At 42.5% G+C, this 70,569-nt stretch overlaps 5 protein-coding genes across 12 annotated transcripts; 2 read left to right on the top strand and 3 right to left on the bottom strand.

Moving 5' to 3' along the window:
* The first annotated feature begins 10,604 nt into the window (after positions 1-10,604).
* Positions 10,605-18,955, top strand: NDUFA6 (NADH:ubiquinone oxidoreductase subunit A6). Its single transcript, XM_048500435.1, has 3 exons — positions 10,605-10,774; positions 17,043-17,158; positions 18,721-18,955. The coding sequence occupies exons 1-3, from the start codon at positions 10,639-10,641 to the stop codon at positions 18,850-18,852; spliced, it is 384 nt and encodes a 127-aa protein (XP_048356392.1). The 5' UTR covers positions 10,605-10,638; the 3' UTR covers positions 18,853-18,955.
* Positions 18,956-21,981: 3,026 nt separating this feature from the next.
* Positions 21,982-23,968, bottom strand: SMDT1 (single-pass membrane protein with aspartate rich tail 1). Its single transcript, XM_048500436.1, has 3 exons — positions 23,758-23,968; positions 23,079-23,219; positions 21,982-22,235 (listed from the first exon to the last, which is right to left on the bottom strand). The coding sequence occupies exons 1-2, from the start codon at positions 23,899-23,901 to the stop codon at positions 23,082-23,084; spliced, it is 282 nt and encodes a 93-aa protein (XP_048356393.1). The 5' UTR covers positions 23,902-23,968; the 3' UTR covers positions 21,982-22,235; positions 23,079-23,081.
* Positions 23,969-30,978: 7,010 nt separating this feature from the next.
* Positions 30,979-34,782, bottom strand: PHETA2 (PH domain containing endocytic trafficking adaptor 2). 3 transcript variants are annotated; one of them, XM_048502472.1, is made up of 3 exons: positions 34,515-34,782; positions 33,204-33,402; positions 30,979-32,671 (listed from the first exon to the last, which is right to left on the bottom strand). In XM_048502472.1, exon 3 carries the CDS (start codon positions 32,654-32,656, stop codon positions 31,865-31,867), a length of 792 nt encoding a protein of 263 aa, XP_048358429.1. In that variant the 5' UTR covers positions 32,657-32,671; positions 33,204-33,402; positions 34,515-34,782; the 3' UTR covers positions 30,979-31,864. The 3 variants fall into 3 exon arrangements, with proteins under 3 accessions (XP_048358429.1, XP_048358428.1, XP_048358430.1); XM_048502471.1 differs by having other exon boundaries at positions 33,208-33,402; positions 34,515-34,779; XM_048502473.1 differs by lacking the exons at positions 33,204-33,402; positions 34,515-34,782 and adding an exon at positions 33,035-33,093.
* Positions 34,783-38,069: 3,287 nt separating this feature from the next.
* Positions 38,070-54,730, top strand: NAGA (alpha-N-acetylgalactosaminidase). Of its 6 annotated transcripts, none has more exons than XM_048499689.1 (9): positions 38,070-38,339; positions 40,400-40,568; positions 42,152-42,326; positions 43,487-43,664; positions 46,850-46,944; positions 48,312-48,473; positions 49,659-49,856; positions 50,054-50,197; positions 52,500-54,730. In XM_048499689.1, exons 2-9 carry the CDS (start codon positions 40,420-40,422, stop codon positions 52,686-52,688), a joined length of 1,290 nt encoding a protein of 429 aa, XP_048355646.1. In that variant the 5' UTR covers positions 38,070-38,339; positions 40,400-40,419; the 3' UTR covers positions 52,689-54,730. The 6 variants fall into 6 exon arrangements, with proteins under 6 accessions (XP_048355646.1, XP_048355642.1, XP_048355648.1 ...); XM_048499685.1 differs by lacking the exon at positions 38,070-38,339 and adding an exon at positions 38,373-38,501; XM_048499691.1 differs by lacking the exon at positions 38,070-38,339 and adding an exon at positions 38,386-38,442.
* A 163-nt stretch (positions 54,731-54,893) lies between these two features.
* On the bottom strand, positions 54,894-65,497 carry WBP2NL (WBP2 N-terminal like). The gene is made up of 8 exons (XM_048499692.1): positions 65,339-65,497; positions 63,125-63,233; positions 62,468-62,603; positions 61,315-61,407; positions 60,703-60,912; positions 58,530-58,676; positions 57,457-57,533; positions 54,894-56,792 (listed from the first exon to the last, which is right to left on the bottom strand). The coding sequence occupies exons 1-8, from the start codon at positions 65,395-65,397 to the stop codon at positions 56,745-56,747; spliced, it is 879 nt and encodes a 292-aa protein (XP_048355649.1). The 5' UTR covers positions 65,398-65,497; the 3' UTR covers positions 54,894-56,744.
* Between the last annotated feature and the right edge of the window lie 5,072 nt (positions 65,498-70,569).

Here is a 70,569-nt window from a genome sequence, read left to right as displayed (position 1 = left end):
TAAGCAATCCCAGTTCAGTGACAGAACACTCCTCATTCATGTGTTTGTTTAGAAAGAGCCTGTGGTTTTATGGCAGAGTATCTGCTGGGGTGCAGAATCTTCAGCTAAAGTGATCAGATGGTTGATGATGTGAAAGACCTGAGATGTTGGAGAGCCACTGAGCGAACTGTACAGACCTTGATGCACCAATAGTCTGATTCAGAGTAAGGTAGCTTTATATGTTCATGTGTTCTTCCCACCTAGAGACATCCCCTCTAATTCAATATTAAGAAATGTTCCCAGGACATTTTGATCCCCTCAAGCCTGAGTCTGGTAACATACAGTCTGCCAGGCTCCAAACCCCCCATGTTTATGTAACTATGGAATATCCAGTCTGCCACTCATCATATATCTCTACTATTCTCTCCCTGAATTTCCTTTTGCATTATTTTGCTGCCTGTAGGATGCTTTTATTAAAATAATAGAGCTGTAGCCTATCACACTGTTTGCAGAATCTTGTTTTATTGCATGGTTTTCTAGATGTTTTCCACACTGGGAAGGGCATTTGTGGTTTCCCTATTGCTTCTGTAGGTGCTGGTATGACATAGATTCATAGAACAGGGATTCCACATGGAAAAATGTCCTGCATCTTCTCTGTGCCCTGGCAGCAGCCATACCCCCCACCAATGTGGGTTTAATTTTTTTTAAATCAGGCCTTTAAAAAATCAGTCCATCCCCTCACATGGGTTGGTTATTTCTGCCACTACTGGGTCTTGATCTTAACAGCAACAGATTTCCTGTTATGGTATCTAGAACATCTTTTATATTCCCTCTTTAGAAACAGAAAATAAACTGAAGAACCTGGAAGTGTAACCAAAGCATGGCAGAAGGAAACAGAGGATTGCAACACAAGTTAATATTTAAAAAACAGCATAGTCTTTATAAAGGCAATTCCATTTGGCAATTCCAAAATGTACATGGTATTTTTAAAAGCAAAGAGCAGAAAAATGGCAAAAAGGATCGTAACTGAGAATACAAACATCTGGTACAACTCCAAGAATAGCCCACAGCTTCTTTTCTTGGTTTTCAATTTTCAACCTAATCTGTTTACTGTTCAATTTAGAAAAGGGGTTTTAAGTATCCAAGGTAATTCACAATTGTTCAAAAGGAGTACAGTAACAGTATCTAAAAATGCTGAATATTATCCATTTAAAAAACAGTCAGCAAACATTATCCCAAATCATACAAAATTACCCGTCATATTTTCTTGTGAGCAGTTCTGCAACAGACTGAGTATCGTCCTGATAAATCCCAAAAACTATTTGATAATTTGGAAGCCAAGTAAAAATGTGTGATATATACTGGGATAGAGTTTATGTCAGGGGTGTCAAACATGTGGCCTAAAGGCCAGTCAACTGAGACTTCACTCCCTTGCTCCAGATCTGGCTGGATGAGCCCATGATGGACTGGCCAGTCCAGATATCCACCCCACTGCAGGCTGGCCAGTCCAGGCACCCATTCCATCGTGCACCTGATTTGCCCTGTAACCCCACCCCCACCCCACACACAGTGCTAATCTGGGCTGGCAAGTTTGTGGTGGGCTTGCTTGCTGAGGCAATCACACACCTCCAGTGTCAATCATGTTCTCCAGTGCTGATCTGGGCTGGCAAGGTTGTTGTGGGCTGATTAGCTGAAGCACCATCACCCTACCCCACCCCAGTGCCACCCACGTCCACCAGTGCTGTTATGTGCTGGCAAGCCCAGTGCAGATCTGGGCTGACAGGGCTGCTGTGGGCTCACCAGCGGAGGCAGCCAGCCCCTACCAGTGCTGACCACCTCCCCTAGCGCCACTGTGCTTGACAGCTAAAGTAGCCTCCCCCCCCAAGTGCCAATATGAGTTGGCAAGGCTGCTGTGGGCTTACCAGCCAAGTCAGCCACCACTGTTCAGCCCAGCCTGGCCTGGCCCAATCAAGGGACATTTATATAGTATTTGGTCCTTGTAACAAATGAGTTCAACATCCCTGGTTTATAATATAAAACAAACATTTATAGTGGGAGAGATGGTCCTTCAGTTATATAGATCCCAAGCTTCACAGCTTCAATCTGGAAAAGGAATTCAAAGTAAAACCAGTGCCAATCAAACCTGGAAACAAGTAGGTAGCCAGTGTAATGCTCTTACGTAATGCTCTTGAATCAGATATCATATATGCATAATGGATTGCTCCTCCAGATAATAATCAGCCACTGCTGACAGTAGCTACAGTTCTGGATTGTCTTCAAGGCTGTAAATATTTAATGGAAACTCTTGAGAAGTTTCTCTGGAGAGGCAACAGAAATTTTCTTATAAATAAATGGTGAATTGGAGATCTTTAAACAGACGTATATGAATTTCAGAGTACTAAGCATTTGATTTAATACTGCTCCTAACATGAATAAAATTACTTTATTTTTCTTCTATTTCAGCTTGCTCTCATCTTATGTCAATGGATTTTATTGTGCTGCTATGTTTACATGATTGAAGTATTTTATTTTATACTGTTATTCACTGCTTTTATGTTATCTTATACAGCTTTTAGACTTTTAATTTACAGCTTGAATTTTTGAACAACTTTTTATTTCCTGTTGTATGTATTTTGGTACTTTGGCTTCGTGGTTTTAATTTTATGTATAAATTCCTTTGGCAGTCTGCCTAGAACTTATTCTTGTAGAAAGGCAGAGTATAAATTCTATAAATAAATAAATGTATAAATGCAAACTTCAATAACCATTTCAGAAGATTTGGAGAAGTACTTCTAATGCTTCCCAAGTTCTCACCGTTGTCACCTTCTATAGCACTACCTCATGATAATCAGGGGAGGGGGTTGACACACAGAGGCAGATCTAGGGAAAATGTAGCCTGGTGCAAATCTGAGTCCCCCCATATTGGGTGGCCGCCCTCCCCCGCCCCACGACCAAACAACTTTTTTTGCACCAGGTCATCAAGGAAGGAGGAGGGGTGAGGGGGCATTTTCCACCTCCCCCACATGACTCTGCCTATGGAGCATATTGTGCGAAAGTCAGTCCAGAGGGGAGGCAAGGAGGGCATGCATTTGGGCTTGGGTATGTCGACCCAGAAACAGCTTTCCCTTCAAGCCTCAGGCAAGGTGAAACCGTGAAAGCATCGCCCCTCTGGTCTGCTGCTCAGAGAAGAACGGGCAGGCTTAATACACAAGAAGGCACTAGTTAGCAGCTCACCGAGTACCGCTGTTCAGTTGCTATATGTACAACACTTCTGCTGGATGCGCAGCACAAGCAATGGGCTTCCACTCGAAGGCTGGATCAGCAAGGCAATTGGTTGGCAGGAGTCACTTGCTGTGCAAAAACAGACTCGCTGTGTGCTCTGAGCTCAGAAACTGCCAGCAGAGATCACAGGAGCTGAAGCCGGTACAGGAGGTGAGAGGAAAAGAAAAGAGAGCATCAAAAAGCAAGTGGGTGAATGTGCTTGAGGGTGGGGTGTGTGTGTGATTTTTCAACTAAATAGCCTCCGCCCGGGGCATTTGACTCCATTTGACTCCATTTGACTCCTGGTCAGTACATGCCTGGGTTGACATGTTTTATAAAATTTAAGAGAAGAATTAAAGGTTTCAAAGATGCAAAGACAGTTAATGCCTACATAGAAAGCATAGCAATTACACTGGAGTCCATAGCAACCCTGGCACAATTTACAATTATAGTCCATGACATGCAGGTAGAAACAGTCAACTAGTGCTGTCTGATGGAAACATGCACTCTGATGTAAGGACATCAGTGCAGTTTACATGCACACTCACATTCCACTCTAACAGGATCCTGACCCATGGCCCCTGAGTGGCACATGGCTGCTTCTCTAGAGCACTGTTGGGGGGTGGCTGTTAATGTGACCCACCTCTCTCAGCAACCTCCCATCTTAAAACCAGGAATCTAAAAAAATATCCTCAAGCAGAATAGTGAGTTGTTGATGGATGAGGAAAACCCAAAAAGTAGAATAAGTTTCAAGTTCAACAAGTTCAAAATGTTTCAGTAACATTGCAGCACAATGCAGCTTTATCTGTGGAACGAAAGGCAGTCTTCATTCATTCTTCCTTCCTTTATAAAGCATTCATTCTTCCTTCCTTTATAAATTTCACCGCACATATAAGGCAAAATGTTCAGAGTTCTCAAATCATGAGCTGAGCACAAAGGCAGGATCAATCAGTAGAGGTGATATGAACTTGAGAGACAGTGAAAACCAACAGAAAAAAATATGTCATAAATCTTACTTTCCTTATCCCAAACAATAGATTGCTACTAGGCAGTGGTGGGATCCAAAAATTTTAGTAACAGGTTCCCATGGTGGTGGGATTCCAACAGTGGCGTAGTGCCAATGGGGCTGGGCGGGGCATGACAGGGGCGTGGCTGGGCATTCTGGGGGCGGGGCATTAATAATTTCTCTGTTACTGTAAAAAACTCTTACTGTAAAAAAAAAGTTCCTAATTTCCAGCTGGTATCTTTCTGTCCATAATTTAAACTCATTATAGCAAGTCCTATCGTCTACTGCCAACAGAAATAACTACTTCTCCTCTAATTGACTGCCTGTCAAATACTTAATACTTTCAAATACTTAATTTTGTTTCTAGAAATCAAAAGAAGGATACTTTTCTTAAACAAGGAACTTTACCATATTTCTAAAACATGTTTTTAAAACAGCCCAACAGGGAGAATTATCCCGTTTTCTACCTTCGCTAACCAGCCACATAGGAAACAACAGGACTTTATGATTTTTGGACCTAATGGAATTTCTAACAGAAAAGCAGACCCAATTTGTCACCCCCTCTCGGAACACACAAATAATTAGTAACCCACTCTCGGGAACTGGTGAGAACCTGCTGGATCCCACCTCTGCTACTAGGGGGAAAACCTGTTTGAAACTTGCCTGGTTTTATGTGTTCATTTGCATAATTTACACTTTGGAGTAATTTAAATTTAATCTATATGTGTCTTAGCTTTAATCTGTATGTGTCTTAGCTCTCGCTGCTGCAACTTCATATATTTTATTATTGTATGACAGTTTGCAACTTCAGTTCTTCTGGCTTTCAATGGAATAAAAGTGAATAAAATATATTTTAAAATAGGGAAGAAAATTCGTGTATAAAAAATGAAACAATCAGTGGAAGCAGATACTGCCAGAATAAAGAATGCTTTTTACTGTGATGTTAAAAACTGTAAAAAAAAGAAAGGCAGAACAATCTGGATGAGCATCTGTAAGATGCTGTGCTGCTATCTGATCCACGTGAATGATCTGAGCTTACGGGACTAAAGCCCTTGGGCAATGATAGTCACTCAGTGGCTCAGGAGCTATTTGACATGCCACCTGAAGGTCTGCTGAGCACTATTCCACTACATGGCTCCACAATCCAGGAAAGTGGGCAAGACCGATGCCCTGTAGGTCTCATGGCTATCTGGTAGCGCACCACTTGAAGCAGCTGCTTGCAGAAGGACTGGAGCACAGGTAAGTTGCAGAAGGACTGGAGCACAGGTAAGTTGCAAGTCTCCCTGAGCAAGTCTTCATGTGAGGGATGAAAGAAAACTGTAAATCCTCTCCAACAATCCCCACCTGACTTTTGTCTGCAGCCTCCCTGGAGCAGTGGCACTTTGGTACCGCTGCTCCATGGGCTGCAGAAGCCCCCTGCCTCCCCCCCTCAACAGCCACCCAAAGCCTCACCTTTCAACCCTCTCACCACCCCAAGCCATTCTGTTCCATTCTCCCCCACCCCAAGCCTCACCTTGCCGCCCTGCCGGCTGCTCCCCAAGCCATTCCTCTCCACTCTCCCTTCATCCTCACCTTCCTACCTACCCTAAGCTCACCTGTGCAACCTCTCCCATCCCCCAGCTACACACACAAAACCAGGAAGGTGGCAAGGGTCATGCCAGGAGTAGCGGTGGGGGGGCACCACAGCCCCAGTAAAACCCACTGGGAAATGTTTCCTCTTCTACCCTTTGCTAGGGTTCATTGCATCTCCCCCACAATGGGCTTTGCTGCTAGTGCTATATCATGAAGGTTATTGATAATGTATATATATCATTTCAGTGATATCCTTCCAATTTCAACATTATTCTTTCTTTTCCCTTTTTCCCTTTTTCTTGAAATTCTTTTGAAATTCTTTGAATGGTCACATTCACAACATTTGTTAATTTTCCCATTACTGTATTTTTCACTATCTTATTTTTCCAATTCTCTCAGCTTGGACATTCTTCTGCCTTCCATTTTGTTGCAAGTACTACTCTGGTTGCCGTTATCAAATACTGAAACAGTTCTTCTGAGATTTTTGGAATATACCTAGCAAATTTAATTTGTTAAAAAATCCTTTTGAATTTCTACATGAATTTCTATCCAAAACTTTTCTAAACGTTCACTGCATGTGGTAAAATGAACCATCTATTTCTTTACATTTCCTGTACAATTCTTATCCATCTTTTCAATATTCTGTGAAGTGACATACCACTAATAAAGCATCTTCTATCAATTTTCTGTTAATGTTTGGTTGACTGTAAATTTTATCCCTTTTGTCCATAAAGCTACCTATTGTTGAAAGGACTTCCTCAACGTTTTGCATCCATCTAACCATGCACCTAACTGTTTCTGTATCAAATTGAAAACATAATTTATAAATTTGCTCTAGTAAAAGTTATCTTTTTCAAATTCTGTCAGTCCCTTATTACTGTACCACTTTCACCACTGACTGTGAATAGGAGTCCAGGTTGCCAGCCGACTCTTCATTGGAGGAGTTTTTGTAACTACTGGATCCAGCTGATCTATAATATATTTGTCAATGAAGATAAAACCAGGGAAGCTGCCGAAATAAACCATATTCAATTTCTATCAAGCCCAGTGGAAATATTGGCTAAAAGGGATTAAGTCAGTCATTGTCCAGTATTGTTTTCTGCTGCTCCATGTATATAGCACTTTAGCACCTGAATTCACAAAGTCAAACAGGTCCAGTGACACCTTAAAGATAATAAAATGTATTTCAGCATATGCTTTCATGAGTCAGAGCTCATTTTATTAGATGCACAAAGCTCATTTTATTAGATGCACAAAGTGTACATTCACCAGGCAGGTACATTTAAACTTAAAGGTCAATAAAACAGGATGCAATATTCAAGATCAAAGAGTCATCAATCCACTGATAGTGGGTGTGGGCCACTTCCAATTTCACATAGGCAAAGTTAAATGTATTTATTTAGATTCATTCCCAGCCCTTTACAGCAGACTCTGCATTAGATCTAATCTAAGAAACTTCAGAGTGAAGCACAGGGAGCTGATCCAAGTAGAAAAGTATAAAAGCATATAGAGATTTCATTAAACTAGTGTGGATTATGCTAAAATAGTGACATCTAAAGTGAGTGAGAAATCTGAAATTCACGTTCATACCTGCAAGGGAGATGGTACTGAACTTTTTAATGAACCCTGATTTAATAGTTTCTTGTTGGATTCTTCCTTTGAAAATTTTTGTTCAGGCCTTTAAATCAGCAACAGAATACCTGGAAGATTAAAATATTTACCCACTGGTTTTTAAATATTGCAGTGTTTAAGGTTGAATATATTCTTTTGTATAGTGATTGATCTCTGTCAAAAGTAGAGCGCCATCAGCATTGTTGACACAATGGCATCTATCACATGGGAGAATGAGCAACTGGATATGCCCACAATAGCACAGTTGATGTTATTAGGTCCTGTCACTGTGTGGTTTCAGTGTACATGGTGACAAAATTGGCATCTTAATTTGCTGCAGGTTCCAAGGTTGGTGTCCCTGCTAGGTGGGTAATCTGTCACTCTCAGATTGGACATATTAGGCTCAAAGAAATAGAAATAAAGTTAACAAGTTAAAGTACAATTTATTTCACAAAATTAATTGTTATGAATATCACAATTGTATTTTAAAATATTTATAGCCCACTTTTTCTCCCAATCATAAGACTCTTGTTCAGTGGGACTATAAAAAATCCCATTCAAAATCTTTGGCTGATTAATTTGGGGGTCAGTTCAAGGTGCTGATCATTATCTATAAAGCATGTCATGGCCTGAGACCCACCTATCTACAGGACAGTCTCTCCCTTTATGTCCCATACCATAGAATGTTGGGTGAATCCAATACCATTGAACCAACATGATTACTTCTAGTTTCATCCCAGAAGTGACATCATGTGTCTGCATAATGTCAAATCATCCCCATTCCCCTCCCCCACCTTGTCGAGCAGCAGAAATTGGTACTTGAGGGAGACTACCAAGGAAAACTGCAGAGAAATGCAATGGCAAACCACCTCTGCTTCTCACTGGCCTCGAAAGCCTCTTTCTGGGGTTGCCATAAGTTGGCTGTGACTTGGCAGCACTTTATGCAGGCACGTAAACTAATACATAAGCTTGTTGACAATGTTCTGTTTCCAGTTCACATAATCTTTAACACCCTGTAATTCTGACTCACATCCTCACTTCACACAAGAGTGAGATGGCCAGTCTCAAAGTGTGGTTGTTGGTGGTGCCAAGTTCAAGATAATGGTGGGAGGGGAGACAAGCTGGTCTGTCAAGGTTGGTGTATGGTAGGTGTTCCCTGATAAGCGGTACTCAACTATGTGGTGTGGTTGAAGTTTTTTAAATATCTCTGCTCAATTACTGATCTCTCCATGTTCCCCTAACCTCAGGTCTTAATTCACAATCCAGTTTTTGTGCTGAGGCTTGCATTCCTCCTGATGTACATTAAATCTTGGTCAAAGTGATGTAGGAAGATAGACATTAAAGAGAGGGACAGGCCACATCTATTGAATCACACTCACTGTAAGATGGTAGCATGTGAAGAAATATGAAGCAATGTCTCCAGCACAGACAGGCATCCAGAGATGGTCAGATCCAGTCATTTCATCAGAGCCTGCCTATCATCATTAGGATGTCATTTTGTTTGGAAACTGCATCTACAGTCTTACAGAAATATTTGCTTAGTGAAAAGTTGTAACTTGATTTTACAATGTGTTCAAAAGCCCTGTGAAACTATGAACTGAACAAAACAGACAAAAGCTAGAGCAGAAATAGACAAATGCTGGAGCAGAAACAAAACTTCACAAATATGTAAAATTATGCAAAATTCCTAAACCAAAAAATCACATTTTAGATGTGCAATACTGCTTCTTAATCCATATTGCCTCTTAACCAATAGTTGCTAGTGGTATCATGTTTAATATCATGTTTTATCATCAATTTTATGTAAGAATTCTTTGTTCTTAAGAGTTTAAGAACTCTTTGTATTCTTTGATCTTCTGTCTTGTAGCTTGTTTCACATGCCTTATTCTCATCTCTTGAGCTCAGTATTTGGGCATTCTGGCTGCCCTTTGAAGACGGATGCCAAGTCTAACAGGTATCATGTTCCTTCATGAGAGACACAGAGTGTACTCTGAAGTGCAAGCAAAATCATTAACTGATTTTAGAGCCAAAGTTGGTGTTGTCATCTTATGTGTATTGATGTTTTAATTGGAATTTTAATGTGATATTTTATTGCTCAGTGTTTTAATGATTGTACACCTTTGGGGATGGGGCGGTATATCAAATTTGATAAATAAATAAATAAGATTGACTGGACAGCAGAACTGGAATGGATAGCCATTCAAGATGGCGTGCTATCACATTTGGTCACAAGGGCAACAGAATAAAACATTTTAAATTTATAATGTCAGTGGTTCTCAACCTGAGGGTCGTGATCCCTTTGGGTTGCCTAAGACCATTGGAAAACAGTCTTTTTATATTTTATATATACCAATTTTATGGTTGGGGGTCACCACAACATGAGGAACTGTATTAAAGGGTCGCGGCATTAGGAAGGTTGAGAACCACTGGTGTATGTGATGAGATGACTTACAATTAAGATAAGTGATGGTATGTGGAATAAGATTTATTTGGGAATAAGAATCAGCCTATTCTTGTGTAGATAGATACTCCAATCTAGATATCAAATTCGTCACTCCATTAAATAGAGATTGTTTTAACCTTCATTTTATAATTCTATACTCTAGTCTATAGTATACCATCCTTAGCTTTTAAAAATTATGTACGAAGAAGACTGCTTTGCAAATATGCATATACTACTGTACAGTAGCCAACCTCCAGGTGGAGTTTACCAATCGCTCAGAATTACTGAGACCAGTTCCCCTTGAGAAAATACTTTGGAGACTAAATGCTATGGCGTTATGCCCTACTAAGCTCTACCCTAAATTCCCCCAAATCCCACTCTCCAAAGGCTGCACCCCCAACCTGCCCAGTAATTACCGAGCCCTGAATAGGCTGAGTGATTCGTTAGTAAAACCGAAACGCGAGCGCAGCTTCGGAGCCTGTGTGGTTTTCCCGATATCAAACGGACCGCGGACAGACACGCTATTTGCCCCATTTGGAAATATACAGGAAGCACATAACATTAACCTACAATGAGATAGCGCGTCCTCAATAATCTTTTCAAGGCCAATAACAACCATGCCCACCGCATCTGCACACATCTTCGCCAATCGTTGGCTAGTCATAAGTCAATGACTTTTCAACAAACCAATAAGAGAGGCATCTTCTTAAAAGCTCCGCCCCCCCGGGGGGAAACGGCGGAAGTGCTACAGAGGGGAGCGGGCAACATGGCTGGAGCCGGGAAAGCGGCTGCTACCGTTACTGGGACGACGGTAAAGCCGATCTTCAGCCGGAACCTGGACGAGGCCAAACGGCGCGTGCGAGAACTGTACCGTGCCTGGTTCCGAGAAATCCCAAATACAGGTAAATGCATACGTACGCGACCTTCGCGTCAAGGTCACTTAAAGGGGCGGTGCAGGTTCGGGATCCCCCCTGCGTTTGGTTGACCTGGAATGAAGCATTGCAATTTTTGCGCTCCGGTTCCCCTTCAGTTACCGGACCTTGTTTCCAAAGTTTGCCTTAGGGAGCGTTACTTTCTATGCAGAAAGGCCTGAATTTTATTTTCAGCTGCTGCGTGCATACCGTGTTCAGCAGCAGCAGCAGCATAGGCAAGTATAAAGCATTAAACCGGATATGTTAAATGTTGCTGAAAATGGTATTACGCGTCGCTGGTAGAAAACAGTTCAGTGTGAGAAAGTGGATTCCTAACTTCGCATTTATTACTTGCTGAACTGCATCTTGATCACACCTGTCACTTTTCCAGGATATTCAGCTCCCTGGGTGTTCACTGCTCCAGTTTGGTGATATCCACATGAGTAGTCCCTCCAACTCCTCATCCATATAATTTATAAAAATGTTGAAAACTACCAGGCCCAGAACCAAGCCCTGTGGCACCCCACTGGAGACCTCCCTCCCATCAGATTAAATGCCATTGAGAGCTGCTCGCTTGGTGCAGTTCTCTAACCAGTTCCCTGGCTACCTAGCTATGCTAGAATCCAATTTGCAATGCTCCAGTTTAGCCATCAGAACATCATGTGGAACCCGGTCAAACTGAAATCTTGGTAAACTACATCAACAACATTCCCAGGATCCAGTAAGCTCGTCACTCAATCAAAGAAGGAAACGAGGTTAGTGTGGCAGGACCTGTTGGGGACAAATTCATTCTGACTTCCCCAGATCACCAAGTTGTCCTTCAGATGTTTGCAGATTGACCATTTAAAATCTGCTCCAATATCTTCCTTGGGAAAGAGGTCAGACTGATTGGCCTGTATTTTCCTGGGTCATCTTCTTTCTTTTTTTAAAGATTGGGATAACATTCACCCTCCTCTTGTCTTGTGGAACATCTCCCATCCTCCAAGAGATCCTGAAGATGATGGACAAAGGTTCTGCAAGCTCTCCAGAAAGTTATTTGATCACTCTTGGACCCCACATCTGGCTCAGGGAATTTGTACTCCTCCAATTCTGCCTGATATATCTCAACCACTTCACTGTCCATGTCAAGCAAGCAACCTGGATGCTGTGCTTTGCTACCATCTCTAGATGGACCTGTTCACTTCAGGGGGAAAAACAGGCAAAACAGCCTTTTTGCTTTCTGTCTGTCACCTTTCACAATTTCGCCATTTTCACCCAGCAGTAGGCCTTTCGCTTCTTTTACTTTGCATTTGCTCCTTACATGTCTGAAGAAACTTTTCTTGTCAGAAGTGGAAGTACCACAGCCTGTTTGAAGGCTGGGATGAAATCCCCTCTTCAGGAAGCATTAACTACCTCTTGAACCCATTCATCCAGTCCCACTGGAAGATTTAAGTAACCAGGAAGGGTAAGGATCATGCAAGAAAGTGGTACCCTTCAAATGTCCAAGGATCCTATTCACATCCTCATACTGAATGAACTGAAAAGTATGCCATGAAATTGGGCAAGTTGGCACCCTGGCAGCATCTGATCTTGTCACTACTAACGTAGGTTAGAACAAATGAAGGAGGTTTTATCTGCAAATGCTGAGCAAAACATTCACAGCTAGCCATCAAGCAGTCCACCCCCTCTTCAGGCTGGATCCCATAAGGCCTCTGAACACCCAGAACTGCTCTGCTAGCTTACACTGAGCAATGCAATGGTAGAAAAGTTTTTTTCGTAGATACCAACATTGCCATGGAGTACTTTTAAAAATGAACTTTCTCCTCTGTCCTATTGGATTCAGCCCAAGTTTTGCTCTGCTATTGCTCTTGCCATCTCCTTTGCCTGCAGCCTCTTAGTAAACTAAAAGGCTATCTGGGCTCAGTAAACTAAAGGATTATCTTAACCTGAGAGTGGGTGCCTAGGAGCAATCATGTCATCTACCTGGGTCATTTTCTCATTCCATTGACATGAACACCAACCCTATCAATAGGAAGATCTCTTAAAGCAATGGTTCCCAACCTTTTTTTACTTGTGTACCCCTTGGCAACTGTTTCCCTAAAATTGTAACCCTATATTAGAAAACCCATTATGTAATTTTTTTCACATACCCCCAAATGTCCTGGCATGTACCCCTGGAGGTATGTGTACCCTCGGCTAGGAACCGCTGCCTTCGAGCCATCAGAATTTATCTGGCTTTGGAAGCAAATCATTTTAATAGATCTTCCATCCCTGTAGAATCTTGGTATCTCTGTAAATCTAAACTGAAGCAGGAAGTGATCTGTTCATTACAAAGGAAGCATCATAAGTTCCTCCACCCTCAGATCATATTTTTTCCTGTTCAGAACAAAATACCAAGAGTGTCACCTACACAATGTGTAGGACCAGTTATTACCTGAGACAAACCTGTGGTGGTTTTGGAGGCCGTGAAATCCTGAGACACACCTGACAAGACAGCCTCAGCCTGAATGTTGAAGTCGTCCAGGACAACCAGCCTGGGAGTTCTCAGCACCACCCCAGAGACCAGCTCTGTCAGCTCAGGGAGGGAGATTGTTAGGCAGTGTAGGCAGTGGGTTGGGCAGTCTACTTACAGAATCCCAATCCTGTCTCTCAATCCCAGTTCTAGGTACACAGCCTCAAAACAAGTAGTTTCGTGGACAGAGCACCTGACTTGAAGGACAGAATCCTTACAGACCACAGCAACATTGCCTCCCTGCCTGCCAGGCCTAAGCTGATATATCACCTGCACTCAGAAGTTAACCGCCCCTCCCCTAGCTGAGTCTCAGTGATACATGCCAGCTCAGTCCTCTCATTCAGGACTAAATCCTGGATGACTGCTGTTTTTCCTGTGATTGACTTAGCATTTAGCAGCAGGATTTTGTAACGTGGTGGGTTGATGGTATGGTTATCAGCATCACTTTGGCTGGAAGAAGGGGTGACAACACAAGTTGCCTGCTGCTGCTGCTTCTCCTTACTTGGCCTGCTCGTCTCCCACCATCATATCTCCCTTGCCCCACTGATCCCTGCCCCACCTCCACCCCATTCTGTGACACCAAGCACATCTCTCCCACCAGCAGGCAAAGGAAAAAAAATAAAGGCAAACCCAAATTTAACATACAGACCCACCTCTTATGTGGATCTTGTAGGGATGAGCTGCTGACCCAGCAGCACTGTAAGTAGAGCGCTGGAACACCGGCGCTCCTGCGGTCTTCTGGTCGCACCGCTCCCCCAACCCTCACCCCCCGATGAGTCACGGGTCATGAACTGCCTGGCTCACAACCACCGGGTGTCCCAGACAAGGGACAATGGTCTTGCCCCCAGGTGAGGATTAGGCCCAGACGCTGATGCTCCTCTCCGCACGTAGCAGCCAGGTGAGATCATGCATCACATGATGATCTCTCAGTCCCCCGCTCTCCCGGATTTCCCCCCCGATCCGCCCTTCTACACGCCCCCGCTATAATCATAATAAAAGGTGCCAGGAACCAGCACGCGGCAGAGTCGCTAGGAACACGGACACCCGCGCTCCCGCTGCTGGCGCTCTCCACCAGATGAAACCTCCGCGTCTCGCCTCTTCCTTAGCGACGACCCTGTGGGGATGACTACAGATCTGAGTAAAACACACACAAACAAAACCTAGATCTCACTTGGTTAAAAAACAAACAAAAATGGCACACCCCTACCCTCCTATTGCAAGAGGCCAGAGATCCCATTCTTCTCTGTGAGTAGCTGTCTCTTCCTTGGAACAACCAGGTGGAGGCCAAGTAGTGCTGGCTGAACACTTTTTCTGTTACACCCAGAGTCAAGGTGGATTAAAAATCAATGATTTTTTTAAAATCAGATTTTATTTTGTATTTAAATTGGATTTTTTAAAATAAAATGCTTTTTGAGGAAAAAATCTAAGGTAGTTTAAATAGTTTTTGGTTTAAGAGACATTACAGTCTTGAGGTTATTCATCATGAAATAGGATTATTTTTTTAATTATGTAGTTGAGACTGTATATTCATGTAGTGTTTACATTTTAGGTAAACGAATGCCATGAATTCATTAACAATGTCATGCTGTTCCAGAGGTTTCTGTAAGATTATTTTGGGGTATTTTTCCATCTAGAAGATATTATCATAGATTAATGTGTGGTTTCGCAGTTCTCAAACTGAATCTGTGTCTGCAAAGATAACATTCCTCTTCACAGTAAAATGCTATAAAATAAACATACAGAGTTGAGAAAAAGACCTTAATCCTAGTGTTCCTTTGCTAATCTATGTACTTAGAATTTACCCCTTACCTCTTAAGTGTTAAGTTGCAAAAACGTTCAATGACTAGAAGATTGTTTGGAGTGGAATAGTTCTGCACAAGGAGCTAAGTGTGAGGAAGGAGAGGCAAGCAGTAAACTTTTACAAAATTTACAAAAATATTTACAAATATTTACAAACCCCCTTGAGCAGAAGTCTCCACTAGTTTTGGGATCTGTGTGTGTCGCCTGAGGTTATACATGTTATCTTCTCCCTGAAAGAGAAAATCTATAGTGGCAGCAGGCCATAAAAGAGACCCAGTTTGGGAATATTTAATGATTAATATTTAATAATTAATGAAGTTCCTCCACCTATGGGTTAGGCAGGTATGTGTGCAAAATGCAAACACTGCAGCAAAGAAATGCAAGGCCTGGTGGCCCAAATGAAACTGGAGATAGTTTATCTTGCAAGAATGTCATTATCTATGTATTTCTAATAGCATAACTAAATCAGTAATTTTGGATATAGTTGTAAAACTAATCTAAAAAGTTATTCAAAAAATGAAACCCTTATTTGGTTGTAAATATTAACATCTTTATGTAGAAAACCATGATTTAAATCAAATCCTACTTACTATGGATTTAAATGGATTTGATTTAATTCAAATATACTCTGCCCAGAGTACAATCTCTTCCAGACTGCTCTGCTGTAAGACCAGCAGCCTGAGAACCCAAGTGCCAGCCCAATAGACTATCTGCAGGAAAAAGGCCCAGTGACTCAGCAGGGATGGTTCAAGAGCAGCAGGTGCCTTTACTCTGGCTAACAAGCTCAGATGCTGCTCCCTGCTTCAAGCCTGCCCTTCCAGCCCAAACACTAGAGGTTTTTTAATCCTATACATGACTCAACCATCTAGAATTTATGCATAAGATGAGGAAGAATCAAACTTGCTATAAAGTAAACTGTACCCCTTTTTGGTATTTGTATTCCTGTCTTCTGAAAAGTCTGTCCAGTGTTTGTAGCCTTTGCTTCACTGGGTTTGTTCAGAAGAGAGACATGATTAGTTCTCTTGCTTTGACATCGTTGCTGTAGAGATGGGCAATTTGTTCAACACTACAAGGCAGATCAGAAGTGCACTATAATGCCAAAGGCATTGGTTACTTGTTGGCCGTATATAGAATAGTTCATGACGATTCTGTGCCCTTTTATGCTTCCTCAGAAATGTGTAGTAGGGAGCCTTGGAAGTTTGTTGCAAGCATGGAAATTCTTAATATAATAAGCTTGAGTAGCTCTTGTTCTTAAGTAGTACTCATAGTGTTATGAAGTGTAATATGAGCTACCTTTTGACCAAATTGGCAAACCATCCCATAAACCTAGCAAACGTTATAATGTGACATCCCTTCATGGGTCAGTAATGACTTGGCACTGGCATAGAAGACAACCTTTACCTTTAAAGAATGATCAGGATTTAAGCAAGATCTGTAGACTGCACATAAGACATTTGGGTGTGTAATTTTCTGTTTCTGTCTAAACTGAAAGGATAAGTGCATTCCTTTATGTGTGCAAACCCAAAAAATTGTGACTACTTTATGCATTATTATCAGGTAATAAAATTAGACACTTTTAGCCCTCATAGCTTCCCCAAGGTGGAAGAGCAGGGGTGTCATGACCCACTGAAACATGGAAATGAATCCAGAGTAGTCATGTTACATTATTGGAGCAAATAAAAGCTTAAAACAATGTGTTATGTAACCACTAAGATCTTCTGCCTTAAGGACAGTTATCACTTGTTACCTTTTGCTAGTTTTCCATAAACGTATACAGAGCATCCATCCAGTATAACTTTCTTCTGCAGAGGTACCAGAGTACAGGCCGCTATCCAATCAGGTGTGCTAGGAAGTAAGTCCCATTCAATGGGACTTGCTTCTAGGAGAGTGTCCATCCATTGTAGCGTATGCGCCTGTGTCCTAATATCCATTTTTATACTTAAGAGATTGTTATTGTTCTTGATCTAGTGCACCTCTACCAGCTGGACATCACAGTGAAACAAGGGCGTGATAAGGTCCGGGAGATGTTTCTGAAGAATGCCCATGTCACAGACCCCAGAGTCATTGATATGCTAGTTATTAAGGTAAAACAAATAACAGTCTTAAATCCACAGGAGGTATAGGGTGACTTTGAGATGCTTTCCTCCTTGCAAGTTCTCCTGTGCAGATGGTTTTTGTTTTCTGCATTTCTGCATGTATGGTGCTTTTATCTGTTCAGTAGACTTTATTTTTTTATATAAACAATCAAATGTTCATTCAAAGCCTATTAGGTGTGCCAAACCATTTTGGATTCCAGAATTCACTTTTCAGTGGTGTATACAGTACAAAAAGTATTGGCATTGCTATATAATGAAGCAGGTATTGGTCTTGACTACAGAAACAGATGTTCAGGTATCAAAAAGAAGGGAGGACAGATAATTAAAAACTAATACAAAAACACCATGGCTTCTTGTTGCACTTTCAGACCCATATGACTTGATTTCCAGCACTCCTCCCAAGTCCCCCCTTTCCCTCCCATTCCAATCTTTCTTTTCCATTTTGATCACTGCTGCCCTTGGTCCTTTCTCCAATTTTTTTTAAATTTTCCTCACCTACTTTACTTCCTCTTAATTCTGCCTTCTTCTCCCATAATTACTTCACATCTCACTTCCTTTCATTTCTCTTCTTGCAACTCCTCCACAACTCTCCTTGATTCTTTCTTCCCCATTGTCCGCATAGCATTCCCCTTTTCTCCGTTGTTAGTAGGCTTTATGTCAGTGGTTCTCAACCTTCCTAATGCTGTGACCCTTTAATACAGTTCCTCATGTTGTGGTGACCCCCAACCCTAACATTTATCCATTTTACAGATGGAGAACACTGATGCAGAGAGTCTTAGGTGACCCCTGTGAAAGGGTCGTTTGACCCCCAAAGGGGTCCCGATTCACAGGTTGAGAACCACTGGGTAAGAGAAAGAAATGGCAAAACCACAGCTGTCTTTGCCAACTTCTAACACTTTTCACTGGGTTCTTATGAGCTACTGGGAGCCAGTCTTGGCTTGCTTCTGATTTAGGAGCCAGTATAACTGGCTGGTTTCTAAAACTGCTGTTGCAGTAATCCTCATGCACATGGTTAAGTGACATAGTTGTGCATACCTGGGAATTCCTCTGGATATGCTGACTTCTCCCTGACCTCTTATCCTGCCTTGTACAGTATTTGTCATTTGCTTAGAGCCACGAATCTACAATTTGGTACAGCTGAGGATGGATACTGAAAGCAGAGTTGGCTAGGAGAGGAGTGATGCAGAAATAATTTGCTAAGAAAATAGGAGCACTACAGGGTCAGATGCCCCATATAATGTCAAGGGAATGGATGTTCTACATCTGAAAACTGAAGTGACAGAACATTTGGAAAAATTTGCCCAGTTTGTTGATTTGGAGGTGCGAGGAGAACAACACACTTGGCATAGGAGATCTTTTGTGTGACAACCTCCAAGAAACTAGTTTTCACAGTGGACCCCAACTGTCATGTATATTGATTGATTGCGTGGAATATACTTTGATTGCCAACGTTGAATAAAACAGCCATGCATTTCCTACCTTGTCTTACAGTAATGGGTTCAAGCATGTTCCTGAGCATTTAAAATACTTTCCTCTTCTACCTGATACAGGGGAAAATGGAACTCCAGGAGACTATTAATGTATGGAAACAGCGGACTCACATAATGAGATACTTCCATGAGACAGAAACACCACAGCCCAAGGATTTCCTCTCCAAGTTTTATGCAGGCCATGATCCTTGAGCCACACAGACTTTGTGGAGCTATGACTGTATTTTTGGTTGCTTTTGTTGCAAATAAAGCACTGATTGCTGAAGAGCCCTTCAGAAGGAAAGTATCCAACTAAGCACTATCTGTTCTGTTTTTATTCTGAATTCTTGGTGCATATACTCATCCCAGATACATCTTGTATGGGCTACATATGGCTGGGCATATTAGTTCCCATCAGTTCCTCAAAAACTGCCTATTTGCATTGCAGTATGTCTCACTAAATACAGTGTACTTACAGAGAAGTAAGCATATGTAGTATTGTGCTGTACAAAGATGTTGAGAAGTCCATGTGAGAAATTTTATCCAAGGGCAATGTGATTTCTGCAAATAAGGTGATTGAAAATCACTCACTTTGCCCAGAATGCTGATTGGCTGTGGAATTGGATACTTCCTATGATCACACTGATGATTCATTTAGTTTAAAACAAATAGTACTTTGTTTTATGTCTGTATAGTAGCATGATGAAGCTGTGAAGATAGCTGCCACTGGTTCATTTGCTAGATTGTGGAGATTACACATGCTCCAGTCATGATCAACAAGTCGTAAAAATGGCTACATGTACATTCTTTTGTCCCTGTGCAGTTTGCAACAAGAGTTTCCTGGTGACAGCACATGAAAAAATATTTGTATTCCTGTTTGAAACTAGTGATGGGCAGTCCCCTGTAGGGGGCAGGATCTCCCTCTGGAGCTGGAACACCGCTGCTCCAGTGGAAATGCCTTTTCTGCCAGCACAAGGGGCAACATACCTGGACAGCCAGATGCCAAATGGCGCCTGATCTCTAGCACACAGGCCCACCGGTTCAAAACTTTGCACTGGCATTGCTGAGGGCATTCCAGGAGCCAGGGTTGACTTTAGTGAGCCTGCAGAGCCCAATCAGCTCTCTTGCTCAGAGCAGCACCATCCCCGCCTGCCTGACTGCTCCGGATTGCCTTGTAATACACATTCACTCAGCTTTGGGAGTCAAATCAGGCAAACTAGCCAGGGCTGGCATACAAGGTACATAACCCAAGTAGTTTTTCTTCAATCAAAGCAAGCAGCTCTTTGGGTAAGTTCTCTGCCCCATTATGTGTGATGAGGAGAACATCAGGGACAGCTCTAGGAAAGCAGTGCAAAAGTATGTTACTGATATTTTACATATACCTGTGTAGAATACTCCTGAGTGTTTGGGGGGGGGGGGATTATTTCAAATGTGTTTTTTGAAATTTGCAATTAAATATAATTGGAACAGTTCACTTAAAATCCATGTCACTGACTAAAATTAATTGCTGTTGAGTTTTAATAATATGAAGGATTTTTGATGAAAAGAAATCCACTCTTATATGTGAGAGAAAAACTTGAGAAAGGATGGACCCAGAGAAATCCTGTGCAAGCCTGCTGTAGCAGTGGGGTGGGAATTGGTGACTTTGTTTCTTCCTCAAGCAGTAGTCAAAACTCTTACTATTACAAAAGGTAATAAATTTCCAAATAGCATTAAACTGCATTCCACACTGAAGTTCTATGCATGTATACAGAATCAGGTGTATAAATGTAAATCTGCAAAAGGGCAGAGTAATTATTCTAGAGCAGTACAAGCTAAGCTTTTGGGCATGGGTACTATGAGAAGTCCACAAAACAACTTACCTGGGCTGGAAATTAGCCACTTATCTGCCACAGCCTAAGACTTCCAGCTATATTCTATTTTACTTTGCTTGTTTACCTCCAGAACTATTTCAGATATGTATGAGAACCAGATTATCTAAAGTAATTTGTGTGTGTATTGTTAGGCAGATTAACATTCAGTTATAAATACCAAAGCATTTTTGTCGTAATTTTTTCAAGTGAGCATCCATTTTGTAACCTAAGCCTGCCTTTAATTATGTTAAAGGATGTGGCACTATAGAATTACACTGACTAAATCGAAGGGCACTCGCAGCCATGTTACAGTTCCTACATGATGACAGACCCAGTTTCCTTTGTGTACTGACTTGCAGTTCCATCCAAGAGACCATGTGCTGCAGCTGCGCCGTTCTCAAGGAGGTTTCTTGGTGGCATGGGGAGGCTAGAAAGGTGAAAAGCCTCTCTGCCACCAAGTAGCTCCCACTGGCCATAGATTTATGCTACCCTTTTTGGTGGCATAATTCTGAGGTTTTGTCCACTGGTGTAACACAGTGAATGGCCGGGAGGGTGGGGAAACAAACTAATGTCAGTTCCTTCCCTGACCATGCCCCCACTGCATGGGCAGGGGCACTGGAACGCTATGTCTGGCACTGCATCCCAATTCTTGGGAGGGCCACAGCGGCTGCACATCAGCAACATCACCCTTCTGCCAGGGTAAGTGCCCGGTGAGGACAAATGTACTGGTTCAGCCATGCGCCACTCCCACAAGTGGATCCCCTTCCATGCTTTGGATGGGGTTCTTGATCTCCACTTTTGAAACAAATTATTGCATTACTATACCTGAAGCTGAGATGTCACCTTTACTGTACCATTGTCTCTGCTCAAGAATAATTCATTTTGTTCCTCTACCTTGGTTTCTATGCTGCTGCACTCAAGTATAAACAATTTTTTGTCTTTCTATCACAGTATTCTCCAGTTCTCCATTCACTGGAACTGAAGGAAAATTTAGAAACTGCTTACTTTTGTTAAATTTTAAATACATATATTTAATGAAACTGTGTTAAAAACTGATTATATTTTGGTGTAATCTGTCGGGAGTCTCACCAAATAAGGCAGGCTGTAAGTAAATAAGTATGAAGCATCAAGCTGCTAAATTCCACTGCATTACCATTTTAAAATATGAATGCTTGCACATCAGCTCTTAAACTTCAAATACCAAGTTCAAAGGGTCCAGTAGTAAATATTCAGCAAATATTTTTTATCACATTTGAGCAGATAATTTTAGAGAGCAAAACAGTGAAATTCTGGTTTGGATTAAATGAGGAACTTATACAATTTATTTTAAACATGGAATCTTGGTTTTCTTAAATTGAAGATATGCCATAAATGAGGCTCTATTCAATCTGATCTTTACTGAATATACAATGGTACTGAGATTGTGTGCGTTGATTCTTTCACTTGTTTTTGGCTAAGAAACACATAAATGTTGACACTAGACACTTAATGAAGGGACACAACTCTCAGTCTAACTTTATTTCCCTGTACTCATTCGAACAGCAACTTCAAGCAGTCTTTTAAGTGGATGTAAAGTAAGTACAGGTGAACCAACATGTTATCCTCATTTTGACATGCATACTCAGCACTTGCTGAAATAACAGGTCTATCTGTCCATCAGACTTCTTTATAGAGTAAGAGATGGCATTGTGCTTAGTGATGGCAGAATAATCCTGTGTAACTATGTCCTCTTCCATTGTAGTCCTATTGCAAAACAAAAACAAAAGTTAATCTATACTGTTGTAGTATCCCTTTTAAAAAGCTAGCGTTGCACTCTGGTGAACAAGAAGCAGTAATTAAAAATAAGATTCAACCAGAAGGGAATCTCCATACCACATGTGTATTTTAAACAACTTGTTTCTTTTCCGATAGCTTTCCCCCCTCAGAAACCTGTTCACTGTGCCTTTAGCAAATATTTAGCAAGCAGCATACTTTTGTTGGTATGCTGCAATACTGTCACTGTAGAAGACTTGGGCATGCACTAATATTTATTAAACTGTAGTTCTTTTACTTAAAAAGGAGATAATCAAAGATGCTTGATATATTCAAAGCTTTTATTCCTGCTTCAGAACTGGATACAGAAAAAAAAAACAGGGAGGGGGAACAGAAAGATGCTGTTATGGCAGAAACAGTGAAGCATTCTGTGAGAAGGGGCCAGGTGCAGCAGACTGCCAAATCTCTTCTATAGGCTGCTGCAAAATCCAGCTTTGACCAGTGCAGTGAAGAAATATTCTCATATGCATGTACTGCCTATGTTCCTAGACACTTCCTAATCTGACACTGTAATCGCCATACCATGCTGAATTTTACAGATTGAACATATATTGTTTGACACACACAGCCTCACTCCTGAAACTTTGAGGGGCAGGAGAGAAAGATGTATTTTCAGTTTGTAGCTGCAGCACACAGATGTTCTTTACAGGTCCCCCATTGAATAGGTAAACAAAATCGTAACAGTGAAGCTATTGTTCCAGGATGCATATGAGTATTTTTCAAACAGAATAAGAAAAATGGAGTTGAAACATCTGTTTTTATCAGTGGTCATACCTATTAGTCATCGTCATCATCATCCTCTGGCACAAAGATATCATGTTCCTCAAGCAAAGCTGCAAAGCTTTTGCTGATCTGCGTCCCAACATAGAGGAAAGGTATTACAACGGAAAATATACGGAGGAGACCAAAGGGCATCTAATAGAGGTAAACATATATGTTAATATCTTTCAGAAGACACGTTTTGCAATCAACAGTCTTTATGTGGCTGCCAGGGATCTCCCAACCCCGCTCTCCTTTTATTGCCCTCCTTTCTCTCTTAGATGTACAGCTCCAGCTCGTGGTCATTCTCTCCACCGTTCTAATTAATTTTCACTAACAGAGCAGCCCCATTTAGTCCGAGTAGGAGCGTGCACAGCCTCCCAGCCAACCAGCGAGCTCCCCCAACCCCTAGTCAATCTGGCTCATTCTCCTTGTCTTGGTCAGACCCTTTCAATAGGCACTTCCGCGTTCTAAGGCCCCGCAGTCTGACTCAATTTTCCATTGTCCCAACCTTCTGTCACTCAAGCGCCAGTCACGCCCTCCCCAGAATAGCTTACAAACCAGTGGCTAGCAAACCAGCCAATAACATTACACAGAGCCTCGCATTGGTCAATGTTTGCGCTCTCTCTCTCTCTCTCTCTCTCCCCGCCCCACTCCAGCCGCCCAGGTTTCCTTCTGGCTTTCCCACACTCACTTTAACGGGCTTGGGTAAAATGGCGCCAGTCCGGGTGGCTGTAACGTTGCGCGATGGTGCAACGATGGTGGAGGTGATTCTATGGATCCTGATGGAGTCCGCCCTCCTCCAAGGTCCGACCGCTGCTAGCAGACGCCCGGCCATCTTTTTTGCAGAGCCGATGGTTGCTGTAACTATGCGCCGGCGGCTCTGAGAAGAATGGGCGGTGTTTTCTCACGTCTCGTGATACCGGGAAGGGGAAGGTCCCAGTGCGCCTGTAGCTGAGCTGCTGCTGCAGCCGGCGGGAGCGGCTTATGTGAGGGTGGGGAATAATGTAAAGAAATCCGAGTGAGGTGGCTGTTTTAATAGTCGGAGGGTGGACTGGGTGGCCAAAAGGGTCTGGGGCCGGTCCAGTTTACAACATGAGCACATGCGTGTTTAAATTAAACAAACTATATAAACTAACGTAAGAGTGCCAGTGTTGATTAGATTTAGATCAGGGGTGTAAGACGTGCAGCTGCCAGTCCATGCGCCTATCCCCACTCTGCTCCCATTTTGGCCTGGTAAGTCCAATCTAGGCATCCACGCACCCCGTACCCGATCTGGGCTGTTGCAGTCACTCTCCCCACCCTGCTGCAGGCTCACCAGTGCAGGCACCCACTTCACCCCGCTGGAGGCTTGTCAGTCCAGTCAGCCACCCCTCCCACCTGTGGGCTCAACAGTCCAGACATCCATTCCTGCCCTGCTCCCAATCTGGCCTGGCGAGTCTGTTGCTGGTTGGCTGATCCTGGCAGCCACCCCACTCTTGGCAGACCTGGCAAACCACACACCCACCTGACAATCAGGCTAGCAAGCTCACTGTGGGCTCGCCAATCGAGATAGCCCCCCCCCCCCCCCAGTGCCAACCTGGACTGGTGAGCCTGCTGAGGCAGCCACACGTACATACACCATACTGATTTGTACTGGCAAGCCTGCTACGAGCTCGCCAGCTGAGGCAACCACCCTTCCCAGTACCAAACACCTACCCCAGTGCTGATCTGGGGTGGCAAGACTGCTGCAGGTTTGCTAGCTGAAGCAGCTGCCACCCCTCCCTCAATGTTGACCACCTCCCCGAGTGTCGTTCTGGGCTGGTGAGCTCACTGTGGGTTTAACAACAGATCCCCATGCTGATCTGGGCTGGCCCGACCAAGTCACATTTATGTCATATTCAGCCCTCTTAACAAATGAGCTCGACAGCCCTAATTTAGAGGAAGGTGAAGTAGAAATTGGTGAAGGAACATTAACAGTTTGAGATTTGCAGATGATATCATGTTACTGGCAGAAAATTGTGAAGATTTGAAACAACTCCAAATGTAGGTTAAAGCAGAAAGTCCCAAGCAGTTTGCCAAGTACCACTGAACATCAAGAAGACAAAAATAATAGTTACTGAAGAACAGTACATGTGCCAGCTTCTTGACATGGGTTTGTGGGGAGGTTAGGGGAGGCTATTCTGTCTCAAGTAGAGTTGGTTGTCCCTCATCTTCAATGTCTGTACACAAACCCTGAGGGTTTATAGAATAAGCAGAGATTGAAGTTATTTCACACAAGCTACAATTTTAAAAAACCTTTATTCACCAATAAACATGAATTACAAGTAGCTGATAAACCGTACTACTTTATTCTGTATATAAAATCACCCATGCAAATAATCTTTTTTTAAAAAAGGCTGGATTGTATATTATTTCATGCAAAACAAATCCAGGATTGCAGGAGTGCAAAATGCCATCAAGTTCTGTATAAAGTTAGCAAATCTACTGATTTCTGATAATATTCCAGACCAGCTGGAGGAAAATTTGTCTTTTGACTCTGATATAAAAGTTTTGTTTCACGTTATTCCATTCCTGTCCATTTTGGAAGTGCTGCTTCACTTGCCCCACAGCTTGATTTTTGCCATAGTAAAAGAATAACGGATGGTTATTTTTTCTCCATTTGGAATAGTCACCTTATTGCTGTTGTCCATAAATGAACAGAACAGATATCTCGTGATTATTGTCTGCATTGCTTTACACTTGAGCGTTGTGAACAATGGCTTTGTTGACCCAACACTTTAAACTATAAGTCATTTATATGCAAGTCGCTTAACAAGGAAACGAACTAAAAGTCAGAAAGCAATGTGATATGCAAGAATTTGTATGCACCAATCAGCACCTCCAGGTCCTATACTAAGCTTTGGTTCTTATATATATGATCATAGAAATCATGACTTGTGGTTGAGAAGAATTTGAAATCCATCTTTGTACTTTTTTCAAACTACTACTTTTATTTCTGTCTTGATCCATCCTATGGGATATTTTATTCCTGATGGATCACTGTCAATTCTTCCTATGACTGTTGCACAAAGAATGAACATAGATTTGTAGGTCACAATTTAATCCTTAGCTGTGTATATCTGAAACGTCACATGGGATGTGTATACAGCTATGATGTCAAAAGATTCCTACTGAAATGTTCAGCATCATCACCTGTGATAGAACTTTTGAGAAAAAGGAGTTTACAAGAAACAACACACATAAGTTGTTTCTGCCGAAAGATGAGTCACACAGGGATTTTCTCTGTGTTTACCCCTCATCACTATTTTCCTGCATGGGCTTTTAGCTGTTTTGGGTTTTTTAAATCAGAAGTAGGAATATTGCTACAGTTTTAGGATATTATAGTAATATTAAATTTAACATCAAAAAGCTTGCCAGTGATCCTGGAAATAGGACCAGATGTGGGCAGGGAGGTCTGGGAATCTACACCATTGTGTCTACATGCTCCCATCTTTAAGGAAAGATTGTACCAAAGCAGAGCAGATGGGGGCAACTGCACAATGATGTCAAGTGGCAGATGAAAAGAAAATTACTGCAGTGAGGGAGACCTGGAACAAGAGATCAATGGGAAAGCATCCTTAACTTTAAACCTTTCTTAGGAGTCAGATGGTGATGATCTGGCTGATTAAATGGCCATAGAAACAAAACTACCTTACACTGAGGCAGATCATTTATCAGTCTCATCTAAGAAGTTCTTGATTCAAATCTCACCTTAGGTATGAATTCAATCAGTGACCTTCAGAAACCGACAATTCTCTCAGCTTTATCACTAGCTGCAATATGGGGATCATGACACTGGCTATTTAAGAGATTGTTATATATTCCAAACATTTTTTCTGCACTCTGAACCAAAAGTATCCAAGGTGGTTTACAATAATGAAATGTAGAATAATATCCACAACCATAAAACGTGCTAAAAATAGATAAATAAAACTTGTTTAGATAAAATCGGTACAAAGGAGAAACTCAAATTAAAACAGATAAAGGGGAAAGGAGTAAAAAGTTTCAGAGAGAGTGTTTTAAAAAGCTTAGCCTGGTACCGAGAGGACTGTAAAATCAGACATGGTAGGCAGGAACATCTGAGTGTTAGTACCACAACAGAAAAGATTCTTGCCCACCACAACTCAGGGGGAAGGTACACACAGCAGAGCTTCTAACGACCTCTGTTAGTATGCAGGCTCATATAGGTGGACATTCCTTCAGGTGTCCTGGCCCCGGTCCAGTTATGAGTTTAGGAGGAATACCTGATTTCTGTTGTATAAACATATTTACACTTTAAATATTTGATATGTGCTATATAAAATTGCTATGTTTTTCTTCTACTGAGTATGTAAGGCATATAGCTTCCATGCTGTTAATGTGTATTATAAGAGTGCTGGAATATACAATTTAAACAAAGCTAGATATGTGAGAGGAATCTGTGCATTAAGAACCTGCTATTTTGAAGAGGACTCTTTCAAGTCCTGTGGTGTATGGACAACTTTCTCACTGGCCAGTTGATTTACTTTTTGGGCTGTCACATAAAATATACTCAACAATACAGGGCAAATCCCAGTGCAACTTATGACAACTAACATTTTTATCTTCACATGAAGGCAGTCAGCCACTAGAAGAAAGCTGATCAATAATTGAGATGGAAGGAAATGTCTTTTCTCTCCTGCCACATGCAGTGGGTATAAGTTCTGGCATTGCAGATACTCTTTTTTTTTTAAAGAAGTTAATTAAATTTTGAAATGGACTAAACAGTGACAAAAAGTGCCATCAAGTCACAGCCAACTTAAGGCAATCCTGTAGGTTTTCAAGGTAAGAGACATTAGAGGTGGTGTGCCATTGTCTGCCTCTGCATAACAATCCTGTGCTTCCGCAGTGGTTTCCCATCCAAATACTAACTAGGGCTGGACTAAACATTACTGCCTTAATTTTTATCCATCCTGACCAAAAAGACCTAAACTGCCTTTTATGTGGGGGGGGGGGGGGGGGGAAGGGCAGGCATCATTGGAATGCTATAGGACAGTGGTGGCCAACCTTTGGCACTCCAGATATTATGGACTACAATTCTCATCAGCCCCTGCCAGCATGGCCAACTGACCATGCTGGCAGGGGCTGATGGGAATTGTAGTCCTTACATCTGGAGTGCCAAAGGTTCGCCACCACGGCTATAGGATAATAAGAGGACCACTCCAGAGAAACAGATCTCTGCAATATGATGAGCCATTGGAGAGAGGGCGGGGTGATGGAGCTGCAGGTTCGTCAAAATACTCTTCTAAAGTTGTCTTTTAATTGCTTATAAATTTTAAACTACACTAAGTTGCACTAAAAACACCATTCTACCTTTGAATTTCTCTGGAGACGTGCTGATTTAGATATACATTTTAGCTGTTTCTCTCATTTGGATTGTACTGACTGCGAACGGAAAACAGAGCTTTGAACTTCAAATTTATGTACTGCAGCTGATAACTTTACTTGGAATCATAGAATCATAGAGTTGGAAGAGACCACAAGGGCCATCAAGTCCAACCCCCTGCAATGCAGGAACACACAATCAAAGAACTCCCGACAGATAACCATCCAGCCTCTCTTTAAAAATCTCCAAAGAAGGAGACTCCACAACTCTCCAAGGCAGTGAATTCCACTGTTGAACAGCCCTGACAGTCAGGAAGTTCTTCCTAATGTTTTCCTTCACCTTGAATCCATTACTCCGGGTCCTGGTCACTAAGGCAGCAGAAAACAAGCTTGCTTCCTCTTCAACATGACATCCCTTCAAATATTTAAACATGGCTATCATGTCACCCCTTAACCTACGCTGCTCCAGACTAAATATCCCCAGCTTTTCAAGGCCACTGAGACCTAACAAAATAATAATTGCCTCCAAATAACTCCTCCTCAAAGTGAACTGAGAGCCGGATAAAACTGATAATCAGAACAGTGATGATTTGAAGTAAATGCTGGCATGACATGGAGGAAGAGGTAAGCCCTCCTCCTAATTGCAAGCAACTTGAAATAGGAGATTATACCAAACACCTTGAGAGACAGCTTAAGTCTTGGATAGCTGTAAACAATATTATGGATTCAGAGCAGGTAGGATTCACTGTTTTATTCTCACTTTTCTAGCAGATAAATATATGAAACAGGTCACAAAAATTATATGTGGCTTTTGTCAATTTAAAAGGTGCATTTGATACAATACATAGAGGAATTCTTTGGAGAAAATTAGACGCAGTGAATATGGACCCCAGGTTATTATTTCTCATTAAAAAATCCATCTAAACAATTTCGGCCAAGTAAAATACTCAAATAAAGGTGAGTTGTCTGCAACAATTCCAATAACCAATGGGGTTACAAGGATGCATCCTGGCTCCCCATCTCTTTAATTAAATTAGGCTCACAGGATACCTTTTTAATGCTTTATGCTAACGATACTACCATTCTTTAATTTACTACGACTTTTGAGATACTTACTCGCTTTCCAAAACTGCTGTAAAGATAACTGTCTTACTATCAAGTATTCAAAATAAATTTTTTTAGTGTTTTTTAAAAGTTGGAACCCCCCAAAATGGACAGTAGACAATAAACAATTTGACCAAGTCAAAAGCTTAAATTACCCAGGCATTATGTACCAATACAATTTATATTGGTCTACACACAAAACGAGAATAATTAGATGTGCAAAATGTGTGTATGCCTCGATTCTTAAAAATTTTTAACTTAAAAGACAATCAATTTGTCCCGGCTGCTGTTAGAATCTTCCAAGCAAAAATTCTCAATTACTGTACGGAATTCCGTTATGGATAATACTTTGACAGTAACACTGAGAGAATTCAGGTCAATTTCTTTAGAAAAATTCTAGGAGCTCCTAAGCATGTACCCAACTCTGTTATCTGTGCAGAGCTGGGCCAACATCTCTCAGGGGAAAAAAGCCTGGCTAATTTCATTGAGAGTCTGGCTAAAAATTCACTTTAGAGTTACTTCAAATTCTCTTTTATTTTACTTAAAAATGACCCACTTAGTGTCTCGGCTCTCCAGCATAGAAACAAAAATCCGTTCAATTGACTTTTCCATCAATTCTCTTGAATCTTATATTTAGACTATTAAAATAGAGAATCATGGATCTGGAATTCCAATTTTTTTCCTTCCAAGCCTCCTACTTGTTCTCCTGCTTCATTGAAATTGGCATTGTATTGGAGGAAAACAGCACAGTATTTCTACAACTTGGATAACGTTTTACATCACAGAGCTTTCACGTTAGCTCAGTTTGATGCTTTTCCTTCCAAAGTCCTGAGAGGTAGATATCAAAGAATGCTAGTTCTATTTGCTCAGTACATCATGTCATTTTAGAATGCCAGTTACACGCAACTCTGTGTAACCACTACCTACTTACTTTATTAAAATCAAAACACTTACTATCCAATGCCAACATTTTGCACTTTCTACTAAACGATTAATCTTCAGAAATAACCACTACTGTAGCTAAATTTCTGGCTGAAGTAGTTAAGGTAAGAATACTATCAACATAGAAAAGTTGAATTCTAAATTTCACCAACATGTGATCCAGAAAGGTTTTTTGGTGTTTATTTTAACAATTTTAAGGTATTCCTATCTTATGGAGAGACTAGGCGATTAACTGATTAGTCCAGAAATGGTGGTACATTTTGTATGGGATTTTTTTTGTCTGTAATATGTTAGATTAAGTGTTTGTACTCAATGGCGTAGTAGGTTAAGAGCTCGTGTATCTAATCTGGAGGAACCGGGTTTGATTCCCAGCTCTGCCGCCTGAGCTGTGGAGGCTTATCTGGGGAATTCAGATTAGCCTGTGCACTCCCACACACGCCAGCTGGGTGACCTTGGGCTAGTCACAGCTTCTCAGAGCTCTCTCAGCCCCACCCACCTCACAGGGTGTTTGTTGTGAGGGAGGAAGGGCAAGGAGATTGTAAGCCCCTTTGAGTCTCCTGCAGGAGAGAAAGGGGGGATATAAATCCAAACTCTTCTTAATGCCTAATAAAGATCTGGATTTAGGTTTGGAACAAGAGGATCACTTTAATTATGTTCCTCTGCTATCTTTTCCACCTCTCCAGTTTGATTTATTTCCTTCTCAAAGGCCCATTCATACACACATATATAACCTTTCAAAATATTTTAGGCATCAATACTTCAGCCCAGTACTGACATTCTTGGCCTGACATGGCACGTGGTAAGATTTGTGCAGCTAATAAAATCAAGACTATACACTGGAAAGTTTTGTGAATGTATCAAACAGTTGGTCTTGAGCATCCCACTTTGAACCAGTCCTAGGACTAAACTGTGAAAAGCTGTTATGGTTCTTGAGGTACATATTGAGTATAAGATTTGGACAGCAGAGCCATTTCTACAGCCTCTGAGAATGTAGAGATCTGGTAGTGAGTACACCAGAACATACACATATAAAACCTCTGTGGAGTAGTAATAAGAATATTGCACTAGCACCAGCTTTAGATCCCCACTTATCTGTGATGTTCACTGGGTGACCTTGGGTCAGATACTTTCAGCAGCCTACTTTGCATGGTTATTGTAAGAAAAAGGAGGAGGGAAGAACCACGTACATATGCCACTGTAAGCTTTGTGGAAGAAAAGTGGAATAAACTATAAAAGATAGACTTGCAATGGATCACAGGGTTCCAGAAAGCAATACAGGCCATCTGTGATGATTTTCTTGGTTCAAAGATCAATCCAGAAAGTGCAGCCAGACCATTATTAATGTATTATTCTCTGTTGCTTGACAAACAATCACTTTGTGGCTCCCATGTTCACATTTCCACTTTTTTCTGGCTTTCCAACCATTCCCTCCTCACATCAGCAATCTCCTGACCATACCAATCATGCAACTTTGAGAAACAGGCTGTCTCTGGAGACACGGGACTTTCCTGTGCAGTTGAGGCAAGGCCAGCAGGCAACACTCCACCCATGCTGCTGCCTGCTGGTCTTCGCCGAGGAGGTAGGGGTGGGGGCTTTAAATATCCCCCATCGTGGTCAAAAGAAACCCCTGCACCAAGGGACTGACCATCACCCCATGTAGCATAACCATTCTCCGTGATGGCAGGGTGCTCCTGGACAGGGACCATTGTGGGGTTGGAGAGATGTCTCTTTCGGCCAGAAGATGACTTCTTTGGAAATTTATGGCTCACAACCAAGTTCTTCCGGGCCTCCTCCAGTTGTTTCTCTAGTTCCTTAACCACTAGCCTCATGTAATCAAAGCTGGCCCGTGAAAGTGCCTTCACCCAAGCTTCCATAGCCATTTGGCAGTCAGCAACCAGCACATAGGCCTTGGCACCAGACCCATCAAAATGGATGGCAAAAGCAAACTCCTCTGCAGCCTCACAGAGCTCCACAGTGCAGCCCTCCAACACAATGAGCCCCAGGGGGTCACGGCTCTCCCGCTCTTCAAAGTAGAACAGCAAGTTGCCCTTGAGGATGAACCAGCGGCGCTGGTAGGAGATGGTGTGATGGTGGCGCTCCACACGCTTGCACAAGAAACCAGTATGGTCTGCAGGAGAGTCACATGTGGCATAATGGGCCACACTGCGCTCATTCAGCTTCATAGTAATGATCTCCCCCTGCAGAGAGAGGAAGTATATTGAACTACCCATTTGGCATAGGCTGCTTAATTCAACACATACCAAAATCAGAAGATAAGCCCTTCTGCAGCATCTACCACTATAATCTGAGATGCTGGGCTAAACTCTTTCGCCACTAAGATCTAGCTCACCCTAAGGAACATTTATTAAACTATCCTAGGCCAGCCATTAGGTATTCCATGGCAAAACTTTCACACTTAGCAAAATCAGCATGCAAACTCAGGCAGGCAGGCAGGCAGGCAGGCAGGCAGGCAGGCAGGCAGGCAGGCAGGCAGGCAGGCAGGCAGGCAGGCAGGCAGGCAGGCAGGCAGGGATCTGGGACACCCATGTTCCAATCCTCACTTTGCCATGGAACTTCCTGAATGACCTTGGGCCAGGCTAATCCTCTCCGCCTAACCTATCTCACAGGTTTTTGTGAGGATGAAATGGAAAGAGATAAGAGTAATGTAAATCACTTTGGGGTCCCATTGGGGGAACAGGTAGGGTAAAAATGAAGTAAATAAATAAATACCTGCCTCTATTCATTGAGAAATGGGACTTCAACCTGGTGTCTGTATTCATATAATCCTATGTTTGTATCAAGATGGAAAATGGAGGGCTACGCAGTAGTTCTCTGGACATTTCTGAGACCAAAAGACTTGCCGGGCTTCATCTTTCTCTTTATTATTGATGCCAGTCAGCCCAAAGATGCGGAAGATAGGAATTCCAATCTGAAAAAAAAGTTTCTAGTCTGACATTTCTACAGAAACAGAGCAGAGCTATGCCCAAGAATCATGAAGCATCATAATATTCCATGATTTCTTGCCTTTAAGATAATAGTAACAAAGGCAACATTCCACCCATAAATGTGTTCAGCCTTTCTGGATTAGAGTTTTTGTTCCTGGTAATGTTGATTCTTCTGCTTCCATCCCAAGCTAACAGAACAGTTCCAGTGTCACACACTCCTAATCCTATAGGAATTGCAACAGACATCAGTCCAAATAAAGGACCAGAGGCTACAACTCATTCAGAATGATTCTGCCACTAAAATGACAGTCTGGAATTAAAAGTCCCAAGAAGATGATAGAGACCATAAATTGAAGTGCACAACCACTGCCAAAGCAGCGTGCCACAGGGAATGTGTTGAGTTGTAAATAAAAGCACAAGAGCTGGGGCAGCTTTTTTTTTTTAAAATTACAACCTTGGATCACACACAAATTGTTTGCAGGCTCATTCTGTTCCTCCATTCGCATCTAACAATCCCCTCTCCTATCTCCGCTACGTATCTCTCTACTGGTAGTTTGTGTAACTAATAGAAACTGTGAGGCTTCCAGACACAGTTTGTACAAGTCCTGTCTTCTTTGCAGCACCTGGGTACTCCTCAGCTATACTGATTGAAGTTGCCTATTGACCTCGGTTTCCCTAGCTCAATGTGATAGCCAGAGAAGCAGAGACTATCAGACAACTGTTGAATTTCTATATAAAATATTTGCCAGGAAAAAAATGACCACTCTTTGAACATCTTACTCAACCACTGGAACCATTACTTTTCTTTTAATTCTGTCCCTGGGATATACACTTTACCGTAGATGTAAAAGATTGTTTTATTACATTTCAGAAGACTAATCCGCATGCTGAGCATAAATTGCTCTGTGGCCCACTTGAGTTTGGTCACTAGAGCCAATACACTACAAGACACATTTAGAACAAGGAATGTGTTTTTAAAACCCCAGACTGTCTAGGTATCCCTAAGCAAGGCATCTCTCTCGAGGAAAGGATTTTGCAGAAACTTGTCTTCAGTTTAAGACACACACCTGTTCTAAAAAGAAAGGGGAGATCTTACCTTTTTCTGTTACAGAAATTCAAATGTCTTGGTCCTCTATAATGATCTGGCACTTATCCCTACTCCCCTCCCTTTTTTAAAGGTACTTTCCCCTTGGCTTCCCTCTTCCTTTGTTAAACTCCGACTACTACCCGTGTAGATTTCGTGGAGCAAAACCCGGAATTCACGATCCTCATTGGAGCAGGAATTGCTTAGACCCTTCGCTTCAGCCCTTTGCAAACCAGGTTTTCCAACAGCCTTAAAATCAATCACAGGAAAGATGTTTCCCTCTGTTTATTCCTCCATTCCCTTCTCCCCTTTCAGGTCCTGGAAGCCACATATTGGAGAACTCAGACATGTCCACGACGAACAAGGGCTCCTTGATTATGCTCTAGATGTCCTTTCTGGGGGGGTTTCTTGGTCGTTTCATAACCCTCATAACCACGTTCTTTACCTACAGCTCCCCACCCCCCGGATTTCGTTGCTAATATTATTTTGTAACAGTCGTTTTACATTCATGCCAGTTGCTAACGTTTTTAATTTATGAAAGCTTCGTTTAGAATGTTGGTAGGATCCGGGTTTTCCGGATCGAACTTTGGTGCAGGAAAGCTCCAAGCTGAATAGCACATCCCAAATCTGCACGCCTCGGTGATCGTGCTCATTCTAAAATATGTGCCCTATGACAAAAGCAAATCTCCCCATTATTGCAAGCCTTGGACTTATTCTAGGATCTCTCTTGCAAATTCTTGATAAATTAAAAAAATGATGTAATAAAGGGGGATCGATCAGCTAATATGCAAAGATGACAGTATATTGACATACGCTGCTGACATACTGGTTGAAAGTTGCGAGGAGGAAAAACCCAACGGAATCGTATTTCTTGCTAGTCTGAAATTGGTTGCCTTCATTAAATAGCCACCAGAGGGCGCCCCGCTACAAAGTGGGGAAATGAACGCAGCCGGCCTCACCAAGTGCATGGAAGGATCCTTAGACAAATCACATAAGGGCTCGTAGTTTACGACTTTGGCCACCAGAGTACACGTTATAACGACAGCAATGGCAGTTATAACAATCGTTATAACGGTCATCGTTATACAACCATCATTATAACGATCGTTATAAAGGCCATCGTTATAACGATCGCTATAATGGCCATTGCTATCATTATAACGTGTACTCTGGTGGCCAAAGTCGTAAACTACGAGCGCTTATCCCTATGTTTGCAGAGGGGAGATGGGAATGAGTCCCGTTTTCTGGGCTTCTTCCGCTTAGGACTCGACCTCCCAATTCTCCCCACACACACACCCCTCCAAATGTGAATGTGCTTATCTCCGTGTTTGCAGAGGGGAGATGTGAATGACCTTATAACCCATAGTGAATGACGGGACCGCAGGTGGATGTTATGGGGGGGGGAATTCCGCTGACTTCCCAGCCTCTTTGACCTGGCAGCCCCGTTGGAATATGGAGCCGAGAGCCAAGACGGCCTTTCCCAGTCACCGCCTTCGCACGAGGCCGCACATCGAGGTTGTGGAGAGTCTGAGCCTCTTTGGGCAGGGGAGCCGCTGGGGAGGCTGCTGCTGCCCTCCAGTGGTCAAAAGCATGAACTACAAGCTCATCTCAGACTCTGGGCGCCACTCTGCAAAGGGGCTTTTGCTCCAAAGAGGCTCCGACACTATGCAACCTCGACGTGCGGTCTCGTGCAAAGGCGGCGCCTGAGAAAGGCCACCCTAAACTCTCAGCTCCATTGTCCAAAGGGGCTGCTAGCTCCAAGAGGCTTGGAACGTTAGCGGAGTTGCCCACAACCTCCACCTGCGGTCTCGTGCGAAGGCGGCGCCCTGAGAAGCGTCGTCCTGGCCTGCTGGCATCCCTTTTGCACAGGAGCTCCTTGGCCAAAGAGCCTCAGAAAGTTAGCTGGGGCCCCCACAACCTGCAGGTGAGGTCCCATGCAAAGGCGGCAGTCAGAGTAGCGCTGTTCTGGGCTGTTGGCATCCACTCTGCACAGGGGTCAGACCCCCTCTCCCAGGAGCGCTGGGAAGCTCCAGCTCAGAGGCTGGCAGATGTGCAAGACGGCATTTCTGGTCCCCTCTTTCCCATAGAGTCTCCCCCCACTTTTCTGAAAAGCGCAAGGGTGGGCTGGCTCCTGGCAACCGCTCCTTGGTTGGACTGGCCTGGGCTCCCCCCCAAAAAAAAACCCCCTGCCCCCCTCTTTCAAGAATAGAGGCCACACACAGCTGCTTTCTAGGTGTCAAACTCACAGCCCTCCAGATATTATGGACTACAGTTCCCATCATCCCCTGCAACCATCATGATGGCAGGGGATCATGGGAACTGTAGTCTATAACATCTGGAGGGCCGCGAGTTTAACACCTGTGCCTTATAGGCTGGAGGTATGGAGCAAGACGAGCCAAGCAGAGTGTGAGACTCTTGAAAACCAAAAAGACCCTTGAAAAGAGCTCAACAAACACAGATGAGCTGGGTGTTCCGTATTTTGTGGGCTGTGGTCTTGATAGTTTTTGCTCCTAATGTTTCACCCGCATCTAGGGCTGCTGGCATCTCCAGTGGCATGTCTCGATAAGATGTGTTTCTCTCTGTGGCAAGAGTCAGGAGTTGCAGACTCCTCAAAGACCCATCCCCCCCAACCACATAACCTCAATCTTAGAAAAAATTAACTTCGACCAACACTCTCTCAACCATCCAACCACAGCATCCAGGCACTGGCATAAGACCAAGAGAGCTGACTCTGGCTGCTTATTGAGCAGAAGCAAGATGTCATGTTCATATTGATGGCATCCATCGCCGAACCTTCTGACAAACTCTGCTAAGTGGAGGGCACACTATACATATGTATTAAACAACACTGGGGACAGGATCAAGCCCTGTGGAACATGACAAACAAGTGCCCACCTGGAAGATTTATAATCCCCAATGGCAACCCTCTGTGAACGTCCCTGGACAAACTAGAAAAATCACCATAAGGCAATACCTTGTTTCCCCAAGGAGGCCATGCAGTAGACCAGGACTGATTGGTCAACTGTGTGAAAGGCTGCCGTCAGATCTAATAGAATCAGCAAAATCAAACCATCCTTATCTAAATGGAGGTCATCTATCATAACAACAAGCACTGAGTCAGTTCCAAAAACCCAACCTGAAACCAGACTGGAAAGAGTTGAGAGCATAAGTCTCATCTAGGAAAGCCTGGAGCTGTTCAGCCACTGCTCATTCAGTTACCTTTTCCAGAAATGGTAAATTAGATACTGGGGGTGGGGGTGGAGGGGCAATTGGATAAGGCCTTTTTAGTCAAGAAGGGTTTCTTTAATAAAGGTCTCACTATGGCCTTCTTCAAGGAACTAGGGAAGCAGCCCTAAGAGAGTGACAGATTAATAATCACTCTCAGGGGAGCTCCTTCCACTTCCGGCCAAACTTCCCTGAAAGTTTGGTGCTGCTAGCTAGCCTAAACAATGCGCCCCCTGCAGGCCAAAAACCGAAAAAACACTTAAAATGTTTTAAAAACCCACAAACGGGGGGCGGAGCTTCACACATGAATGGGAGGGTTGAACCCGAGAACCCCCCCCCCCCTTACCTACGTCCTTGCCCCACCCCGTACAGTATAGCACAATTCTTCATCAAGATCAAGGAAGAAGTTGCTTTCAGGTTCCCAGTTCCTCATTCAAAGCGGAGGTGCAGAATCAAGAACTGGAAGGTGGGGATCTGTGCTCCTCACAAGGGAAGACAAACTGGTAAACTTTTGACTGCAGGAGAAGTTTCGTTTGGTGTCAGAGAAACTGCCGCTCCCCACAGTGCCCTCGCTGGTTATCCTGTCCTGCCGGAAAACGCTGATTTTCGAAGGTCAGATTGTTTACGCTTCTAAAGGCTGGGCGCGGTTTTGCTCCTTGCTCGGTTTGACTTCTTGGCGGCTGCACAAAACGGAGCACTCAGATCAGCTGACTGGGTGAGTGCAAAGCGGCCAACCTACTCAGGGTCAGGTGACCTGCGGAGAGATGGGAATATGTGAGTATCAGCGGCTGGGTTCGAAGGGGAATTCCGGTTCCTTCTTTCCGTCGCCCCTATTCTGGTAGGTCGTTGTTTCCTGTGCTTCCGTGATCTGGCAGTGCGTTGGGTGCGCGGTTTCTGCAGACGGTCTAGCGGCTGCTTCTACACATTGCAGGTCTTTACGGTTCGCTGTTTATTTTGAGTGTGCAACTTCTGTTTTCCGCAGAAAGGAACGGAAGTGAGATCAGATCAGTTAGTTCAGTTCCATTAATTGGTGACCCTGGTGAATGCATATTTGTTTGCTTCTTTAAATACTTCTTTTTACTGAAGCTTGAAAAGGTCAAAAGCAGTCTGACTATTGTTGAGCTGTTCCTACAGAATCTCTTAGGGTGAGTCCACTTCTTTTTTGAATCCACTGACATTGTAAGAGTTGAATGGTGTGTGTCTAATACGCTTTGGAAGATGTATGCTCCAGGTTGTTTTATGCTGTATTGTTGAAAGATGGCATCCACGCCAATTCTGCAGTTCAGAATCCTGATTACTGGCAATCTCCCTTCAGAGTATTAATGTGACTGAAGTTCCGTTTTCAGTCTCGGAGAGAGTGTTCAGGTCCAGTAATTACCGCAATGTGTACCTGTCACAACCAGGTCTACTTTTAGTGTAAAGAGGCATAGGCTACAGTGTACATTTTATCAAGTTCATAAAGATCCTGTTTCAGCAAGATAGGAACACTTTAGGTAGTAGTAGTGAGATATCTTTCAGTCTTACCATGTTTTTAGTAACTTCTGGTTAGCATTTGCTTTTTTAAAAGTAATTGTGTAAGTGAAAATATAAATAGGAATACTCCTGCTGGATAAGTACTTGGGTGGCCTTAAAATCAGAAAGGTGTCCCCCCCCCCCCCCAAAAAAAAACCCCAAATGCTTTGCAAAATTGCAAAAGATTTCTGAGCTACTCCTCTCAGAATGTACAGTACAGCTTCTCGGGTAGCAAAATACTTAAGAGTGGCAGTGAATGTAACTCCCTTGATATTCTCAAGATAATGCGCACCAAAAAAGAACAGATAATGTGAATCACGTTTCATAGGAAATTTATCCTGCAGAAAATATTTCTCACATTTCTTCTTAGAACTACTAAAACTTCACATTTTCCTAAGAACCATAAGAAGATTTTTCCATTGTACACATTTTTAAGGGCGTCCTCTGAGAAGGTAACCATCATTCCATTTGCACACACTGCCTGGAAGTTGTTTGATAAGACAGATCCATGCAATTATCCTGCTTGCCAAATTACATTACTTATCAAGACAGCAGAAGGGAGAGATTGTACTGTAAGGAAAGCCCGTTCAACACCTTTCTCTCCAAAGACCAGCTTGTTTGTGCAGATAGGATTGATTGCTCCTATTTTCCAAGTTCAGGAAAATAAGGATGACGGTGATTGGATGAACCCCATCACACTGAAACTTTGAAATGTATTATACCCAGGTAATTGTTTTTGTAGTACCAGCAGTACAACAGTATTGGTTGGGGGCATCTCTGCAGTGGCCTTTGCTTTGCCATCAGAGAGCTTTTCCTTAGAATTGCTTGAAGTTGACTATGAAACATGATCTCTGCTAAGCATTTGTTTACCAGAGAACTCTGGCCATTCCTTTCATAGGTCATGGGAGTTCCTTACTGGCATCTAGGCATTTGAATCTGGCATCTGGCAGGAAGGTAAATGGCTTGAACACCCAGAGTTACCTTTCTGTGCTGCTGTAAATTTCAAACCCCACAAAGCATAACAGGTTCAGGTTCTCCAATGGCCACAGTGATTATCTCTGTTGTGAGAGTGAACATGAAGGAACTGTATGATAGACAAAACCTGTTACAGATGGATCTCTTATTGAAAGGTATTGTTTTGTTCCCTTTGTCTTCATCAGTGAGCCATCACTTTGTGATCATGAAGCTGGTTGTCTTCATACTGGCTCTGGCCTCCTTTTGCCATGCTCTGGAGAATGGGCTCATGAGAACACCTCCAATGGGTTGGCTTGCATGGGAGCGATTTCGTTGTAATATTGACTGCAAAACAGATCCTCAGAACTGTATCAGGTGAGTGAAAGAACTTTGGAAGCAATGCAGCTTGAACCAAGTTCAGCTCTGGTTTTTGTGAGAGGCGTGCCTTGCCATGTTACCCCTTTTTTCTTCCACAGGCTATAGGTCTACCTTTCGCTTTTGAACTGTCTGAATATCCTCCAGCTGTTTCTACGTCTCAGATTATATTTTGTCACATAGCTTCTCTTGGGCAAAAATAACCTGGCCACAGTTAGCCATACTGTTGTAGCATCTGCTCTAGATTACTGCCCTGAGTATGCTTGGGGCTTCCCTTGAAACTGCTCAGAAATGTCAACTGATTAATAATGTGGTCCCTAGATTACTGTTTCGAGCATGTCAGTTTGATTGTATCACCCCAGGATAAAAGATTTGCATTGGTTGGCTGTACATTTCCAAGTACAACTCAAGGTACAGATTTTGACCTTTGGACCCCAAAGAGCTTGGGCCCTCAGCAGGGGCAGTTGAAGTCATTTTGCTGCCTGAGACCACTGCTGCCCCCTCCACACCAGAAAGCCAGAGGAACTAATGCTTTCTGGCTTCTTCATTTCCCCCCATGCCTTCTAAAACCATTGTGGCAAGTTGTTCATTTCCTGATTGTTGGACTTCTCGCAGTACAGCCAGGTTTTCCAAAATGATGGTGAAAATTTGCAAGAGGAAGGGATCACAGAAGACTTTAGAAAGCCCTAATGGATATCTTGCTGTGCTGCTTTTAGAGGGGCTGTGGGGAAGAGATGGAAAGTATCATCTCTTAGCATAGAGGCAGCTGCAAAGAGCAAAGGGATGGGAGGGCGGTTGCTGCCTCCCAAAAGACTGCCTCATGAATGAACTGGCCTATATGTCCTTTGAGACCTGCTTTGGAAGCCATCTCTGGGTCTTCAGCCATCTGAGATCAAGCAATAAAGGACTTTTATTAGTGGTGGTGTCCTGTTTATATTTCCCTCCTTGACCAGCAATTTCTAAAAGGCAGTTTTTGCTGCGGTTGGGTTGGAAAATACCTGGCTATGGAATGAGGAGTTCCAAAATGGGCCTCTGCCTGTAATATTTTGCACTAGGATCTTAGTTGCTGAGTTCAGTGATTGCTGTTTAGGGCATTTCATATGCTAAGGATTTTTAAAAAATGTACAGAAAATGGTATGTGTACAAATACATGTGATATAGGGCCTATGCAGGGTCACATTCACAGGTTAGTTTTCAAATGGTCATAGCTCCTGGTGCATTTCTGTACCAAAAGTTTTGTGGAGTCTCAGGGAAGCAGCCTTTACTTAACTGCTTCACTTCCTTGTTAGTGCAGCTTCTGAACAAATTAAGACTTCTTATGCTTTTGCAAAGTGGGGTTTCTGTGGGTTGTAAGATAAAACACTCCCCATGTCATCAGGAAGCAGACTGCAGAGGATGGAGATAAATCTGCCATCTTGTGGAAGAACAGACTATAGCAAGACCAATGGGAAGCCTATTTCAATACAGTGTGCAGCTCTGTAGGATTGCTGGGTTTGTACCTTTTATTCTTCATATTGCTCCAAATAGTGTAAGGTCAACTACAGCTTTCTTAAAAAGAAACTTCTGTTTTCTTTCTGAGGCAGTGAGAAGCTATTCATGGAAATGGCAAACTGCCTGGTGACTGATGGCTGGAAGGATTTGGGCTATGTGTATGTAAACATAGATGACTGCTGGATGGCAAAGGAGCGGGATGCCAAAGGACAACTGGTTCCGGATCCTGAGAGGTTCCCTAGTGGGATCAAAGCCTTAGCGGATTATGTGAGTGGACTCTTCTGGTGCAGAAGAACTAGGAGGTCTATCTGTCACTTTTGAAAAAGCCTCAATTGAGGCATGAGGATTAAGCAGTGTGAATGTTGGACTCCTAAAGCATGACTTCTTAAAGGATTAAGAGCTGTAATGTATTTAATTCCGAGGCTGAACCAATGGATCGCTTGTGGAAAATTTAATCAAATTCACCAAGTGCTTTCACTTGCTTTTCCTCAATGTCCTCTACTACTGGGACTGGAGGGAACAATATCCTCTTAGCACAGGCAAAAAAGGTAGACACTGCAGGAGATTGGGGAGGATGGCTGGAGCCATGGTGGAGTCTTGGGGAATGGAGAAGCATCCTCCTCAAAGGCAGCAGAACCTCTCATGCCCGTGTGCTGTCCTTCTAGAAATCAAGGCAAGGGGGTGGGAGAAAGAATAATTCCAACTTCAGTTGTATGTTCTGCAGTAGCCAAAATAAATATGATTTGTGAGAGAGAGCGTATGCTTGTGATGGTAGGTTAATTTTGTAAGGAGCAATTTGAGGAGCTTGACCTGGGTTAGAGAGACAAAGGTTGGGGTTAGTGATAGTGACAAAGAGCATAATTTTGGTATTCGTCCCACACAACCATATCTTCAGACATCATTGTTGATATATCATTGAAAAGTTTGTACTTGCCTAAATTTTACTCAGCAAGATCTTTATAGTCTGGCAACTTGAAAGGAGAAGGAGCCCCACTGAGACTGATTTCATACAGAGCATTTATCCCTACACATGAACGCATGTTCATGGATATACACGCAGAAAGGGAAGCTTAATGTGATGTTGGCAGTAAACCAGTGTAGTCAACAGAAATGCTGCAACTGAAAAAGTACTGCTACAATCACAGAAATTGCTGCCAATTGTGGCTTTTTGACCCTGGTTCATAATTGTATTTTCCTACATAATTCTGTCAGCACATACCTTGATTGCTTGTGTGTGAATTTGTTCTTGGAGAACATTAGTCGTGTGCCCCGTGAAGTATAAACCTTTGAAGTGAACAACAAGGCCTTCCCTTCCAAAAATGGACAAAATTGCTCAGTCTGTTATCTCAAGGATAGTAAAGCATTGGTTACAAAAAAAATTGCAAAAGGAAGTATAGTAACTGAGAAGTCACAATTTATTTTGGCAGGTGCATTCACTGGGGCTGAAGCTTGGCATTTATGGTGACCTTGGTAACCACACCTGTGGTGGGTACCCTGGCACTACACTGGATCGGATTGAACAGGATGCTTTAACATTTGCAGAATGGGGAGTAGACATGCTGAAGCTAGATGGCTGCTACTCGTCAGCAAAAGATCAGGCTGAAGGTAAGAACCAAGGCTTACCTCATCTGTCTCTATCTCACTCACCCTTCTTTCCTGTGCTGCTCCCTTGCCTGACCAAATTGAATTAAAATCCAATCTATATAAGCTCAAGAGAAGTTTTTTAAAATGCTTTATTTATAGATTTTAAAATATAAAGACAAAAGAACAGAATTATAATTCAGATTCACATATACATAAAACTCATTCAGTCATTAGTAACGACAGTTACAATTAATTATAAGTTTGTTTTTAAAGATCAGATTTTTTATTTGAACCATTATAGTAACAGTCTGTTTACAAATAAACTGGTTTATAATAATCTAAATTTTATACAAAGCATGTCAGCCTATTTATGTGAAACTGAATCATGAGTATCTAACAAACATGTTAAAATCTATTTTTATGTGTGAATGTACAGAAAAGGTTGGCAGGGCCAGGCAAGAATGTGACTTCTGAGGTTAAACATGATCAATGATAAATAGGCCGTATATTGTGTTGGGCTTGCTAGTGAACTTGGGAAAAAGTAAATCAGCATACACACGATCTAGAATATTTCAGCATCCATGGAAACCTATTTTGCATTTTTCCAGTTACCGTGGCTCTGAAATGAATATGAATATACATAACTCTTCCAAATAAACAATGTAAATTCTTAAAAACCATCTCTTTAAAAAATATTTTCCTAGTAACTCTTGGTGATTGATTTGAGACCCTTACAAGCCCCATAAATAACATATTTATTTAGAAGTAATCCCTGCTTTGCATACAGTTTTAGTCTTCAAGTAAATAATTTGGTTTAATATAATTCCATATGTACAGAGAGCCAAACAGAAATCTCTCTGAGCAAGTGTTACTCTGTAGTGTGAGTGGGTTACCTGTTCAGATATGTTACTGGTATACACCTAGCTGAGGAGGGAAGGTGGCATAGATCTTGTCAAATCCAAGGAAGGCTATGAGGAGGAAGGCAATGGCAAACTACCTCGGCTTCTCACTTGTCTTGGAAGCCCCTTCCTGGGGTTGCCATAAGCCAGCTACATTCTCCTAGCTGGCATAATGGTCACTTTAGCAGCCAACCAATGTGGTTTATTTATCTTTTATTTATTTATTTGCTTTTTTACAGTGTGCCTTCCTCCCCAATGTGACCCCAAAGCAGCTTATATTGTCTCACCTCCTCCATTTTATCCTCACAACATTTTATCTGTGAGTTAGGTTAGTCTAAAAATGAGTGACTGGCCCAAGGTTACCCAGCAAACTTCCATGGCCTAGTGGGGGTTCAAACCTGGATTACTCAGATCTTAATCCAACACTTTAACTACTTCACCTCACTGTGGCTGGCTGTTAACCTGTGTTGCAAACATGCTTATGAAGATACAGGTTTTAAAACGGTAAACTAGATTGAAATCATAATTTAAATCTCTTTGACTGTTAGTCTACCCTGACTCTTGGAGATGCTCTATGAGCATATTTCCTTTATGGTGAAACAGATGCACATCCAATAGTGAGCTATATAGACTGCCCGCTAGATTGCCCACTTCTGTTCCCAGTGTTCATCCATAGCCTTCAGCATTGTAGTTTTGAAGACCCTTTTTATAGTTGCACCATTTTAAACTGTCCTAAAAAGCAACAGGAATCTTTCTGCTACTTTATGAATTTGTTCATTTTCTTGCTGAATTTTTGAAGTTCATCCAAAGTGGCTCCCAATAGAGCCATGTTCGAAATTGGCCATTTCTGTAACACACCAGCCTCCCCCAATTGGTCAATTACTCTTATACTGATAGATTGTTGTAGGTCAATTACTCTCATACTGACAGACTGTTGTAGGTCAATTAATCTCATACTGGTGCCCACTACAAACCAGACAACCCCCTTTGTGTAGCAATCCAAATGTGCCCCAAAGAGATATCAGTTACCTTGTATCCTCAAAACAATGTAGTGAACTAGATTTTAAAAGAACCTTGTAAAGTGTCTGTATTGACTGTATCTTGTCTACAATGTCAGATCTCAGAGAGTAGCTGATTCTAATAGGGCCACAACACAGAAGTCCCTGTCTGAAGTTCTAACTAATTTCACCCCTTGAGTGGAGGAGAGTTTGTGTCTGAGACCACAAGAAAGTTGCTTATGGGTTAATAACTTCTACATAGACACTGGATGAACATGAGTTTAAAAGGGCCTATAAGAACTTTCAGAGGGGGTCATAGAAAGGGTCTCATAAAACCTGAACATACAGAATTCAATTGATGCCACCATTAGTTATTATTTTCTATTGATGTAAAGTGCATTCTCTAGGCTGAAATCCTTTGCATTGGAAAATAGAGTGGAAACCAATTCAATTTTATACCTGAAGCACTTTAGGTGATTGTATTAGGACTGTCCTTCCTTGGTGCCACTCAACTAGAATCTTTAGAATTGAGCTATTGGTTCTCAGCAGCCAATTGGTACATTGTCGGACTAGTAGTGTAAGCTATGTGAATGGTGGCAGCTCTGCTAGTTCTTAGACTTTGAAACAGGGGGAAATCTATTATCTCCCCTTCCCTTAAAATCCCCACTCCCTTTCTTAGGCTCATTCCGCACATGCAGAATAATGCACTTTCAAACTGCTTTCAATGCTCTTTGAAGCTGTGCAGAATGGCAAAATCCACTTGCAAACAGTTGTGAAAGTGGTTTGAAAACGCATTATTTTGCGTGTGCAGAAGGGGCCTTAGAAAATCTTTTCACATTAGCCAGGTGACATGAGAAAAGGACTATGACTGTCTTTACAAATAGCTTGCAGGCCCCAGCAACCAATTGACCCCAATCTGAGAAACATTTTAGGTCATGCCGCTAGATTGTAAAATGTTGGGTGGGTGCTTCTAGCTACATTGTGAAAATGAAGCTTTTGTATAAACAGTTCGGAAGCTGTGGTCCGGGGGAAAAAGATAACTGTTGTGAGATATGCCCCTTTTAAAATACCAGATTTCCAGCAAAATGTTTTACATAGTGGGAATATATAGTAGCACATGCTGTTGTTATTAGAGGGAAAGGCCTAGTGATTTGGATTGATTCCAGCCTTGGATTGGAGAAGTATCTGTGAGGTGAAAGATGCCTTTGTTCTTCTCAGCTTGCACCCATCCTGCATATGTTTATAAATATCCCATAGCAATTTACCTTGACAGTACTTTTGATATTTTATCACTCTTTGTCCATAAAAGGTTATCCTCGAATGACCAGAGCTCTGAATGCAACAGGCCGCCTTATTGCCTATTCCTGTAGTTGGCCAGCATATCGAGGGGGGATTCCACCTCAGGTGAGGCATCACTGAGAAGGCACTGGGGATGTACTTTTTTTCCCTTGGTTTAAACCATGCTGCAGTACCTGCCTTTTGAACCACATTCAGAATTCTGAACTGAAGCTCCTCACTATTCATTTTGATGATGGGGAGAGGGTAAGCGGAAACATGTCAAGTATATCCTTTCACCTGGCTAGCAGCAAGCATTTCTTTCTGATCCAGTACTGGTCTTTGGAAACCCTCGAAAGGCAGTGAGAAATCTCACTGCTTCTGAGGCTGATTCCGCATAGGCCAAAAACAGATGTGAAAATGGTGTAAACCCTTTTACACCGTTTTAAATCCTTTTACACCGTTTTCACACCATTTTCCCACTTTTTTCCCACTGCTGTTTTTGGCCCATGCGGAATCTGCCTGAATGTCTCAGTTGCTCAGTGTCATGTCAGGAACGAGGAGTGACCTTTCCTGTTGAGGAGGGGGCTGAGTCAATGATAGCAGACTTCTTGATGGGAGTCATCAGAAGGGAACAGAAAAAAGAAACACAAGTGAGATAAATTATGGTATTGCTCTTTCCACAGCATTTCTCTGGAAAAACCAGACAGTCAGTCACAGTTGCTCTGTACTAACCACAAGGAGTTCGTCTCTACACTTCTCTTCTAGTATCTTTTTTCTGAGGCCATCGTAGTTTGGTCACATTGTGAAATATACATTTCACATACTGAAATGAAATCTAACTACATGTATCTTAACGAACACCCAGTCTTTCTCTGCACCTCCTAGATAATATTTTTCTTGGATTTTTTTTTTTGTAAGTACTTCAGGGCAGGAAGAACTTGTACGGTACTCTGTACAATGCTGTGCATGTTTTTACACAATAAAGTATACCATAAGGAGAACCCCATCCATTATGTCCCCTGTTTTGGGAGCATCCCAAGGATGTCTAGTGCTGGGATCATTGGTCCACTGGCCTGATGCAGCAGTACTTCTCTTTTCCATAGGACAGGAATAGAGAGCTTGACTTCTTAATACGTCTCAGTTCAGGATACATTCACTTGAAGAAATGTTTCCCCAAACCCCATGTAATAATTATGCCTTGCAGAGTCCCACATTTTCTGGCTGTTAACATAATCTCTTAAATTGCCGTAGCGATTTCCATTTTTTGGTTTCCTTGATGGCACGCCCTAGTCACCTTTCCAGTTAGATAGCCAAACACATTTTAATTAAAAATCAAAACTTTTGGTGGTGATTACTCTTGGATTGTCATCAACTTAACTCCTGACAAGCACAGTAGAGTGGGGTCTTCTCTCTGAATACTTCTTGTTTCATGTGATTTTAATAGTGTAAACAGTCCAACTCTGGAACAAACTCTCTTGCACACCATTTTCCAGGTAAACTACACCCTCCTGACCAACATCTGTAATCTCTGGCGAAACTATGATGACATCCAAGACTCTTGGGACAGTGTCCTCTCCGTTGTGGATTGGTTTTCAAAGCATCAGGATGATCTCCAACCACAGGCTGGCCCTGGCCACTGGAATGATCCAGACATGGTAAAGTTAAGCCAAGGATGTTGAAATGGAAACTAGAATTTAATAGAGAAAGATGCAAAGATTGAAAATGCAGTTACATAGAATTCTTGGCAGGGTTTGTTCTCAGCATCTTACATGACTGGGTGCAAGACTAGCAGTACAATACAGAACAGAGTTACACCAGTCTAAGCCCATTGACTTCAGTGGACTTAAACTGGACTAACTGTGTTCTGGATTGCACTGTAAGTGAAATGAACTTTCTGTCCCAATCTTCAAGAAAATGCTGCTGTGACCGAAGCTAAAAAGGTCTGGTTCTGGTCAGTTCTTGGATGGGACTCCTAGATACCATGTCTTCTGTAATGGAAGAAAGGTGTGGTATAATTGTAAAAGCATAAATAAGTTATTCTTCAAAACACTTGGAAATTCTTAAAGGGCTCATCCTTCTAGCCAGGGCTGTATAGCCTGTATTTAAAAAGAATGTGTGCCATCAAAATGCTGCACCACCTCCAAGCAGATTGCCGTATTGTGCCTCGAGTAGGGATAGGATAGTGGCAAAGAGAACAAGCTGTGATCCAGCTGGCCCTTTGTTCATATATTGCCTCTGATCCAAAGTTTCCTCTCTCACTCCCACCTTAGCAAATGGGGATTAAAATGCTGGCCTTCACAGAGTTGTTGTAAAGATTACAAGATGTTTGTGAAACACTATATAAATGTTAAATTGCTGTTTAATTCAACTGTTTACATGGAGAGACAAAGAGCTACATAGTGCTCAGACAATCTCCCCTCCCTCCCCCTGAAATGCTGCTCATTCCCTCAAGTGTAACTTTTCTATCTTCTGAGACTTTACCAGGCTTGAAAATGTATAGGCAGAGGATACCTGTCTTTAGAGAGTTTAAAGATTAGAAACTGTGTGTTTCTTGAAAAAGAAACGTTTAAATACTTGGGTGAATTCTGTGCCGAATCTTATTTTCTGTGTTAGCAAGATGTGCCCTGGGTATACATCCAGCCCTAACAATATCCTCTTAGGACATCTGTAGATACATCTTGGCTCTAGATAACTCAACCACAGGGGTAATGAATTAGTTGGTCAAGTTTTCGTATGGTGAACCCAGAGGGGTCTCCAAGCTCAACCTTTTCTATTGACTGTTATCTTGGGTTTTTGACTTTTATCTTGGGTTTTCCCCCCTTCCTACCTGTGTCCTGCAGCTAATCATTGGAAACTTTGGTCTCAGTGAGGAACAGTCTCAGTCCCAGATGGCCTTATGGACTATCCTTGCTGCTCCACTGTTCCTATCAACAGACCTCCGTACCATTTCTCAAAGTTCTCAGGAGATTCTACAGAACAAGCTAATGATCAAAATCAACCAAGATCCCCTGGGAATCCAGGGACGCAGAATCCTTCAGGTGAGAAGAGAAACCTGGGTTCTGTGTCTGGCTGAGCACGCCATATGATTCCATGGGGCCAGCGTTCATACACTTCTTGGAGATCCTCTAACCTGGGAGCTTTTGTAGAGGGTTTAGAGACCTCAGACAAGTGACGAACATATTGGAAGTGGTAGCTTTTCTGTTAGTGATTCATACTCTTTAATTTGCTTTCCTAGGAGAAATCTCACATAGAAGTGTTCTTGAGGCCACTCTCCCACTCAGCCAGTGCTCTGGTTTTCTTCAGCCGGAGGACAGACATGCCATACCATTACACCACCTCCCTTGCCCACCTCAATTATACACATAATGCCATCTATGAGGTAAGTAAAGAAAGAACCATCAGCATCTCATAGCAGTTTTCAGCTTAACATGCTAGCTGTCAGGTGGCAATCCACTGTGGAACGAGGCCTTTAAGAACACATGCTGTGTATACTGGGCATATAATCTCCAAAGAGTTATCGATACTTGCAGTGCTGCATTCTTAACGTTATTATTGGAGAAAATATTATTCACTGCCTCCCCATGTGGATCCCTCCTACTAATTCTAAAAGTTGTGCCTCATCTTGTGCCTTGCCCTAGGCTCAGGGGCTGCAACTGAGTGACATTGTGGTAAGTACTTTAAACGAAGCTATGTTGGAGCTTTTTCATGTTGAAAGCTCTACTGTGCACACACCCTTGATGGGAGGGAGGGGACAATCTCCAGATGTGTACAGTACCCATTAAGTTGTGGTGAATATTGTTGTATTGCAAATGGTCACCACACCTCTACTTGCTTGTGCAAATTAGGTGCTGGGTACATTGTGTGTTTGCGTACATGAGGCTAAACAAAATCATCTGAGATTTTGTGAGGAGAGGCGAATTTGATTGTGGAGGGGTGGTGTTTTGTCACCAGACTAGAGGCAAAGCCCTGGGCAACTGCAGATTGTCACATCAATAGTACCTGGCCGACAGGGTTCAGCAGCCAAGTCCAAAGGCAACAAGCATCATAGGGTTCACGCAACTGGTAAGCTCATCTGGATCCCACACCACAGGCTTATATAGGGGTTTTTCCTGCAGGTAATGCTGGATCCAACATTAGGCTCACCTGGCAAACTGAGTCAGTTCCTCTACTCACAAGGAACGGCAGGGCCCAGATTCTGCAGGAAGTTTTTGGCTTCTTTTGGTGCTTCCTTATCCAAGGGGAGGCTTTGGGCTTCCAGGCATGCATTTCTGGGGCAGGTTGTGGTAGGTCTGACAGCAAGTAGGTTTTCCTGGCTTGGAGGCTGTGCAGACTGAGGGAGCAGTGGCAGCACTGGCAAATGTTCCCTTTGGGGAGATACTGAGGAATCTGCTCAGCAGGCCTTGAACACAGGTCCCATCTGATTGGGACTTATTGTTTTACACTAACCTGGCGTGGTCCATGACAGGTGGCGTGCAAGGAGATGAGAGTGCTATATGAGGTCTTCTGGTGTTTTAAAATGCACCTTGTCGGTACAGTTGGGATTCCATTCTTGGGTAGCATTATTGTGAAACAGTTACTGTGTTCTGCTTCTCAAGTGGGTCAGACGCCTTGATTTTAAAGCTGGTGTTGGTGAGGAAAAAAAACTCAACTGTGGCCTTTGCATTCTCATCGTCTCATTTAACATTATCTACTTGTGTGGTACTACAGTGTGCTTATTTTGCCTCAGCCAGTTATATATTTAAAGTATGTCTCATTAACTATTAATTGAACAGTTGTGTACTTTCTATCTCAATCACTGTGTTATCCAGCATGTTTGTGACTGCGTGTGTCCTTCACGTGTGCACCTCCTGAGCTGGGTTTAGGATCCTAATTCAAGTTGCAGATCCATGCTTGGGATGATAACTGTGGAAATATAAGACAGAGACACTTTAATTGAACTAAGTATTTATTAAATACAGGGATGGAAAGAAAGAGAGGCAGAGCTAGAGAATGGAATAAAATTCAGCTTTGGAAATGTAACAAAAAAGCAGTCGAACACACATTGAGGAATACAAGGGAGAACATTGAAATAATTGCCACACATAATATGGGTGTATGTGGTGTCCCCTCAAGAGGGAAAGGGACAGGGAGAAGGGGGGAAAGAAAGGATTGCAGATTGGGGAGGGGAAAGATAGGGCTGAACTGGAGATTGCAGTTACAGCAGGTAGAATGATAGTTTGGAGGGGTGAGTGCTGAGCCAAGCAAGGCTAAGGAAAGGGGAAAGAAGCAACATGGTGCACAGGAGCTGCCAGGGGACAAATGGAAAGGGGAGTGTGGTGATGGAAGAGGAGGAGGCAAGTGGAGCAGGGGTCAGAGAGAGCAGAACGCAAGAATGCACTCAGAGTTAGAATGGGTGTTATCCTGCTGACCAAGGTTTATATAAGGAAGACCTTTGTTATTTGGAATGCTAGAGGAAATATAAGGGCTAGTTGTTCAACTTGGCTTGGATAATGGGAGAGCCCTTGGTGTCAAACAACTCTTTCATGAGTCTCCCTTGAAAATGTGGGTGTCTCATCATAAGATAGCATCTTATTATCCTGTCATGATCCTCTGATCTGATTACTGTTGGAGTCCACTGGTACCTAGGTGCTCAGAATGGAGGGCACACTCACTGGGCCTAACAGTTCTTTGTTTTTTGGCAGGTACAAGATGTCTACACTGGTGACATAATCAGTGGGTTGAAGATTGCTGACAATTTCACGGTGGTCATTAACCCCTCTGGGGTAGTAATGTGGTACCTCTACCCAATACAGTACCTAGACCAGCCTTTCCCCTTTAGGAACAAGCTTCATAAATCTGCAGCCAAGAAATTCCATCCTTTTCCACTGTGATGTCAAAATGCCAAATGAATCATCGGTATGGTATCTTAGCAAAGTTGTGCAAGTTGATAATTTACACACAGCTTCTGGGTACTAATGAAGACAGTGTATATCTACCTCAGTGGGCTATGGGAAAATGAGTTACTTGAAGAATCACAAGCCTTAATGATTGCTTGGTATTGTAAAATTATCATATGTATATAAAAATATTCATAGTGTAGTTTAGATAGCCTAATGAAACAGAAATTTGAAAGTATTCTTACAATTCTCAATGAACTGCTAAAATATATGTTTAATACCCAATGGAGAATGATTTCCTGAGAGCAACTACATGCTACTGTGCCTGCATACCAGGCCTAAATGCAAGTCTTTTTCAAATGTGCAATAGTAGTGGAAACACTATTACTTGTAATAGTGGAAGCTTGTCAGTTTTATGAAAAGGAAGCTACTCAATATGTTTTTCTACAATTATACTGTTTGGGAAAGGTTGAATCATATTTCCAAGCGCAGGGGGTGTATCAGACCAAAAGTCCTTTAAGTCCAGTGGTGGCCTACAATTGCCTCTTGCATATTCCACTTGTAACATTCCCCATTCTTCCCTGAGAACACGGTTTTAAGGAGATGGCAATCTATGTTCAGATGCTGCATCAAGTAGAAAACACCTGTATACTTGCATAAGCGTGACTTGTACTACTCAACAGATACATTAGAATTAACTGGCTGTAGTTCCTGAATGCAAACCTACATGTACAATATTAGGCTACTATAATAAAGATAAGGGGGTTAGAGCTTAACAGAGAGACTTTCATCTAGTGCAAGAAGTTTTCTAAAGGCCCATAAGGCAATAAGGGCCTATTCAGCATTTCCCGTTACCCATGGGAAAATACCATTTCTAGTGGAGCAGAGCAGATCATCAGGAGACAACCCATGACTTTCATGAGCAACTTCCATACCTCATTCACATTTTGTCCTGTAACTTAGTTCACTTATCAGTTACTGAATCAGATTTGGAATAAAAGGATAGTCATAGAAGGCCATGACAGTCCAAAAAAATTCACAATCAAACCTTGGACATTCAGCACTTTTGACAAAAGGATGTATTTCAGGATGCTGTTGGACCAGAGAAAGCAGGTCAGCTTTGTTATTGACAAGACTTCTGCTTTCATTTGAACAGCAAATAGAACAACACAACTTCTTTTTGAGAGTCATTGTGATGTGGCAAAATCCAATCTGCAAAATGGCAGTTTGATTCCCTGCTCTTCCACATGAAACCTGTTGAATGATCTTGGGCCAGGCAGTTCTCTCAGACCTCTTTCAGCCTCACCTACCTCACAAGGTGTCTGTTGTGGGGAAAGGAAGGAGTTTGTAAGCTGCTTTAACACTCATTGCGGTAGAGAAAAGTGGGGTATAAATCCAGCTCTTCTTTCTTTAGGACAGAAGTTCTGCCAGTTATTGGGGGACGGACTCATTTTCATATGCCAGCTTTATGGTTATCTTTCAAATAGTAGCATAGAGAGAATATACATACAGATAGTTACTATAAGGCTATCGTCAGTTCTAATGCCATCCTTACCTATTTTTTTAAAATGAACACGTTAAGCACAGCAGCATAACAGGAAAACAAATAGCTATGAATTTTTCTAAGGAGTGGTAAAAATTCATCTATGAAAAAAATAGGTCAGAAGGCAAGCTTGGAGTTAAAATAGTTTTGAAAAGGTTATTGGAGTACTGTCTAAAAACTTAACACACGACAAGGATAGTCCTATCAGAAGACGGCATTTAGTTTGGGGAACAGACTGTACAGTTACCAATGTTCTGTAGTGCACTTAACATCCTCAATCTGTTTTAGGTGACTTCATGTTATATAAAACAAATACTGTACATCACATGATAAACATGCAGTTATCAAAACTGGTGCAAACTTGAATTTGTGTTGGCCAAAATCAAGTATTATTGGAAAATGTTGGTACTTGCCAGCCATCTGATGCTACTTTTTGTTTGTCTGCTTGTAACTTTTATGCATTTGTCTCTGGAATAAAGAGAATTTAAGACACCTTTCTGCTTGCATCCAATCTTGTTAATGTAGAAGTATATCAGCGTTGTTACTACTACATACAGTTCCCACTAGCAAGACCTTTTTTCAGGCTAACTCTCTCCCCACCCCCATCTCTGCACAAAGCACAGTTCATTGAACAGTCAACAATACTACCACACACAAAGATTTCAATACTTCTGTATTAAAGTGCAATCCAAAAATATTACAAACAGAGCTAAATATTATATTGTGGAAAACAGTAAGCATCTTGGAATCCAGTTAAAAGCTTTTATTAGAAAAAAGTTCCTTCCATATCTTTTCCACTGAGTAATGTGCTCAGTTGCTAGAGAGGGAAACTGATACTAGTGTGTTGAGCTCTTGTTAAAAAATGCAATCCTAATCTGCTCGAGGAAGAATTCCCCAATACCCACCCTTCCATCAAAAGGAACAAGAGTTCTCTTCAGAACTAGCAGTGCAACCTTATGGAGAGTTACATCTAAACCCGTTGATTTCAACAGGCTTAAACTAGAGTAACAAGCCCTAGGATTGTACTGTAAATAAGTTTCAGACTGCTTTCAGCGATAGCTTGGCTAGGAAAGGCATTCTAAACAGGTTTCCAGAAAGCAGCATGAGGCTAAAAAAAATCACAGTTCTTGCTTTCCTCACTGAAAAGGTTAGTTTGTTCGTCCAATACCGCCCCTTATATAGCTGTCCTGCATTGCATAACATGGAAAGTTCATACAACACCCCCCCTCCCCCAATAATACTTATAGTTACATTCATGCCTCAACCTGCACAAAGGCTAAGCTGGAGAAATGGCTTTAGTATTCATCTCTGACAAGACAGCTTCCTGCTAAACACATTTATCTCTGATATACTGACTGCTACTGTATACAAAGGAATGCTGAACAAGGATGGGAACAATTTCCAGAAGACTTTCTGTATGGCTCCCAACTGCAGGATGCTGGAGGTTATTCTACATCAGGGCTGTCTAACTCTGGCGCTTCAGATGTTCATGGACTACAATTCCCATCAGACCCTGCTGCCAATTGGCCATGCCAGCAGGGGCTGATGAGAATTGTAGTCCATGAACATCTGAAGTGCCAGAGTTGGACACCCCGTTCAACATTGTTCACTTAATTACGTTTTGTTTTGTTCCGTTCCCTAGGCTACTGGTTTCCTAATGCTGCCACTTTGGTTCTAATTCACATATATAGATTTTCTACCTGCCAGAAATTGGCTTCATTTAATTTGAAACCTGTTACTATGTCCCACCTTCTGCAAAAGATAGAATACATTTGAAATCTACAGTCATAACAAAAGCAACTGAGAATTCAAGTGCATGCGTACATCTCAATACTTCTACTCCTTTACAATGAGAATTTAAAGAGCAAAAAGAAAATTTTTACTGCCTGTGTGATTGTCCACATGTAGTTGAAGATATTGTAAGAGTTACTAGCTAGTCTTCTGGTGTTTCCTTCCCCATCCCCAACGTTGTTGACCTTTTTTCTTCACATCATGGCAGGCTTACCCTAAAGGCTGCCATGCCATTTAGCCAATAAGGACACAAGCCTCCAACATTTACTGGAGTCCCTCTCATGCATTAAACTGCACAGATTAAAATTTTAACACGCCACACTGATGCCAATGGGCATAAGACTTCTTTGTACTTGCACTAGTGTATCAGTCTAAAAGTATTTTGCTTCACACAAAGAGATCCAATTTTCATTCCTACATATATGATTTGTCTTCCTTTGCAGTGTGGGTAATTCACCTCTCCTTCAAACTAAAAGGCTAAAATAGTCACAGCACTTCTATCCTGGCCCCAGGAGAAAATCCAAATAGTCAGGAAAATGTTACTGTCACTGCTGTTTTGTATTGCCATGACAAGAATTTAAGAGCTGCTGATGTTAAATCGCCCAACATTGCTTATGTTATTGACACTGGATGATCTAGTAACAGAGAGCCAGAGGTGGCGGCAAAGATGTCTTCAAGGGCAAGAAAACACAAGGGAGGATACTGCTTGGCTCCTGCTAGTTGTTTTTTTTCTCATCAGGTGGAGAATAAGGAGGTGGCTGATCCTAAAAAGGAAAACAAAACAAAACTGCATTATTCAATGCACTCATTTCAGGTGGCGTCTCTCATTTTAGGCCAGCATACTTGAGGCTAGCCTGTTTTCATTCTGTTATTTTATGTCACTTATTTATTAGAATTAATATCCTGTCCCTCCTCTTCTGGGTTCGGGCCGGCATAAAACAATTATTTACAAAGCCCTGACTGCTGTTTAGTAAAGTTATTTTTGTGCAATGTCCTTTGTGATAGCTCCCTATTATGCTCCAAGATGGACAGGACAGATCAAAATGAGAGTTCTGGTTCCATAAAGTATTGCACAGCCCAATCCAGAGGCGGTGCAGGGCGATTGACATGCCACCTCACTACCTCCAGAGTGCTTTCCGACAGCATGGGGAAGCAGAAAAACAACAAAATCTCCTCACAGCTGAAAAGACCTCCATAGGACTTCATGGATTTATATCATCCAAAAGAGTAAGCAGGAGCCCAGGGTCATGACACATCCAGAGGCAAAGCCAGGGTGGAAGCTGACATATGTCGGCTCCACCCCCCAGCCAGGCCTCCAGAATGCCCCCACTATGCCAGTAGGGCTGGCAGTAGTGTGGGGGCACTGGGAGGGTCCCAGCTTGCCCCTCCTGGATTCCATCCCAAACTTCCCCTTCACAGAATCCTTACCATAGGCATGTAGACATTATGGGGATTGGCAGGGTTATAATATGCACTAGAAGTTCCCGATGTTGCTTTATTGCCACCTACAAAGGGAAGAATCAGGAAAAACTGGTTCAATAAATATGTAAATAGTAGAGATTATTTGTAACCATAAACATAATGGATAAGAAAACAAGAGTAGATTCCTGCATTCTCTGCAGGAAAGCAACACAGAGTGCATAGCACTATCAGCAGTTTGATTTTCACATGTATTGAACTGTAGCGATTTGAAGGGCCAAGAATGAGAAACCCCACAATGATCACATCAAGATGCATGCCAACAAAGATGGAGGAATGCACACACCCAGCACCCAGCACAATCTTTCTCCAAGATTAGATAGCTGCATGGACTTCAGCCAAAGTGTGCATTCTTGTTAACAAGTGTTATGTGATTCAAAGTTTCTGAGACTGTGACCAGTCTTTCAGAGGCTTCCCTCCAAATCAGATATAGTTTTACATGTGAAGCTTCTTAGGTCAGACCACTGGTCCACCTAGCTCCAAATTGTCTATTCAGACCAGCAGTGGCTCTCCAGAGCCTTGGGTAGAGAAGAGTTATGTTCAATGCCTGCTACTTTGAAATATTTTAACTGAGAATGCCACGTGCAAAGTATCTGCTCCAGTACTGAACTATACCCCTGCCTTTCACTGCTAGAGTAACCTGCTTCCTTGGCTATCAGGAACAAGGGGCTTCTTTGCTGTAAAACATATCTGAAGAAATCAAAAGACTGCTTGTGGACAGACCCCACATCACATACATCCACAGGAGTTCCAAAAATAAGGAATAAGTATTCCCCTCCCTCTTCAAGTCACATTCCACTTCTTATTGAATGTTAGCTGAAGACAGCACAAAATGTCATTTTAAATGCAGATATCTTCCAAATAGTCGGAAACATGTTAAAACAGAATTGCTTATTTCTCAACAGCTTTACTGTTTATGCCTCTTCAACTTAGAATTTCTTATTCAAAAACTAGGAAATTGTATCTACGCAAAACATGATCTTAATTCTGAACAAAAAAAAAGCCCTCAATATCAGTCTTACCTGGCATTCCAGGTTCTACCCAGGTTGTAGGGGCTGAAGGAGATGAAGGTCCTGCATGATTTGGAGCTGAAGGCCCTGCAGCAGCAGAAGGGCCAGAATATGGGGGAGGAGGTGCCATATACATCCCACCAGGTGCTGGATACATACCTGAAGAAGGAATTTATTGAGTGCCACATCAGTCTGTAAACATGTCAAAGAACTATGCAGCTGGCAGGAATTCTGTATTAAATGTTATCCTTTTGCTCCCAGAGATAAGGCATATTTTCCTTGAGTTACTCATATATCTAGAGCTAGGAGACCAAAGATGCAAAGTCTATACCAGTTCTGTGATTGTTCCCACCAGCTTTATACCTTGTGCAAAATGAAGCATGCTGCACAGGTATAATGTGGGGAGTGTTGTGTGAATCAATGAAGACAAGTCTTTGTAACTGCCACTGGAACACTTTTTGCTCTGTCCTTAGAACATATTCAGGATGCAATTATGTGGTATGTTTTTTTTTTAAAAAGCAAATTTTAATCTGCTATTTAGTGAACTGCAGAAAATAGCAAAATGCTGAAAACAAACTTCTCATATTAGAAGAGTATCAAAGATTTTGACAGAGAATTAATGAAATTATTATTACTATTATTATTATTATTTTATTCATTATATTTCTATCCTGCCAACCCCAACTAAAGACAAGCTCAGTGCAGCTTACAAATTAAAACAGAACTAAAATTCTAATAAATTACATAATGTTAAAATTATATATACATCTCCAGATCGCTATGTCAACAAACCTAAAAATCTACACACACCACATCCCAATTTAATGTCCTTTTTGTAAAAAATTATTTCATGTGTGGGGAAGGAAATAGAGGGTAGCCCCATAAGAGTGCCAGTTGCTAGGCCCATATAGAATGAGTTACAGTAGTCCAGCCTGGAGGTGACCGTTGCATGGACCACTGTGGCCAAGTTGGCATGGGACAGGTAGGGGGCCAGCTGTTGTAAGTGATAAAAGGCCATTTTGGCCATATTTGTGACTTGGGCCTTCATCGATAAGGAGGACTCCAAGGTCACACCCAGGCTCTTGATACAGAAGGCAAGTGTTAAAGCCACTCCATCAAATTGTGGCAGCTGGGAACCCTTCATTGATGTCTCCTGCCACAGGACCTCCATCTTCAATAGATTAAGCTTCAGCTTGCTCTTTCTCAATTTTCCAGCCACAGCTACAGCCTCCAGACACTGTGCTAATATATTGGGGTGGCGGCCTGCTGGCCATCCATCAACAAAAAGCCTGGGTGTCATCCACATATTGATGACTGTCAAGCCCAAAGCTCCAAACCAGCTGGGCCAGGGAATGTTATAGATGTTAAACAACACTGAGGAGAGGATAGGCCCTTGTGGGACCCACAGTATGATGGGAGTCACTGGGATGTCCCCTCAAGTATTACATGCTGTCCAGAGTCCTGGAAAAATGAGGCCAGCCATTTCAAGGCTGTTACATGTAAAATACTTCAGAAAAGAATCAACAATTGGGATAACTGCTTGTACCTGAGAAAGTAAGTTGCAGTTTTCTCTAGTCTTGTAATCTAGCTTTATTGTATTGTGTTATTCATTATATAGTTTTATAGTACTATTTTGAACCCCTGTTTAACTTTCTAATTACATACTCTACCTTGAATCTCAGAAGGACTATAAAATACATGTTATTTGATAAATGTGAACAGAATAGAATATGCTGAAATTAGATTAAACTACATGACAATGTAAAACAATGAAGGGTTTATTACTGCTTGAATTAGGATACTGGAGGATAACAACTGTGTTTCTTTTATAACAAGCAGTCTTCTTTTCATGATTTGTATTTCTGTGAGTTTTATAATGAATTGTGAAAAAAATTCTTTTTCATTTATAGACATCATCTTCTATTAAGAATACTGAGTATTCTCTGTTACTAAACATGATGCTCTTCACAGAAGCAAAGTCATATAACTGTTCATATCTTAGATTTGGGTCAGCTGCCTCAGTCATTTACACTACAAGGAATGCTGTATGCATTCTTAGCTTAATCCAGCAGGGTTCCTCTTACGCACTTACACAATTTTGTACACTTTTACAGTAAATACTATAGAGGAGTATAATACCACCATTATCTGAGCAACACTATATGAGACTGCTAGAATCACTCACCCGGAGGAGGCGCATATGGATATCCCATAGGTTGTGGAGCAGGTCCATATCCATTCATCTGTGCATGCATATATGGGTATGGTCCAGCAGCAGGTGGTGGAGGAACATAAGCTGGTACATAACCTCCTGGGACAGAAGGAGCAGGGACATATCCCCCAGCAATATATGCAAATCCATAGCCAAAGTTCTGAACAGGTACTCCCCTGGAAGCTAAACAGAATATATTTAGAAAGCAAGATTTAGAGAAAAAATGATTTTCTGCATTCTGCAATACCACTATATTCATCATATTTGTCAGCCCAAATCCCAAAATGGATGCACAGACATCATAACTAGCATATCAATTATTGCTGATTCTAGCAATCCTTTCCCATTATGTTGGTAGATGTTTTTGCCAGTACTGAATTTACAAGATTGGAACTTGAGAATGGGGAAAAAATGTAAGCATAAAGTGGTGCAAATGCTGTTGCTATTGTAGGACTATTCACAGCACAGCTGCTGATGTCTGCCACTTAAACCAGGCAGCAGCAAACAAACAATTACCATCACTGGCCTGTCTGAACATAATTTGCCCAAATTCAATGGCACCTCCACTACAGAAGATCATCTTACCATCACTGGCCTGTCTGAACATAATTTGTCCAAATTCAATGGCACCTCCACTACAGAAGATCATCTTAAATGAAGCCTGCCCTTCCCAGCCACCTAAGGAAAAAACATAGACATCTGAATTATGAAAGGGTTTCAAGATAAAACCTGGACATTAATCTGCATGTTGCTTGGTAGGGAAAGCTGCTTACAGAGATGCTTCTTTTTTGAAACAGAAATTCAAAATGCTAAGGGGGTGTATGACGACTGAGGCTGAGATACTTGCACTTCGTCTGGAAAGACTTACAGCCCTATCCGCAGCCCAAGATGCTGGGAGGCTGCCCACTACAGCAACCACCCACTGCCTCCAGAGGGCTTTCAGGTGGCATGCAGAGCTGGGAAAAACAATACGGGACACCTGCGACTCCCTCTGTAAACGTCCTGGTCCACTGCCATCCAATTGGACACCAACACAGCTCCACTGCCATCCAATTGGACACCAACACAGCTCCTAACACCAGCCACCCTTCCAGGTCAGGCACTGGTGAAGTTCATGGCACCTGCCTGTCAACCAGGTTACCCAATCCGCCAAAACATCTGAGCCATCCCGCCCCCCTCCCCTCCCCTCCCCTCGGATGGGGCTGCTAGATGGGAACCTAAGGCCAAAACCAGGTGTTCCTTACTCTTTAAAAAATTTAACTGAAGTCTGAAACTAACTACAACGTGGACAAAATAATTAACTTTATTTCAGCATGAAGTCTCTGTGACTGTCATAAAATTCTTAACTTAACTGCAAGTTTTTTTAAAAAAACAAACAAACAGCTTCTCCTCCCTCTGAATCAAAACTATCAGCAGTGTAGAAACAAAATTTGGGGGGACAATCCTCATGATGCTTATTTTATAGCAGCCCCACTAACAGACAGCATTTGAGAGCCAAGAGAGTACTGACAGACTATCAGGTCAACATGAGAGATTTGTTTTTTAAATACCAGCCAAAGCCTGGAGCAAAATCACAACTTTACAAGACGATGCTCTTTCCAATTCATTCTGCTATATATTCTCTATGGAATCTATTGGTCATAAGCAAGGGAAATGAAAAACTGAATAGGATTTATACATGCCTATTACAAACTCAACAAATTAACAAAAGTATTTCTTTGCATGAGCAGTAACAAACCTCCTGGTTCTGCTTCTACTACTCCTTTGATATAATTAGCAGAAAACACTGGCTGTTCAATAGAGCATCCTTTCATCAAAGTGAATGGCATCTGGAAGGACATCATTGGGTCCTTGCCCTTGGACAAAAAGATGACCTGCAAGAAAAAATACAAAGCAGCACCCCTGTCAAAGATCTCACCATGGATACGGACCTCATTAAGGGAAAGATGTTCTAGGACAGGTATTCAAGGTCCAGCCTGTAAAAGATTTACAAGCAGTCATCCAGGAAATTTCTGCAGATTGGGAAAGATTGCTATAATTCCTCCTCTATAAAACAATTCCAACAGCATTGCCCTCCTTTGCATGTGGAAGAAAAATTACAAGTTAGAAGTTAAAGGTGGGTATAAAGCCTGAAAATGCTGACAACTGTTAAGACCGAGCACTCAAGGTTTAAAGGGCATAGATTACAAGCACCAAACCCACCATTCCCCCCAAAAGAGAATACAGCTTGAATAAAACACATAACCCAGTAAAAGCATCCTCGGCTACCTGAACATATCAAACTAAAGCTGAATCTAGGAGCGCTCATTTCCTTCTTTAGAGGATGATCTCTTAACAGTGCCTGGGCAAAATTAATGGAATGTATAATTGAAGATGCAACTGGCCCAAGACTTACCCTGTAGGGGGTAAGAAACACCATTCCTTTCTTGGTGCCTTTGAAGATATCTGATTTGCTGGTCACATCAGAGAAGGTCAGTTCCACATCTTTACACTGCTTGGTAATACTTTAGAAGGATAACCAAACACAGATTGAAATTAGCATTTTTCAGTGCATACTGTACCAGCACTAATGGGTAAAAAGTCATTGTTACCATATGTGTCAATAAAAGAAATGCCAAAAACAGATAAAGCACTCCAATAAGAAGTATTAGCCTTCAGTCTCTAAGGTGGAAATACAGTCCCCGGAGCACTAATCTCTACAACTAACAAGAAACAGCTCCCATAGTAATTATTATTGACTGAAATTGTATCAAGAACTGTGTCTTCAATGGTGAAACCCAGTGGAAGCTAACTAAAGCCCTTTGCTTGTCCCCAGCCATGCCAGTGTACAGCTTCAGGCTGGCATGGCTCTATGGGGTGCCAGCTCTTCCTGATTGGGCATCACAGAGCCCCACACCACCAGCCTGCCTCCCAATTTGCCTTCCCTGCCAGTGTAAGTACCATTTTCACTGGCAGAGTGGGCAAACACATTGGTGTGGTTCCTTGCTGGTTCCAAGAGTTAATTCCGCCCCCCCCCGCCCCCCCGAGTTGGACCGTAAAACATCAAGGGTTACAGTCAAGTGTTCAGTGTATCTTAAAATAATTTAGGTATGTCTTCAGTGACTCTCAGACACACAGGTATTCAGAACATTCGTACACTGAAATGAGCCTGCAATCAGACACAGACTTAATTTTCTCCTATTTCTAAACATCCTTAACTACAAAGACTGCCAGAGATCAAAAATGCTAGATTCCACTGTGCATTTTTTCCAGAATTTGTAACTGCAATTTTAGTTCAGACAGTCTAGTAATTTTAAAAAGCTGGTTGTATCACATCTGTAAACTGCAAAAACTCCTGAATCCAGGGTTGTAGAAAACGCAGCACAAGAGGATAGCATTCTGCAACACTTCCCACATTTCCAATTTGATGTATATTGCAAAAATATCAGTTATCATAATCTCAGAAGATAATAAAGAAGATGCTGGTATGATACATTGTGAAAGAAACAACTAGGGCAGCTGATCAGTCCCACACTATGCAGCCCAAGTGAACTCTGAATCCTTAAAATATTACTGCCAGCCACTTGAAGAAGAAAAACAGCTGTTTATCCTTAGAAATATAGGCAATCTGATCGTCAATCCAGTCCCAAATCACCTGTATCCTGCCAATCCTGCCAGAGAGATACAACCATCTGCAGCTCACACCATCAGGAAAATCTGAGACCCAGCTCACACATGAAAAACAGTGCACGTGTGGCCATGGGAATAATATTGTCTTATTTATGGCAATATCATTCCTATATAATCAGGTTAATGTTCATCAATACTATTTTTTTAAATGCTGCAACCACACATGAGCTGCCAACTTCAAATATAGACAGTACTGAGAACCAAGCCAGACCATCCAACTTTTAATTAACTTTTGAGTTCTTTACAATAACCATGACAAAGGCTTTAATTTGACAAAGCTCACCACTCCTCTACAAATGAGGAACCTCCCTAACCGGAACCAGATGACATTTGGCTGATGGAAAAGTTCCAACTTCTCCTGTCTAGAATTCCCCACGCAAGACATGCAGTCTGGACTCTTCTGCCAGAGGCGAGCTGGCGGGATCGGTCTGCCAGAGAAACGTTAAGGAATGTATTCATCCTGCACTCCGCTCCCCACCCTCCTCTCCAGAAAATGACTTTCCCAGGGAGAAGGAGGGTGAGCGAGTGAGGAAGGACCCCACGTGCACTTATGTGACGCAGACAGAAAGGAGAAGACGTGGATTAGGGTCACGCCGAGCTAAAGAAGAAGCGCGTGTGAGTCACTGCTGAGAAGCACAGCCGCAACTCACAAATAGCTGCTCCGCTTCAAGAACGGAGAGGGGGATAAGAGCCGGCCAAGAAGAAAAGGGGCGACCAGCGGGGCATTCCCTCGGGCGCGTCACAATCCCCTTCTAGGAACGGGGTCCGGCGTGTTCTCAGCAGGTGACTTTGTTAGGGGCAACCCAAGGCTCACTAGACGAGCCGCCCTCGCCTACGCAAAGATAGACCCACAAGCGCTTGACGGCCCCTCCGGGAAGGCGGCGCGGGCCTGCCGGACCCAGTCCCCTCCCAAACCCCGTCCAGCCCTCCCCTCCGTTACCATTCCCCGTGGGGGAGCAGAACCCCGCCGCCCTCCGAGTGGTTCCTGTTCAGCGCCATCTTCGCAGCCAGTGACACCGACCGGGGCGGTCCCCTCTTCTCATTCTTCCCCACTTCCCGCGGAGCCGCCCCGCAGCGGCCGTGACGTCACGGCGCACTAGGCCGCCTCTTGACAGGGCGGGGCAAAGGGAAGGTTGGCCGCGAGGCGCGGCATGCCTTGTCACGTGAGGCCACAGAGCGTCAGATTGATCTCGGCGCTCCAAGCCCACGTGGCTGCATTTCAAGTTGGTGGCAGGTTTTGTTCCCCGTTATGCAACAGTGAAAATCTCATCGCTGCCTCGTCGAAATAGACCTTCTGGAAATCTTGTGTTCACCCTCGGCAAGAATATAATTATGCTATATTTATATTATTCATGGCCTCCCGGTCTCATTAGGACCCAAGGCGGATTACACCAAATGAGTACAGTCAAAAGTGCCGGTGTATTAGGAATCTGGGCCCCTCAACCTGTTAAACTTTGAATTGATAATATAGCAGCACGCACAAAACTGTTGTGTGCAGCAAAGTTCATCCAATCTCTGTATGTGCCAGAAACATAATTACTTGAAGCCCTTTTGTCTATTCAAACCAGAATAATAAACTCAGACTTGGAAGAGACCCCAAGGGCCATCGTCCAACCTCCTGCAATGCAGGAACACACAATCAAAGCACTCCCGACAGATGGCCATACAGCCTCTCTTTAAAAGCCTCCCAAGAAGGAAACTCCACCTCACGCTGAGATAGTGCATTCCGCTGTTGAACACCCTCACTGACAGGAAGTTTTTCCTGATGTTTAAATGGAATCTCTTTTCCTTCACCTTGAACCCTTTACTCCTGGTCCTAGTCTCTGGAGCAGCAGAAAACAAGCTTGCTCCCTCACCAAAATGACATCCCTTCAAATATCTAAACATGGCCATCATGTCACCTGTTAACCTTCTCTTCACCAAACTAAACATACCCTAAGTATCTCCTCATAGGGGCATGATTCCAGACCTTTTTACAATTTTGGTTGTCCTCCTCTGGACCTGTTCCTGCTTGTCAATATCCTTCTTGAATTGCAGTGCCCAGAATTCAAAACTAATGTACTTCATTTATAGCAGGGACTCCGTTTCTGGACAGGATGGGAAACTATATTTACTCCAATCTAGCCTAACTAGAATTGACTTGCGTCCTCTCCTTATGGTTGCAAGATGAAGAAGAGGTGTGTATGCAAGTGGAGGTGTCAGAAGAAGGAGGAAGGAAATTTCCCTGAGAGTAACACTACACTTCAATGGGTAGTGTCAGAGCAGTACCAAAAAGATGCCAGTGCCTTGACCTCTCTATCTCTGACTCTCTAGTCAGCTCTCCCTGTGAAGTCTGAGGTTAAGAGACAGCACAAAATCCTTCACTTCTGACAAACAGAATGGGACATCCAATAGGATTTGACTTGTAAAAATCTGGAAATCAACCAGAGGTGAAGCACAGCATAAATATTATCCTGACAAGTTAAACAAAAGCAAAAATTATGTGGGAACTTACTGACACCTACACAGGGACGTGGGTATAGATTTATTATGGGGGGGTTCGAGGGTGGGGCCACACCAACACCCGCCCCTAGGGCATGGCCACGCCTCCCCAAGCCCCGCCCCTGGCCTAGCGCTTATAAAAGCAGCTCTCCGAGGTCGGGGATGGCAGACTCCCCTGCCCTCCCCTGCCCCTCCCATCTGGGCAGAGGCATAGAGGGAAAATGGAGCCTGGTGCAAAATCTGAGTTTTGCACCCCCCGGGCAGCCACTGTGATGCTGGAATCCACCCACAAACAGCATCACTTTCAATGGTGTTTAAACTAGAGAGCCCAAATTCTCCTTTTAAATCCACCTTAAAGGGAGACTCTGGGGTCCCTAGTTAAACAACATTGAAAGTGATGCTGTTTTGCGGTGGATTATCCCCCACCCTGAAACAGCATCACTTTCAATGTGGCGTAGTGGTTAAGAGTAGGTGCATTCTAATCTGGAGGAACCGGGTTTGATTCCCTGCTCTGCCACTTGGGCTGTGGAGGCTTATCTGGGGAATTCAGACTAGCCTGTGGACTCCCACACATGCCAGCTGGGTGACCTTGGGCTAGTCACAGCTTTTCGGAGCTCTCTCAGCCCCACCCACCTCACAGGGTGTTTGTTGTGAGGGAGCAAGGGCAAGGAGATTGTAAGCCCCTTTGAGTCTCCTGCAGGAGAGAAAGGGGGGATGTAAATCCAAATTCTTCTTCTAAACTGAGGACCTCAGATTCTCCATTTAAATCCATGCTGAAGGGGATGGATTTAAAAGGAGAATCTGGGGAAATTTGGGGGGTGCCTGCTGTCAGGGATGCAATTGTTAAGCTAGAAGCACCAAACTTTCAGGGTATCTTTAGGAGTCTTTCCTAATGATACCACCCAGGTTTGGTGAAGTTTGGTTCAGGGGGTCCAAAGTTATGGACCCTCAAAGGTTTAGCCCCCATCTCCTATTAGCTCCCATTGGAAACAATGGGGGATGGGGGCACCCCCTTTGGGAGTCCATAGCTTTGGACTCCCTGGACCAAACTTCATAAAACCTGGGTGGTATCAATAAGAGACTCTCCTGATAGTACATCTCAGGTTTGGTGAAGTTTGGTTCAGGATGTCCAAAGTTATGGACCCTCAAAGGTGTAGCCTTCATCTTCTATTAGCTCCCATTGAAAACAATGGAGGATGGGGCACTCCCTAACTGTTTACAGTGGTGTAGAATATAGTCCCCCGCCCTTTTGCCCCAAGCTTCTTTAATGCAGCCCTTTTTCTTGTGCAAAAAGCCCACTTGAATGATGCAGTTTTGCATAGTTTGCAGAATGCCTAGAGGTTGGGAGTGTTCTTGACCTTTTCAGGCAGATAATTCCATAATGGGGGGTGGGGTGGAGGGCAACAGACAATGCGCATGTATGGGCAGTTGTTGATTTTGCTCATTTACTGGTTGGCACCTGCAGAATACCCTGCTCAGATGAGCAAAGCTGTTGCAGTGAACCATAGAGGGAGGGACAAGCCCACAGATATGAGGGACCAAGACCATGGGCTGCAGTATGTAAGTAATATGCATGTACAGTACATTACCATAGTCTAAGTCTCCAGATTGTCCATATCCAGGTGGGCCATCTGAACTAGACCAAGTTGGCAGAAGGCGTTTTTTGCAACTATGTTAATTTGTTTCTCCAACAATATCATTGAATCCAGTTGCTTAGTTGTGAAATGTGACTGAGATCCTAACCTCCCTTTTCTGTCACAAAAGAGAGGGAGGGCAGCAGTCACCTATTCTTCCACTCACTGCAGCCCTCACTTTTAACTCCATGCTGTTCCTGTGGCCCAACTATAGTAATAAACCATTCAGTCTGCAGGCACAATTCAAAAGAATCTGAAAAAATGTAGAGAAAAATGCTTTGGCTTGGAGATGATGCGCAAGAAACAGAGCTACGCTAACAGTAGCACTAGCACATTCTCATCCAGTGTCACAGCAACCCCTCTGTGAATATGATTGGTGAAGTTCCACTTTGATTGCTATCCTAAGCATTATCTGAGCACAACTAGGGACTTTTCAAGCTGGAAAAGACACTACCTATGACTGCAGAGCAATATTGTTTGACACATTGACTGCAAAAATAGTTGAAAATGCTAACTCTGACTAAATGAAGGACTAATAAAAAAGAAATGGAACAACTGACCAAATAAAGTAACAGACCATTTGTTCAAATAACACTTTATTTAATCAGACAACAGAACACAATAGAAAGGTAAGTCTACTGACATTTACATCACTGGTATATGTCTGTCATTTTTTTCTCAGGGCTAGAAAGATAACAAAGAGGACTTCAATAGGATACTTTCATGAGCTGGAGCTATCAGGAGAATCTAGGCTTCATTCATTCCTTCGTGCTTACATATCTTGCTCTAAATTACCTTACAATAATCTACTGGTGTGCCCATGAATCTTATTCCAAGACGAGTCTAGATTTCCAAAATGCTTGAGTACATTTTGATATGCACAATGACAATGTGGAACTTACAGAAACTACAAGAGGATTCTACGCATACTTTCCCAATTGGCACCTTTTGCCTCTGTTTATGGCCTTTTGTCCTGTATTGTCATACAGATCCATGTGTAACACCAAAGACCAAAAAAAAAAAAAAAGGAAAACCAAAATATTGCTCAGGGGCATTACCCTTCTCACATCTTATCACATTGTTGGCACTGTATACTTGTTGTAATACCAATAATCCAACAGAGCGTTGATTGGTCAGTTAGGAGTTAATGTTGGGGGAGACTGGAATGGAGAGTAAGCATCAGAATAGTGCATTCCCCTGGTGGCTGCAGAAGGCCATGAATACCTGTAGTTTCCATTGTTGACTACTGAAAGGCAAACATCTACCTTGATAATGGGTGTGTGTGCAGACTGCTGATTTCCCTCATCATGGACTGCAGTCACTGCAAACTTAGATTGATTGTAACATAAACGGAAAATTGTATTGAAATGGACTTATTCAGATTAGCATGAGAATAGAATGGTAAATCTAATCTTATTACATTGTAAGTAAGGTAGCAAACAAAAATATTTTTGTAATCTTTAGAGTGTTGCAGACCAGGACCACAGCAGGCAGGGAGCCCATCAGGACTTTTCCCATTTGGGAATCACAGACCAGTCCAGACTTTTTTCATCAAAGACAAAAATCATCACCCATTCTTCAAATGCATTGCTGCCATTTAGAACTGGAGCAAAATAAAATCATGCAGTGCAATTAAAGTTACAGTGTAAGGAAAACCAATAGTGTCAGCACCTTGTACATCTTGTAGTGCTAGTGAGTGATGCTGTGAGGAGAAGTGGGTTTTTGCTTATGATCTCACCATTAATTGCTTGTTTCATTGTTAAAAAGACAGTGGCTAAAAAAGATGGGTATTGATGGCCTAGCCAACTTTGAAGATACACCTTGCATTAGGACTGTGAATGAACTGGTAAACATGTCACATCCATTAAGTGGAGACTAACATATTTTAAACTGCTCCATATTAAAATTGTCTCTATATGGTGAGCTGTTTGCATGATCACCAAATGGATCTGCACCTGAGATCCAGCATCCTATAGTGATTAAAAGCAGGTGGACGCTAACCTGGAAAACTGGGTTTGATTCCTCACACCTCCACATGAGTAGCAGACACTTATCT

The sequence above is a fragment of the Sphaerodactylus townsendi genome, linkage group LG06 (genome assembly GCF_021028975.2).
Source record: "Sphaerodactylus townsendi isolate TG3544 linkage group LG06, MPM_Stown_v2.3, whole genome shotgun sequence".
In the NCBI taxonomy this organism is placed as follows: domain Eukaryota; kingdom Metazoa; phylum Chordata; class Lepidosauria; order Squamata; family Sphaerodactylidae; genus Sphaerodactylus; species Sphaerodactylus townsendi.
This window is presented reverse-complemented; position numbering and strand designations above follow the sequence as displayed.

Coding starts and splice junctions, on each gene's coding strand:
- NDUFA6 (XM_048500435.1), top strand. CDS start 10,639: ATGGCTGGAGCCGGGAAAGCGGCTGCTACCGTTACTGGGACGACGGTA. Junction 10,775..17,042: donor CCGAGAAATCCCAAATACAG/GTAAATGCATAC, acceptor TTCTTGATCTAG/TGCACCTCTACCAGCTGGAC. Junction 17,159..18,720: donor TTGATATGCTAGTTATTAAG/GTAAAACAAATA, acceptor TACCTGATACAG/GGGAAAATGGAACTCCAGGA.
- SMDT1 (XM_048500436.1), bottom strand. CDS start 23,901: ATGGCCGGGCGTCTGCTAGCAGCGGTCGGACCTTGGAGGAGGGCGGAC. Junction 23,220..23,757: donor TTTTACCCAAGCCCGTTAAA/GTGAGTGTGGGA, acceptor TACCTCTATTAG/ATGCCCTTTGGTCTCCTCCG.
- PHETA2 (XM_048502472.1), bottom strand. CDS start 32,656: ATGAAGCTGAATGAGCGCAGTGTGGCCCATTATGCCACATGTGACTCT.
- NAGA (XM_048499685.1), top strand. Junction 42,327..43,486: donor TCAAAGCCTTAGCGGATTAT/GTGAGTGGACTC, acceptor TTATTTTGGCAG/GTGCATTCACTGGGGCTGAA. Junction 50,198..52,499: donor CACATAATGCCATCTATGAG/GTAAGTAAAGAA, acceptor GTTTTTTGGCAG/GTACAAGATGTCTACACTGG.
- WBP2NL (XM_048499692.1), bottom strand. CDS start 65,397: ATGGCGCTGAACAGGAACCACTCGGAGGGCGGCGGGGTTCTGCTCCCC. Junction 63,234..65,338: donor CTGCTCCCCCACGGGGAATG/GTAACGGAGGGG, acceptor ATCCTTCTAAAG/TATTACCAAGCAGTGTAAAG. Junction 57,534..58,529: donor GGTAGAACCTGGAATGCCAG/GTAAGACTGATA, acceptor TTCCCTTTGTAG/GTGGCAATAAAGCAACATCG.